At 39.5% G+C, this 63,626-nt stretch overlaps 1 protein-coding gene and 1 pseudogene across 1 annotated transcript; both read right to left on the bottom strand.

Annotated features, from left to right (window-relative positions):
• Positions 1-17,620: 17,620 nt before the first annotated feature.
• Positions 17,621-31,861, bottom strand: NEXMIF (neurite extension and migration factor). The gene is made up of 4 exons (XM_019630789.1): positions 31,725-31,861; positions 29,077-29,202; positions 23,482-27,859; positions 17,621-22,885 (listed from the first exon to the last, which is right to left on the bottom strand). The coding sequence occupies exons 2-4, from the start codon at positions 29,153-29,155 to the stop codon at positions 22,792-22,794; spliced, it is 4,551 nt and encodes a 1,516-aa protein (XP_019486334.1). The 5' UTR covers positions 29,156-29,202; positions 31,725-31,861; the 3' UTR covers positions 17,621-22,791.
• An 8,809-nt stretch (positions 31,862-40,670) lies between these two features.
• Positions 40,671-53,565, bottom strand: LOC109375404 (ubiquitin-conjugating enzyme E2 L3-like; annotated as a pseudogene).
• Positions 53,566-63,626: the final 10,061 nt, after the last annotated feature.

Genomic DNA, 63,626 nt, shown 5'->3' with positions numbered 1-63,626 from the left:
GGGAGGAGCGCAATGATGGTGCCAACTTGGGCCAATGAAGCAACGTCCTCCACAACTAGACTGAAGAACAAAACGACAGCAACTTCTCTGTTCCCCTTCCCCCAATTCCCCAGCACTGTTCCCATTCCCCCAGTTCCCCAATAAAAATCTTTAAAAAAAAAAGTAACGTTAATTTTCTTTTTCATATTTTTTACATTATCTGAAAAAGTTTACAAGAATGAATTATTTTTAAAATAAGGAAAAGCAATAAAGATATTTCTATTTTTTTGGTTATACCCTTTAGCTTAGCAGTTCCACTTCTAGGAATTTTTCCTAAGGAAAAAAATCAGAGATATGCATATGCACGAAAATAACACTCAAAAGTTGTTCATTGTGGAATTATTTATTTATTTATTTATTTATTATTATTTTTAAAAGATTTTATTGGGGAATTGGGGGAGGGGAACGGTGTTGGGGAATTGGGGAAGGGGACCAGCCAAGTTGTTGTTCTTCAATCTTTGTTGTGGAAGACGTCAGTCGCCATCTGTCTGCCCATCAGCAGCTCGTGGCCTCTAAGCTCAAGGTGTGGTGTTCAATCTTAGTTGCATGTGGGGGCAGCCACCATCCCATGCATAGTCACCATCCCACGTGGGAGTCAAACCAGCAGCCTTGTTGTTAAGAGTGCTCGCTCTATCCACTGAGCCATCCAGGCGGCAGCTCAGCTCAAGGTGCCGAGTTCAGTCTTAAGTTGTGGGTGGGCATAGCCCACCATCGAACAGGCAATCTTGTTGTTACACCAGCTGAGCCATCCTGCCACCCATTGGCAGTTCAGCGACAGCTTAGCTCAGGCGCAGCGTCACTGGCCCATGTGGAAATCAAACCGGTGGCCCTGTTGCTCAGAGCTCACGCTCTTAAGCCAACTTCTAACCAACTGAGCCACTCGGCCTGCCCCTGTGGAATTATTTATAAAAGTAAAAAATTAAAATATCCTCTCTTTAATAATTAGAGTATTTTTGGTTTGTTCTTAAAAACTCTTTTTAAAAATAACCTTAACTGTTTTTAAAAGTGTATAGTTAAGGGCCGGCCGAGTGGCGCGATGGTTAAGAACTCGCTTGGGATGCCAGAGGGCCCCGGTTCGGATCCCACATATGAGGGCCAGTGACACTGCCCTCTACAGCTAAGATGCTGAACAACAGCTCAACCTGGAGCTGGGCTGCCGTGAGTCGCCGGCGACGGCGTGGGCTGCAGTCCCTGTGGCAGTGGATTGCCATGGGCTACCGTGTGTGGCCAGCAGCCAGCGTGAGCGGCCAGCAGCCGCAGTGAGCGGCCGTCCAGAAGCCGGCGACTGATCTGCCTCGCCAGAGAAGAGCGCAATGATGGTGCCAACTTGGGCCAGTGAAGCAACATCCTCTACAACTAGATTGAAGAGCAAAACGACAGCAACTTGTCTGTTCCCCTTTCCCCAATTCCCCAGCACTGTTCCCAATTCCCCAATAAAAAAATCTTAAAAAAAAAAAAAAAAAGTGTATAGTTAAGTAGTGTTAAGTACATTCACATTGCTGTGAATCAGGGTATTTGTTAATAACCTATGACATACTTTATGATGGAATATTATAGCACCTTTAAATGATTTCTTTTAATTTAATAACATGGAAAATGTTTATACATATCAAGTGAGAAAAATCAGTTTATAAGATGATATGTATAGTATGATTCTAATTTTGTTTTAAAGACATTTTATAAGCATAGGAAAAACAAATCTGGAAAGATGTATATTTAAATGTTTATATATATATATATATATATATATATATATTTCTGAGTACTGGCATTACAGGTGATTACTCCCCAATGTTTTTACAAGAATCATGCATCACTTTTTTACTCAGAAGAAAAAAAAGTAAATGTTACAGAAGAGAAAGAGGTTTTCATCTCTGGAGAAATCAAGTTTTGTTCATCTTTCTGTGCATTGCAAATTGTCCATTAGACTGTAACTATCATGTGGGCAGAGATTAGGTGTTTTTTTTTTAAATTTCCCTTGGTACTTTCTGCTACATAGTGTTCTGCTTTCAATAAATGTCAACTAACTAAATTTGTGCATGTGCATACATATAAGCCTATGTACCTATGTGGGCATGCATATTTAAATATGCCAACCTCTTTCTCGTTAGTAATGAGAAAAAAAGTGAAAGGGAGGTTTTTGAAAAGTGCTATTGGTTTACAGGCCTTTTGCCATATGTTGGGATAAGAAAGTACTTGCCAAGGCTAAGAGTACAAAGTGACCATTAAAGATTTGGAGGTCATACCAGTCAAGTTTGTCAGTTTTAGCCCACACAATGGTTTTCTTGTACTATCTCTGGGTGATATTGCATTCAGTCCAAATCTTCTAAGGTTCTACTAATTAGCCCATCTGGGCACTTTACTGGAAATATTTAAATAAAAAGCACATACCACTACAACTGGTAAGGTGTTAGAGACACCAGTGGTAGTGGGCATGAGCTTTGGAGTGTCATGATCCATGCTATAGGTACATTATGACTGGAACCCCGAAGGCTGTGAAGACAGCCTTATTGCATGATCAGTTACTCCATTTATCACCAGGATTGAGTTGGCTGACGCAGCTGACTTAGTACATATTTCATCCTTCAGCGTCCCTTCCTGAGCTAGGTGCATCATCAAGGAGGACACACTTTCCCGTCAGCTATTGATGTTATTCTTAAGCAAGAAGCCGGATCAACTGTGTACTTCCTGTTCAAGTAACAAATTAGTCTCACTTTTTTTGCTATTATAAATAATGCTGTTATGAGCATTGTGTGCAAATTTTTGTGTGGGTATATGTTATTTGCAAATATTTTATCCCATTATCTGTTTTTTTCATATTCTAAATGGTGTCCCTTAAAGCACAAAAGTTTTCAATTTTGATAAAGTACAATTTATATATTTGCTGTTGTTGTTGCTTGTTCTTTTAGTGTCATGTCTCGCAAACCATTGTCAAACTCAAGGTCACAAAGATTTACTCCTATACTTTCTTCTAGGGGTTTTATAATTTTATCTCTTACATGTAGGTCTTTCATCCATTTTGAGTTCATTTTTATGTATGATGTGAAGAAAGGATCCAACTTAATCCCTGTGCAGGTGAATATCTAGTCCCAGTTTATTTGTTGGAAATATATGTTTCCCCCATTGAATTCTCCTGGCCTTCTTGTCAAAAATCAACTGTCCATAACTTTGAGAATTTATTTCTGGACATTCAATTTTATTCCATTGATCTATATGTTTACCCTTATGCTGGTACCAGCCTGTCTTGATTACCATACTGTAGCTTTGTAGTAAGTTTTGAAATTAGGCAGTGTGAGTCTTCCAACTTTGTTCTTTTTCTCAAGATTATTTTGACTATTCTGAATACCTTGAAGAACCACATGCATTTTAGAATCACCTTGTCAATTTCTGCAAAGGAGCAAGCAAGATGTTGATGGGATTGTGTTGAATATGCATTTCAATATGGGGATCATTGCCATCTTAATATTTGTTTTGTTTGATTCAGGAACATTGGGTGCCTCTCTGTATTTAGATATTCTTTTTTTTTCAACATTTTGTAGTTTTCATTATACAAGTCTTGTACTTTTTTTGTTAAATTTATTCCTAAGTATTTTATTCATTTGATGTTATTGTAACAGGAATTGTTTTCTTAATTTTATTTTCAGATTGCTCATTGCTAGTATAGAGAAATACAATGCTTTCTGTGTATTGATTTTTTATTCTCCAACATTGCTAAACTCATTATTAGCTCTAGTAATTTTTTAAAGATTCTTTAGTATTTTCTATAGATTCTGTTATCTGTAAATAGATTTAGTTTTGCTTCTTTCTTTTCAACCTGTATGTCTTTTATTTCATTTATTGCCTAATCGCCCTGGTGAGAACTTCCAGTATAATGTGGCATAGAAGTGATGAGAGTGATATCCTTGTCTTGGCCCTGCCTTTAGGGGGATCTCTTTCAGTCTTTCACTATTGCTTGTGATGGTAACTATGGGTTTTTCGTAGATATTCTCTATCAGATTGAGAAATCTGTTTTCCATTTCTAATGAGTTGAGTGTTTTTATAATGAAAGGGTATTGGATTTTGTCAAATGTTTTTCCACATCTCTTGGAAAAATCATGTAGTTTTTGTCCTTTGTTCTATAATATAGTGTACAGATGCTCTTCAACTTACGATGAATACATCCCAATAAACTCATTGTAAGTTGAAAGTATCATGTCAAAAATGCACGTAATACACCTAACCTACTGAATATCATAGCTTAGCCTAGTCAACATTAAAGTTGCTCAGAACACTTACTTTAGCCTACAGTAGGGCAATTATCTTGCTAGATATATGATTATTGATGGACAGTTTTTTCCTTCAGCACTTTGAATGTATCATCCTTCTGTTCTCTATGATTTTGTATTAGAAGTCAGCTGTTAATCTTTGTGAGGTACACTGTGTGTGATCACTCATTTTTCTTTTGTTGCTTTCAAGATTTACTCTGTCTTTTAATATTTTACAATGATGTGTCTTGATGTAGATCTCTGCATTTATGCTACTTGCAGTTCTTTGAGTTTCTTTTAATTCATTAAGTAAGGTTTCCTCTATTTCTTTGAACATATTTATTATAATAGCAACTCTGAAATATTTGTTTCCTAAATCTGACATCTAGGCCCTCTCACTGGTGGTTTTATTTTCTCCTTTTCTGCATGTGTATGGGTCACATTTTCATGGTTTTTGCATGATATATGTATGTGTGTGTATGTAATATGTTATCATATGTTATTTTATTGCTATATATATGTATATATATATATATATACATATATATAGCAACCTTGGACACTGATCCTCCCTCACTTATAGTTTTTTGTTGGTATTGTTGTTTGATTGCTTAGTGATATAGATGGACTACTTTAGTGAAGTCTATTTCCCCTGCAATGTACAGACCCTAATGTCATTTCTCAGAAGGCACAGCTTTGGCATGTATGCAGTCACCCTGAGATGACAGTGGTTTTTTCAGGGTTCTTTTTGTCTCTTTCCCTGATCTTTCTGTTAAGTTGTCTTCCTCTGTTGGTAACACACAGAGCTATTAGGCACCACTAATTGCTGGTTAATTGCTGTACTGTTTTCAACAATGCCCTGTGGCATAAATTTCTACTCAGCCTGATCCAATTAAGCTTGGGCCACTTTGCAGAGGTAGGTTTTGAAGCCATCCTTTGAGTTTTGTCCTGACTCCAGGAAGGCTAATATTAGCTGTCTCTTTCCCTCATTCTCTCTAGTAAATTGGCCTATAGTTAGTTTAGCTTGTTCTTCTCATGAAGCCACTAGCCTCTTTTTAATTGCTTACCACCAAAATCTCCAGTGTTTCAAGAGCACGCTTGACTTGAATTTCTCCACACTGTGTTCCAAATTAAGTCACTTCCCTCGGGGATCGCTTCAGAGTTCTCTGTTCTTACGATTCACCTCTCTCCCTGGGCAAAACCTCTCTCCAGAGCTCTTGAGAGTCTTGCTGTTTTAACCAAGATTTAGCAGATTTTCTTGAATGAATATGTCTTCATTTGCTCTATACCCTTAGGAAGTTTTCCAGAGACTTTAAATGGTTGTTTTTAAAAAATGATTTTCACCAGTTATAATTGTTTTGCTGGGGAAAGGGTTCATGGAACATCCCATGCCTCCATTCTAGAAGTAATCTCTGTTTACTATTCTAGAAAACTGTAGGAGTATTTTACAGAATGTTGTATCATTTTACATTCCTATCATCAACATAGGGACGATCATAAGTTGATGCATCCTCACTAACATGTAACATTACCAATATTTTTCTACTTCCTCACCAGCATTTGATATTAGTATTTTTTATTTTAGTCATTCTGATAGGTGTGTAGTGGTTTTTATTTGCATTTTCCTGATGACTAATGATATTGAGAATCTTTGTATGTGCTTTTTACTCGTTTGTACATTTTTTGAGGTCTTAATTTGCATTTTACTAATGGCCAGTGATGTTGAACATCTTTCTATGTATTTGTTTGCCAACTGTATGTCTCCTTGGATGAAACATCTGTTTAAGTCTTTTGCCCATTTAGAAAAATTGGTTTCTTTGTTTTCTTACTATTGAGTTTACACAGCTGTTTATATATATATATATATATATATATATATATATATATATATATATTTTTTGATATGTGATTTCCAAATATTTTCTCTCAATTGAGTTTTGGCACAACTACAAAGGGAATTCAATGAGAACTGATAGTGTTTTCAATAAATAGTGCTAGAAAAACTAGGTATCTGTATGGGGAAATAAGTGAACCATGACTTCTACCTCACACCATATACGTAGAAAAATTAAGTATGCAGTGATATAAAGTAGTGAAATGGAAGGAGCTAGACTTACCAAATGGTGGAGTGAGGAACTTGGCAAATCCTCTCTCCTCTGAGTTTGTTCCTATATGGTATACCATTGAATGGATATACCACAGTTTATTTATTTCATGGTATGTAAATAATACTCTAATAAAGCTGTTTTTAAAAGGCACAAGTACTGATACATGTAACAACAAGGATGAATCTCTAAAGCTTTATGCTGCGTTAAAGAAGCCAGACATAAAACAGTGTATACTGTATGATTTCACTTCCTGAAATTTTAGAAAAGATAAAAAAACTAACCAATGGTGACAGAAAAGAGATCAGTGGCTTCCTGCAGCTGAGGGTTGAGGAATAAGATTGACTACCATGGGGCATGAAGCAATTTTTTTGAGTAATAGGAATGTTCTATATCTTGATATGGGTGGCAGTTACATGGGTGTATATATTTCTCAATGCTCATTGAACCATAGACATCAAATAAAAATTTTAAATTGACTTAAAAATCAGGCAGAGTAGCCCATATCATAGGTCCTCATGAAAACCAGAGAGCCCACCTTGCCTTCAGTGATGAGAACCAGGGCTGCTTTATATCTACTTGGTGAAAGACAAAATCTCACTTCAATAATTCTGAAGCCATCCCAGAGACTCTGTCTCTATGGGTGCAGTATAGGCTAACTCATCCTTTACCCACAATAACACAGTCCTCCAAATTTAGTTGAATAATGTTTACTCTGATATCATCTTAAGATGCAGTCTGCCGCATGTTCATAAGAACAGATAATAATAACAAACTCAACTTTTTACTCCTGGATATCAAAGCTCTTTTTTGAATATGACTCAATCTTGCTCTGTTATGGGAAGATGTTATTATTCCTATTTTAATCCTTACATTATCAGAGCCCTCTACCCTACCAGTATCTGGGGTCTTTCACCAAACTTTTTAGGGTCATGTTTTGTTTTAAGGGAATATGGGATGATTAAAAATAACTTTTTCTTAACCCAGCCACCTGTAGAAAGGGCAATCAAGACTGATTGATACTAAGATAGAATCTAATAACTAGTTTTGTTTTTCACAGAGTGTTTTACCCTTTGAGATAGAAACTGATTGTTTTAGAAGGAATAAAAAGCAACTTAGAGATATGATGAGCTAAAATGTGAATTTAACATGCAAACAGTATATTATTTACCATTTATTATGATGGACATCATTCCTCATAATAGAGTTTCAATACTAGCCATTCTCCCTTGAGGGTTATGACTGATTTCTAAGACCAGACTGGAATTATAGGTAAAGGGATCTCTCTCTCTCTCTCTCTGTCTCTGTCTCTCTCTCTCTGTCTCTCTGTCTCTCTGTCTCTCTGTCCCTCTCTCTCTCTCTCTCTCTCTGTCTCTCTCCTAATTCATTTCTTAAATTTATGGAATTTTCTTTTCTTTTTTAAAAAACTTTTCCCTGATTATCAGAGTGGTAAGTACACATTAGAGAAAATGTGAGAAGTATAGAAAAGTATACATATATAAACAAATCACCCACATCTCTTAAGCAAGGGGCTGCAAGAAAGAGTAGACATGGCAAAAAAAGAGGCAACACTATTTCCAGTTTCTAAGATATCAACTCTTTGTTTCACCATTCTCCAACGATTCATCAACTTAGTAATAAGACGGTAACTTAATTCCCAGCTGGATTTCATTGATGTAGGGGCTTTTAGAAGGAGCTACTAAATGGTCATAAAAGGGATGAACTAGGAATGAAAAGGGTTCTATGGCAAGTTTTAACTATAGATAGAACATAATTTATTAGTGACAATGGTTCTAGGGACCAACCCAATTTCATCTTATTTCTAGTCCATTAATTGATCATATCCTAATGGATGTTGACAGCCCTGATCCCACAAGTCCTGCCTTTTAGGAATTAGGGTAAAATGTTTTGATGGTAGTAAGATGGTGCTATGGGCAGGCACTCAGGAATGTTTTGACCTAATGTCATTACCTAACCCATGCAAGGGTCATAAAGGAGATCAACAGGCAAAGGAAAAACACAGGTAGGAATTAAAATACTACTTTGTGATTACTGGAGTTAGTGTCCAGTACTCAAGGTCCAAAAAGGGCCAGTCTTATTAGCAGTTGACCACTGAATTGATAAGAACTATTAAGTACCTGAAATATCAAGTAAAGGAGGCAAGAAAGGAAGATGGTGGGGCACCCAGGAGATTCTGGCTTAGTGTTTAATCTCTGAATGGCATTAAAGCACTAAAGAGAAAGCCAATTAGAGTATATGACTTTTTAACACATAGTAACCAGTCTAAAGACACTAGTAAAAACGGCTCAAGGGATCTGAGCCAATCAGATTACTAGGTGTTCCTTGAGGGAGGGAGTAGAGGTAAGGAACCTGTGATCCTTCTCTTTTCATTCTTGCTCTGAGAAAGGAAGCTGTGCATGTAGGTGGATGTCCCCCATGCTCGTATCGGGGACATCCACCTACATGCCCAGCTTCCCAATTCTCTTGTAGATGGAAAATTTCTTCAAATGGATTTTAAGGGCACAAGTTTTGGACTCAGCTGGGATGGACAGGAACACATGTTGCTTCTTGCAGTATTTAGACATTTGTTGTAGCAGCCCCTTGAGTCCCAAATCCTTCCTAAGGTCTCCTTCTGTCCCTTCATTATGCATCCCATATATTTAAAATATTTTCATTTTCATTTCCCTTTTAACTCTGTACTCCTAACAATCTAATTTACTCCTTCTTATGAGAAAGCACCCCACAGTTATAACAGGTAGCTCTCCAAGTGAAATTCATGGCCTAGCAGTCCTCATAGTTAGACTCTCCTGGTCCCCAGCAAGATTCCAACGGTTTTGTTCCATGCCAGAGCGTATGTTCTAGGTTCCTTAGGACTACAAAAGCTGCCTCTTAGGGGACGTTTACTCCTTGTCCTCACATATGACCCAACAAGCAAAGCACCCTCAACAAACCCCTGAATCGAAGGCTGTGCTACTCATATCCTTCTTTCCCAAGACCTTGCCTTGCCTGGGGTTTTTAATTCTCTAGGTCTTGTGTAACCTGTAGTACAACATTCTTTCAACAGTCTTCCTCCCTCCACCCCCCCCCCCCCTGCAACAGTGGTATATGCCTCTAGTTGTTCCATTTCCTTTTGTTTTCCCCCTATTTATTTCTTAAGGTCCTGTGTTTTCTCTACCATGTGTAAGGCTAACACTGTTTGTTGGATAATAGTGCCTTTTTCTTCCTTTTCTTCTCTTTGTTTTGTGGTCATGACATTTGTTTTCCTAACATACTTCTTCAGGTTTTGCATTATGGGATCCCTTCCATAGTGACAGCTGTGAAGCAAAGAAGTTCCAGGTCTACATAAAGTATCCACTGTTCAAATAAAATGTCCTTAACCATCTTCACATCCCTAAATAGAAGAATTTCTCCCAGGAGTTATCCCTGCATCATTATCTAACCCAGACCAGACCCATATGTATTGAAATCCTACTTTAGTGATTTTATCTTTTCTCCCCTTCCACTTCCCTTAGAGTCCTAACTCCCTAAGTGCCATGGGTATCTTCCCTTCTGGCCCAGGCCAGATCTACTTCCCCAATGACAAGCACTGTGTCAACTGAAACTTACTAAATAATGCTCATTGTATTCTTTCTCTCTTTTGATTTTTTCTCAATATTTTGTAATTAGTCATCAAGAGGATTGTAATCTGCTCTTATTAATGACACTGTTTGTAATTTTCAGAGGGCACCTCAATAGCATTCTGAATCTGAGTTCCCTTGTGGGATGGGAGATCATTTCATTTCAGTTTACTGTCATATTTTCCCTTTTCTGTTAAATCTCTATGATCTGAGTTATCTTCCTTGATCTAATAAGAGAAAATATACCCTCCTCTTTCCTAGACTCATATAAAAAAGATTTTAGGCCTCAGGACATCTTTGGAGGTACACCCTTCTCTTCTTTTTCATGTAGGCCAAATTTGACCTCTAAGATCTTAAGCCTTCTCTACCTTCATTTCCTGATAATCCCCTGGTTTGCCTTCTGACATTTCTAAAGCTAAAACAGTCTCCTGGGCTGTGGTTCTCTGTTCATTTAAAACATGCTGTAGTTGCTCTGCTTGCTGCCAAGGTCCTTAAGCTGTTGCTGTGCCAACCAGACTCTCAAGGCCAAGGCATTAATGCCAGTCTTTTTTTAGCATGTTGGTTTTCTGTTCTGATTTTTTCCTTTGGATTTATAGTAATTTATTGCATTGTTCCCCAGCCCCCCCACCCCCACCCTGCCAACTCAATCTTAGAAGCAGCCATATTCCCTATGTATTCAGGGCTCCCACACTTCTTGATCTGGTTTCCAATTAAGCCTATCACCCTTTGGGTCTTTGAAATCCACAATCAGGATCAGGGTCTACCTAAGGGATAATCATAACCAATTCAATAACTTGTGTTAGGGGAAAGGGGGGTCTTAGAAACATGGCACACAAATCACACACATCTTTAAGTGAGTCACACTACATTACTCTCTTATAATGAGTGTAATTCAGAATAAGGTAAAAAGCAACATAATATGGGTAGCTGATACCAGTTACTAACATTTAAAGCCCTAATCCTCGCCCACCAAAACTCAGTCTGCAGCCATGACAGAGGAACAGAATGGAAAATGGGGGAAACAAATGATGGTATCTAAAATCATGCCACTGTTTTAAAGAGAAAAGATGTGTCTACAAAAAGACATAGAAGCTTTGTTCATAATAGTCAAACACTAGAAACAATCCAAGTGTCCATTAACAGAGAAATGGATAAACACATGGTGGTGTTTTATTACATGTAATAGTACTCAGCAAAAAAAAAATAGGTTAAATATTTCTGGCAAGAATATTTCAAAGGTGCTGTTGTATACTTTATATTGTTTCACATCAGGAGGCACATTATAATGCCAGCTTGTCCTAATAATAGTAGTGAAAAATTTGAACACTAAGTTAAGATGTCTCCATTGATGAAAAAATTTTTCCCTTTGTAACCAGTAAGTTATCAGCAGGATGATACTTCTAAACTACATCCATATCCTTTTCTATAACAACATTTCATCCAATGAGTTTAGCATCCATTGATGATCCTTACCTAAATCAATTATTACATTAGGGGTTCAAAAATAAAAATTTTCTGATTTTATCATCCTTCTACATTTATTAGCTGCCATTCTTCTATAAAGAAAAAGCTTTTCCTTAAAAAGAATCTTTTTTCTTGATGGAATATCTTAAAGGTATTACTCTTAGGGAAATAGGAATGTATAATGGTAACACCATACTATTCACACCCTTTTAAACCATTTAAAAATAAACCTTGTTTTTATGGAGATCTTTCTGTCTAAGTACTGTCTGATTACTTTTAATGACTGTGTAGGACTTTACAGTATGAGCATACCAAATTTTATTTAACTAGATTCTTAATGAATGGACATTTTGATTGTTTCCCAATATTTTGCCATTCTTAACAGTGATGCCATAAATATCCTGTACATTTCTTTTGTGAACACACTGGAATTGATCTCTAGGTATTGGTAGGTCCCAGCATATTTCATTTAAAATTTTGTTAGATATTACCAAGCTGAGCACCATCAAGATTATGTCTTGACAGTGTTGCACAAGAGTGCCAATTTCTCTATACTCTTACAATGCAGTGTGTCGTTATTTTCAAAAACCTCTGCAAATCTGAAAGGCAAAAAAACTATACCTCCTGGTAATTTTTTATTGCATTTATTTTATTATGAGGTTGTGTACCTTTTCATCTGTATGAAAACCACTTGTATATAGTTTACTCTGAGTGTTAACCCATTTGTCTATTAAGTTTCTTTGGTCATTTCCCTTACTAAATACATATTAAGGAAATTAGTCCTTTGTTGTATGTGTTACAAACTTTTCCCCAGTTTCTCATTTGCCTTTTGATTTTATTGATAGTATTTTTCCCATGCAGAGAAAACATGGTTTTTATAGTCAAATTCATCAATATTATCTCTTTTCTTTAATAGTTTCATTATTTTGCTTATTTTTAAAGTTTTTATTGAAGTATAATGTACAGAAAAGTGCACATTATCACATATATCATAAGTGTGGTTCCATGGAGCACTTTCAGTCAAGATGGTGGAGCAGGTAAATGCTGTTCTGGCCTCCTCTCACAACCACATAAAAATTGTAACCAAACTACAGAACAACCATCGAGACCCTCCTGAAGTCTAGCTGAACAGAAGTCCTATAACTAAGGACATGCAGAAGACGCCACCTTGAAACTGGTAGGAGCAGCGGAGACGTGGAACAGCTGGTCCCACACCCATGTGTGGTGGTTAAAAATCAGGAGGGCTACCTCGGCTGTGGAGGACTCCCCCTGGGGAGTCGGAGGTCTCAGGCCCACACTGGGCTCCCCAGCCCAGGGTCCCAGTGCCGGGAAGAGGAACCCCCACAAGAGCTGGCCGTGAAAATCAGTGGGTATTCCATTCATCCAGGTGATAAGGAAAACTGCTGGACACCCGGACATCCCCTTAAAGGCCCACGCACAAACTCGCTACTTGCAGGCACTTACCCTGGGTTCCCGAGGAGAGACAGCAGCTCAGGAGGTGCCAGACACATACAGGGAGAGACTGAGTTGTGTGGCCTCACAGCCAGGGCCGGAGGGACACAATCCGCTGTCCCTGTGCCAAGCTCTCCTCCTATGCAGCCAGCAGGCGGGCGCCATCTTTCCTGTGTTGAGCCCTCCCCCCACGGTCAAATCTGAATCTGATTGGCCTGGTGTGCTCTGCTCACTTCGCCCTAATGAATCCTTGGGACCCTACGCCACCCAACTCGGCATCACCAGAGGCACATTCTCAGTCAGTAGCCAGCCTCACCCTGTGCTGCAGTCTTTATTGGACAATTCTCGGGGGTCTGTGAGCCCTAGGCAGGCAGTGGCTGGCCGTGGTGTGCCCTGAGACTTTTGCTGGGTGGCCCCAGGCTCAGCACTGGCACCAAATCTGAATTTGCATTAACCTGGTGAACACCACTCACAACACCCTCCTGACTCTCTGAGACCCCACCTCACCAAACTCCCATACTGCCTGAGGCTTTTTCAGCAGCTGAGGTTTAGGGGAGCTGGCAGGTGGTGGCAGGCCTATAGGTCCCCTGTGCAGTTAGCTAAGCAGCCCCAGGCTCAGTACTGGTGGCAACCATCCTTGGTTCACAGCGTGACCTCTCCCATGCACCTTAAGGTCCAGCACAGGCAGCAACCACCTGCAGATCACTTTGTAGCTCCTACCAAGTGATGCCCGGGCAGTCACAGGCAGTGGGTGACCTGGGCCTGCACCAGAGCGCCTTCCAACAGGCCCCAGAAACAATAACCTGATGGCCAGCTTCAGACCACAGCAGAGCACTTCCCAGTTAGTCCCACAGGTGGCACACACAAAGGGCAGTCTCAACAGGCACTAGAGCCCACTGGGGTAAATCCCACCAAGTGGGATAAGCCCCCTGCACAGGAGCCTGTAAGCTGTGGATGTGGCCAAACCCCACAGCCTCTCAGCCTGAGGGTCAGTCCCATCCACTGACCTGCCAACAGCAATCAAAGCTCAACTATAACAGGAGGGCACACACAACTCATACAAGGGACATTTCTGGAGAGCCTGGAGCAGGTGATCAGGGACACTGTGCCAGGTTCCCACAGGGCACCTACTACATAAGGCCACCTGGCCAAGTCTGGGAGACATAGCAGCCCTACCTAATACATGGAAACAAACAGAGAGGCAGCCAAAATGGGGAGACAAAGACACATGTAGTCAATAATATTGTAATAACTATGTATGGTGTCAGATGGGTACTAGATTTGTTGGGGTGATAGATGGGAAGGGGTGGGGCGCTGGGTGAAAAAAGGGAAGGGATTAAGTAGTACGAATTGTCAGTTACCAAATAGTCATGAGGATGTAAAGTAAAGCACAGGGAATATGGTCAATGATATGGTCATAACTATGTACTAGTGTCAGGTAGGTACTAGACTAATTGGGGGAATAACTTCATAAATTATACAAAATGTCTAACCATATGCTATACACCTGAAATTAATATAAAATAATATTGATGTCAACTGTAACTGAAAAATTAAAAATGTTTTACATAACTTTTCACTCAGTCTGCCACTGATAGTACATTAGCTGTAATAATGGAACTATTATTATATGCAATTGACACTACACTAAATTTTATCTTTAAAATGACATATTTCTCTTTGATCCAGGAGTTGACTAATTTTCTGTTTGTAGCCTCATAAAAAGACAAATACTAGGGGATAGGGAGCTGGCATGATTTCTAAGGAATAAAAATCAGAACTACCAGGAAAACATTTGCAAGTGTTAAGTAATACCTGATTGGTTTTTTTTTTTTGGCAGAGACTCTGGGATAGAGAGATAGTAGTAATTTGTCCCAAATCACAGTGGGAGATCTAGGCTCACTATCAACTCTGATTCCAAAATAGGAGGGAGGGTGGAAGGTGAGGTATAGGTTACTGGGACTGGCATTTTGTGACATTAGTTTCTCCATAACAATGGATACTTCTATCCATTTTTTCTCTTCTTAGGTGCCTAAAAACAGAAAATCATTAGTTACTTTACATGTGATTATTCAACTTAAACCAATCACTGGGAGTTTTTCTATTTAAATTATTCAGTTGTATCTCTCTGTTTCATCCGTGGGCTCCTAGCATCTAGCACAATACCTGACACAGAATGAAATATTTATTGAAGAATAGCTAATGTCAGTATTAATATTTATCATCATATTTTTGAAGTGTTATAGATAACATGGCTTATGCTGGAAATAAGTGTTTTGGGTTAGAGACATGGGCTTGTGATGCGACAAGCACAGAGGGCTTTTTGTCAGCTATTTTAAGACGATTAGTTGTGTGAGCCTGAGGAAGTTTGCTTCACCTCAGTGTGTCCCAATTTTCTTATATGTAAAATAGGGCAGACGCCTCCCTTGCAGGGTTGTTCTGAGAAGTAAGTCATGTAATGTCCTAGCACATAGTAGACAATAAATAAATGATAGTTATTATCTGGGGTCAATAGAAAGGAGGACATAGACTAAGAAACTCCATTATGATTGGGAAAGATGTTTTGGGGAATTCATGCCCTTAATACAGACGTTCTTAATCTGTGAATCCTGTGAAATTCTATAAAAAAATGTGTGTTCATTGCTCTGGGGCGAAGGCCCATTGATTCTTATTACCTTCTTAAACTGCTATGTGGTATGAAAAGTTTAATAACCACAGCTCCAATTATTTTAGGTAGAATACTGTATTAAAACAGTGTCATAATCACTCCTCCCCCAAATTCACACCATTGGAAGCTCACCTCCAAGACAGATCAAATGTCTCTAGACAAAGGACCTGCCATCTTCCTCCTAAGCTCTGGTGCTACCTCAACTTTGGCCAAGGGAGAAAACAAGGGAGATGTAAAACCACTTGGGAATAATGGTACCACTTATCCAACCCTGCCATTGGATTAGTTTAAGAAGTCTTTCTTTAAGGCCATGTTAATCAGAATACACAGAGCGATGAATATACATTTGTAATCTCCATCACATAGGAAACTCATAGAAATTGGGAGACATAAAGCTTCAGAACATCAGAGGGGTCCAGTTCTGGGGGCTTCAACTGCTCTGGCCCTCATTCTCTTTACCCCTGAAACTCAAAACCTTTTCTAAGTCTAATGGGTTGGCAGCTTCATTTCAGCCTCTCATGGTGTTAAAATCATCTGTGAATTGATAGTAAATTGTTTTGTTTTAAAATGTCTTTACTTAGCAAAATAAAAAGTTGGTCACTTCAGAGACTCCCCTCTCCATTTCTTTTTCCTTAAAAATTTCCAGGTGTGAGATTCAAATCTGGAAATCACTGAATTAAGACAATGTTGCAAGAGTCCAGGTGAAGTAGTATGAAAGCTTGAATTAAGGCAGTTCCAATGGAGATAGACAGGCAGGAGAATTGAGAGTGGCCCATTGGATGTGAGGACGGAAGAGAAAGGAGTCACTGGTGAACTTTGCTCTCTGGCTTGGGGCTTGGGCCACTAAATGGATGAATGGCAGCACCATTTACTGAGCTAGAGCACACTCAGAGGGTAAAGGGAATATGAAATGATAGTGAATATATAAGTCTGAGGAACTTGCAGAATGTGCACATGGAGATAGGCAGCTCATAACTGAAAATGTAGCCTAGGAACTCTGGAAAGATTTGCAGGAATCTAGGTGGTAGTTGAAGTGGTAGAAGTAAATGAAATCATCAACTGAGACTAGAGGGACACACTTTTCCATTTCTTTCAGAAATGATGTTTAAAAATAAGGTGGCGGTAGTTGGCTTCCTGTGCCTAGCCAGGGCTCCAGGCTCTGATGGGTTCCTCACATGGTCTGGGTACTTGGGAGCAAAGTTCAATGTTTCTAGATTAAAATACTGAGCACAGTCAGAACAGAGTTTGGGAACATCCTGATAAAAGGAAACAGGGTCCATGGGTGAGTGGTAAGCTAAAAAATATAGGAAATGTAGAGAAGTATGGAAAATCTGATGTCTTTTGGGTACTAGGCAAATTAGCACTTATTATGTTCAATAAACAGCTTTGATACTTGGAGAGGACACCATTTGTTCTAAGGTCTTTGAAGACTGGACACAGTAGAAAATGATGCCTCAATTCAAGGCGCAGAAAACTCATCTGCACAAAACTCTAGCCCAGTGCTTCTCAAACTTGAACATACACACCAATCAACTAGGAATCTTGTTCAAATTTACATTCTGATTTAGTAGAATTGGTGTAAGGCCTGGAGTTCCCAGATGATGGTAATGCTGCTGGTCCTATTCAAAGTGTTACTGAAAGTGTGGTTAGAACTGTCTATGGCAATATGACATCGATCAATGGACTTGTTTCAAACAGGGTGCCAAATTTTTGTGACTATTTCCTTTTTTTGTATGTTATGTTTGTTTAAAAATGTAATTTTACATGTTGAATTGACTACATTATGGCTTTTACTTTGTGTATCTTATTTCATTTCACTTAAATAAATTCTTTTTTTTGTATTTTATGATAGTATCAGTCTGCGATGGATTTGAGGGAAGAATTGGACCCTCACCACAGCTAGTTTGAGAAACACTGCTCTAGACAATGAAAAACTTTTTATTTGAGATGTAGAATTTAATTAGAAATGGTTTGATGTAGAATTTAATTAGAAATGGTTTGATTTCTGTTACATAAGATTCTAAAGCAGTCTTTTAAACTTTTCTTTTTATTTATTCCATAAACAATAACAAAACTCAGCTAGGTAACATTATGACAGTTCCACCATACACTCAGTCACAAATATTTAAACCCTTTGCAACAAGAACAACAAAACCAGAGGTGTTACAAGAATAATTTACAAGAAAATCTATAAAACAGCAAGAAGCTCACAAATGTTCATTTTCTTTTGCACAAGATCACTACACTCTTTCACAACATGTTTTGTGTTACAAAATTCCCAACAAAAATGTATTTTTTTTCTTTGTATTGTGGTTTCTAAAACCAGAAACTTTGAAGTAAATATCCTTTTATGAGCACCTAGTGGTGCAGAAAAGGAAAACTCTCACATACAGACACTTCACAGCACTTTTCTAAGAAAAATATACACTTACAAAATATGTTACAAATTGGCACACTTAAAAATATACAAGATTTTGTAGGCGTCTTAAGAGTGATCCTTAAGCTTTATACTTCAATTGACTCTACAGATTATTTATAAAACTGAACTCTAAAAGAAAAAAGGCAAATAATTTCCTAACATTTTAAAGTTGGAGTGTAATATATCAAACAGAAACTTAGGTTACATTCATAAAAAGGGCCTCTAATGCTTTTATTTTAAATTTTCTTAAATATTTAAGGGGCTTGGGAGAGGAGAAAAATGGAGATAATAATTTTCTTTAGCACCATAAATCAGTAATTTACTAAATTTACTAAAGAGGTGCATTCAGTTTTATGGAAATTAAATTAAGGACTAGTACATTCAAAACTCTGTAGGCAGCAAACTCTAGTCAGTGCTACAGCTTTCTACCCTCCTCGCTGGGAGTCCAAAACAAAAGGCCTCTTCTGGTTTTCATTCTAAGCCTTTCTTTTGTGCTGTAAAACTAGGCATCTCTCAAAGAGGCAAAACGATTTCAGTATCTTTTTGGAGGGGATGTCTTTCTAAGACTCAAACACCAGTGAGCCCGTTAGATGGACACACATCCTTTCTAGATCATGTTGATGAGTGTTTCTTTAGGCTCTATTTACCCAGACACTGATTTTAAAAGCCTCATTCATACCTTCGACTTTGTACTAAGTGTCTCTTTCTTACATTGTCCTTCTCTAATGTTTTACCTCTTAGTTATGATTCTGAAACCAAAAGTACATCTCAAGTATCATGGAGCTGTAATGGGAGCTCTGAGTAAAAAATGTGCCTTAAAGGATAGCCTGAGTACTGCCATCAAAGTCATGCTATGCTGGCTGAGGACCTTCAAGCAGATGACAGCGTTTCCCAAGTTTAAACAGCCCAGCTGAATTTGGTTTTCTCTCTTATTCGGGTACTTGAGAAGCCTTTACAAAATCCCTGGCTCACATTGTGTTGACAAGATCCCTATTTGTTACTGAAATGTTTGATTTTGGTACTAAACCTTCTAAACGTAATCATTCGCTTAGTGAATTTTATGATTAGAAAACAAATCTCATATTAGTTTTATTTCATAAGAAGGACATAGTCCTATAGTGGTGGGCAGTCATTTAAAAAAACACAAACTATAAATGAAAACAAAAATTCCTTAAACTAGATAACTTCTCAAAAATCCAGGGGAAAAGAAACCTTTCTAGTTCTAGCACTAGTGGGAACGAGCACGTGCTCCATTCTCCTCTTCAGTACACAAACTTAGCTCTCTTCAATTCTTGGATGATCTGCATCAGACTGATTCAGCTTGGCAAGAGCAAGCTGGGTTAAGCGGTCCTTGGATGTTTTCTCCTTTAGACGGTCAATGCTGATGATTACAACCCACTAAAATGGAAATTCAGTCAAACTGTGGACCCTCACATAACAGAACACAGGATGCCAGCCAGTTGTTTTCAGCTTGGGAAGCATCCTTTATACCTCTCTGTTCGCACACACTTACCTCCCTCCCCCTAGCACACACAGATGCATCCCAACAAGGAAGAGTTCTGAGAAGATGTAAGTTGTCACAAAAGCCCACCTAGCACCAAGGACTTCAGGGAGATGGCTAAAGAAGTAATGGTGAAGGTAGTGCAGGAGGTTTGAAAACATTTAGGAGAAGGTAAGGCCTTAACACATCATTACACAGAGTGCCAAGATGTCAGCAGAGAAAGCTGGGAGGAAGCTGGCATATGAGACACTTGAGGGGCCCCTGGTTCAAGCCCAAACATAATCCGAAAGTCTCAAAGAACCTCCGTCGAGACCACTCTGTCCACATAGTCCAGCACCTAACCAGGGCAGAGAGGGGATCAGGTCTATTCTTACAGATTTCCAAGGGAAAGGAGCTCCCAACTTGCCTCAATCGTGTGATGTAATTCTGCGCGTGTGGGTAAGCATGTTTCAAATTGGATTTGAAAGTGGCCAAGGCCATTAAAGGGAAGGAAGAGTGAGAAGGTTCCTCTCTGAACTTCTGCAAGAAAGCAGCCTGGCAAAGGGCCTTCTATTCTGACACTTTGGGGAGGTGGAATATAAGATTATAAAAGAAGAAAAATTCTCAGACCAAGGAGTGAGGTTAAGTAAGGAAAATAAGGGAGAATACCATTTCCAGGAGAGATGAAGTGGGAGACATTCATAGGAAGTAGCTGCTCAGGGAGCAGAGGTTTGCAGGTGGTGGCAATCGGGAATTTCAGACCAGGGAAGACTTCCTATATCTGACTTGACTTGAGACATTACTGTTAGGGCAAAATGCTATTTTTATATCATTGGTCCTTACGAAGGCAGCTGGTTGAATAAGGGATCTCCAAAAAGTCAGGCCTACTATGCTGTGACAGAAAGAAGAGCTGTGAGAGCAGAGACAGGACCAACAAAGCCCTCAAAACTGAAGAAGTCAGAACATCATGTACTGGAGAGAGGGATGAGGCATGCCCTAGACTTGGCCCCGAATGCACTCCATAGGAGAAACTGCGAGTATCCATTCCAAAGGACTAATGATAGCCAGTCGTACAAGGAAATTGTTTCCAAGCTTCAGGCTGTCCTTGTACTCCACCCCCACCCCTTCTCCAAAGCTGAACTGATACTGAGAAAAACTGGGACAACTGCTCCCGTCGTTACTTTTTATAAGACACTTCGTATCATGGAACATTTTCTTTATTTCTTCTTTGATTGCCAGCAGGTGAGTTTGGAGTCTGGCAGAGTTGGTGATTTCAAACCAAAATTCAGCTGCGAAACATAACAAACAAAAACAATGCAAAGACCAGTTCCTAGGAGCCAGCCGCAGAATTTACTACCAACAGCTATCAGAGTGGAGAAATAGAAGAAAGTGTTCCACTCTGATGCTTTTCCCTTTTGGATGGCAGCTGTAGAGCAGGAGACATGTATGATCTGGTGCCTTTCCACTAAGAAATTTTCCAGGACTCCTCATACACAGAGCATCAAAACCCAGGAACAGGTCTGAAGCAGCTTTACAAAATGCTCCTCACCCACTCACCCTACACACACACACAGTCACACCATCAACAACGACAGGCTTGTTCATTCGACTACCTAGCTGTAAGTAGCAGAGCAGGCTGGTGAAAGGAATCATGGGCTGGGAAGTGTGTATACGAATACATGGGACAGGCTTCCTTCCATTTCTTTCTGACTACTTTCAAATGTTTGTGAGTATATTCAGGTGGCAATAACTAGGTAGGTTCATAGTTTGCTTAAATTTTCCCTTTTGAAACATCTTCCCTTTTTAAAAAATCCCCTTTTCCCCCACCCACTTATTCTCCACCCTCCCACCCACAGCTTATATATTCACAAGTTAATAGGTTAGCAACAATATTAGTAAGATAGTAAGATTAACAACAACAACAACCAACAACAATAATATCAATCCCCTATATCTGTATAGCACTTTATGATCTACAAAGCGCTTTCATATCCGTTATCTTATCTGTGCCATAATGCATCAGTCATCAGACACACAGGCCTTCAACTGTGCAAGGAAAATAGATCAAATGTTAGAAGTCAAGTGGTAAGTAAAGGCGAAGAAAAAGCTAGTAGTGAGGGATGTTCGAGCTGTGAAATTTAAAAAAAGGGGACTGAATAAAAATGTGATTTCAAAAGTTTATATAAAAATGGAAATTTAAGTTTAGTGTGTGGCATCAAATACCAGTCATTCTCAGACTAAGTATGTATGGCCCAAGTTAGTTGTGACCACGAGTCGTTCAGCTTATCTGAGATGCCTTAACGTTCTCTTTAAAAGACATTGGCATTGCAAGATAAAACACTTAAAGAACACTAAAGCATGATATGAATGCACTTTTGACAAAACGGGAATAGAACATTTAGGAAACTACTTAAATAAAAGCAATCTATGTACTTCATTTATCATTAGTGTTGATTTTATAGCTATTTTATAATTTATCCCAGACTATTATAAAATATATAAAACTGAGATATAAAGTATCAGCAATATAACTTTGCACTTTAAATAAATTTTCAGCTACAGGTTTTGCTTTTAGAAAACAAACTTTAAAGCAGCTGTTTTGTTTCCTTGTAAAAGGTTCTATAAATGTATATACTTGGGTCCTTGATGGACTTAGCTGTTGTGACTTCCAGAGTTTTCCAACATTTTAACCCTTAGACAATGGAACAAACAGAGCTGTATTGTGCCATATTTAATTCTTCATGTTTCCACACAGGACAGTAGAGTTCAACATTTTTAAATAATGTATGTATGCATATATATATATATATATATAGAAACTCATTAATGAGCTTTAAACTGGGGTGAATCTGTGAGATGAAGTAAGGACATTTGGCACATGTCAAACCATAGCCTTTAAGTTTTGGTAAACTGTGTAGCACAACATGTTTTCCCACTGTGATCTATAGGTGCTATCCACATAAGTGGGGGTGGTTAAGAGTGAGAATCACTGGAATGTTTCTAGTAAATCAACAGGGACAAGCTCCCCAAATACTCACAACCAAATGTTGAGATAGAAGGAAAATATATATACAACAGAGTCACTTGTTTGTAGTTTGGCACAATGTTTTCCTTTTTTTCTTGGGTAAATAGCGCATAAACTACGTGTGCAAGTGTGTGACTTTTAAAGTCTTTTACATAGAACATCAGATTAAAGTTTGCTTCCAAAGACTTATTCTCACACTTTAAAATTCTTTTCTTTAAGCACTTACATGTCAACATACATACCACAAGGCATATTTTGAAAGAAATAAAATATAAACATCAAATGTCTTTCTGGAAAATGCGAGCCTCTTCTTCAAACACAGGTAAAACCCAAAATGCTGTTTCTGCTTTTAGGAGATTGGAGTCGGAACCCCTGCAGAAAAACCAAACAATTTACGCCATCTTAGTTAGCTTTTAGCGCATGTCCCACAAAGGGATCATACAATCAATATTTGTTTACATCATTCTAGATGCCGTATGATGCAGAAAAAGACACAAATAGCAGGGCCACTAAAAAGCACTCCTAATTGCTGCATGATGAGATTTTGTTTTCCAAATTATGCTCTTTTTGCTTAAATGATCTTGGCTTTTGGTCTGTATAACTTTTGAATTCTGTTGAAATTTCTTTCTTTCTGCAAAGCCCTTCCTTCCCAAAACCATTCAAGAGCATATTCTAGTTCTATTTTCTCAATAAGTAAAAACTAATGCTGAATAGCAGAAAAAGTAGCCTTGTTAAAGAGCTGATCCCTAGCCAAGCCACAGCCAAATTGCCCAATCTTTTGGGTGGCTTAAAGGTATAGAGATTTTCATGCACTTTAATCTTTTCTTTTTCATTTGAAAAAGGGGAATGGGAAAGTTGCTTTCATGCAAACTTTTGCTGTTAAGAGGGAAAAAATGACAGACTGCGGGCTTAGCAGGTAGTAGGACAGCTAAGGACGCATCATCTCAGCCATTTCATTGCAGTATTACCTCAGTTTTTCAAAAGAAGCTGTCCCAGCCTCATCCTTGTGGATCTGTTCCCTCTCCATGCGCTTTCCCTTACACTTCTCATCTCTGAGAGCCTTGGAGCTGGATTTGTGACGATACAACTTTTTGTGTGTCGGTCCATTATTGCCTAAAGTGCTCAGGTTATTATACTTTTTCTCAAAGAAGGCAGAGCGAGAGTCCTCATTATAAGCAGGCAGGTTTGCATGAGTAGAATCACCTACCGCTGCTTTCCCATTGCTTTTACTCACACCCTTGATGGACCTGTGATTCTTAGTGGCTCCTGGTGACCCGTTGTTGACCTTTTTCTTAGATTCGTGTGGTGTCCCAGCCAATATTTTGAGGGTTTTTAATTTCAGACTATTGGACTCAGGGGAGTAGACTATGTTGGGGTCCCCATGGTGTTCCATGGGTTCCCAAAAGGGCTCTATGGAGGCCATCATGAATCTCTGCACATCCGCCATACCGGAAGCAATGTTGGACAAGATATAGGAAGGCTCCTGAAATTCCCGCTGGTCATCATCCAGGAGGCTGTTGGTGTTGGTGCCCATGCTCATGTCGCTCCAGCCAGGGCTTCTCTCCTTCCCCAAAGCCCAATCTCCAGAAAGTCCCTTCTGACCTGGCATCTTCGTTGAGGCCCCAGGGCCATCACGTTGGATGCACTCGGCCAGTGCCTTCCCTGAGGAGGACACGCTGTTGATTTGACCTCCCCCACGGCCAATGCCAACTTGCATTTTCTCTCCATTGATTGCAGCCATGTATTTCCCTTTCTTTGTTGACTTAGGGACCTGGCGAGAGGTTTTACCAGATGCCTTTTCAATCCCTTTGTTGGTGGCTTTGGGAGATTTTTTCCTGGTGTTTTTCTGAGAAGAGCTTTGGTTCATAACCCCACTCTTGCTGGGTGAACTTTTCTTTCTCGATTTTGGCACTTTGTTGTTCGCATTCATTTGACCGGATGGATCATTAAACGTTGGTAAGCAAGGGGTTTTTTGGAGTAGGCTGACAGAATCTTCATCATTGAACATATGGAACTGAAACTGATGGTTACTTAAAGAAAATCCATCTTCCACTTGGCCTTGCTGTGAAACGGCACTGCAGTCCCACTTGATCTTGTCCATATTGCCCAGTGGTCCTGGGACACCCTCTTGGAACCCCTTTAGTGTTCCTAGTGTCTTGATACTCTCACATCTGGTAATTTGAGGGGAAAGACTGGGGGTGTCAGGTGGGGACACCTCTGAGAGGGAAGAGTGGCGGAATTTGTCAGGAGTGAAGTTGGATATATCCAGGAGGTCAGTGGACTCCTTTAGTGGTGCTATTTCATCAATGCTCTGCTGGATCACCAGCTTGGGGCTGCAATGGGCCAGGAAGTCATCAGTGATATCATCCTCACCATCTTTTTCACAGGACTTCAAGGTTAAGGAGCAATAATTGCTTGAGTTGACAGAGAGTGGTGCCATGGAATCAAAGCTAAAGAGTCGACCATCATCCATATTGACTGGGCCATGCTGGAAAGGAAAGCAGATCTCTCCATGGTTAAAGTGACATAATTGATAAGAGTCATCAGCTGACAGTGGAGTGTCTTGCACAGAGGCATATAGGACCTTGTTGCAACTACTGCCACCACTGTTGAGGCAGACTGGATTGTATGCGGTAGTTGTGAGGTTATTTTCCATGGATACTACTTGGGAGACTCCAAATTCACTGGATTGGGTTGGTGTTGTCTCCCTGGAGACTTCAGCCATGAATTCCTGGGAACCAGAAGTAGGCTTGTTAGGCCACGCACTTCCAAAGTTGCTTGATTCCATTTTGAAGTTTTGAGATGATTGTTGCAGCTCAGACTCAGAGGGTGAGGAAAGCGCACAGTCCTGGGCACTCTGAAGAGGTACAAAAGATTTTTCTGTTCGAGTGACGCTGCCTTCATTTTGCTCTGGAGAGTGGTGAGTGAAGTAGGAAATACCAGTGTTATTTGACAAGTCAGAAGCATCTAACAGTGTTTGCAGATACCCTCCAGGGATAACAGGTATATTGGTGCCAACATTAGCAGATGATAGAGGCATTTCAGAAGAGCACGTAGTTGGTAGGAAAGTGGAATTCTTAGCAATCTTTGTTTCATGAAATTCAGATAGATGGGAAGTGTTTGAGGTCCCAGGAATAGCTTCATTCTTTACATTAGCCTTGGAGGACCGGTCTTCCGAAAGAGGGCTCATTTGAACAACTGGCTTGCTTTCTTGCCCAGCTTTGATTTTCTTAGATTTTAATCTGGCTTCACTTTTGAATTTGATTTTGTTGAGCACTTTCCTCTCTGGCCCCTTAAACTCTGCATCTTGGGCTTTGGCTTTCACTGAGTCAGGGCCTGTGATGTCATTTAAATGTGATCCATTTGCACAGCTGGGGGCAGCCAGAGGTGCTGATTTCAGTATACCCTTCAGGCTTCCATCTTCTTTGTGACTACTGGCTTGCCTCTGATCATTGCAGAATGAAACCTGCTTACTGTTTGCTGAAGTTTCCATGGATGGAATTCTTTGAATCCTGTGCCTGTTGCCAAGTTTAGATTTTCGTTTGCGAGCAGGTGGCAGGAATGACACCTCAAAGCTACCTGCTTCAAAGCTTTGCTTTGGGCATAAATGTGTCTTGTTGGAGTCTGTGCTGCTGTTTATCTGCTTCTTCTTCTTCTTCTGCCAGAAGGCCTTCAAGGGGGCCAACTTGGCATATTTGTTTAGCTGATTCTCACTCAAATTCACTGTTGTCTCACTGGCATCCACCCTACCCAACTTCACCAGCATGTTCTTCTCACCTTTAAAGCGATTGATGATAATATATTTGATAATAACAGGGGGCTCTTTACGGGTTACTTTTCTTCTCTTTTTGGGACACCATTCATCATCGTCTTCCTCTTTGGAACCACCTGGCAGCCATTCCTTCCTCTCATTTACTTTTTCACCCTCTAGTGAGTCAACATCATATAAATAATCTTCACTGTACCTGACTTTTCTCTTGGCTCGCAGCCCATAGTTCTGCTGGGAGGAGGAGCTGCCAGAATTAGTGTCCCGAGCCATATAGCGGCTACAGTCTTTGATCTCCCCCATGGCATCATAAGAGACCTCAAGGAAGGAGCTGTCATCACTGAAATTCCCTGAGGCCTCCAAGGAATTGGCAAGATGGCCCTGCTTTGGATTCTTAAATTGCCCTCCCTCGGTCCCAGTGCATGATTTTTTTAAGGCAGATTTTTCTCCATTTTCCTTTCCATCTTTTTTCTCCACACCTTTGTCTTCCTGTCCTTCTTCTTTGCCTTTCTTCTTGTCCAGGTTTTTATCTTCCTCGCTCCAGATGATGCTCACGTCAGGGACCCTGAATTGGGAAAAATCGCTGCTCTGTTTCAGGGCCCCACTCTTGGACTCTCGCTTGGAGCAGGTGGTAAAGACACTGGGGAAAAAGTTGAATTGGGCATCCTCCTGCATCAGAAGGGTGGTCTTGTCTCGAACATTGTCCTGGAAGGACTCATATCGAATTTTCAGGGAGCAGACGTCACTGCCCAGTGTGGACTCATCATCATCAAACATGTAGTTATCGACATCTTCTTCAGAGAACAGGTTGACAGACAGCTCATTTTTGGAACAGAGGTCAAGCAGTTCAATCTTACTCTCACTAATGAAAGTTTCAAAGTAACCCCAATCCTGATTGGAATTTGCCAGCAAAGCCTCTTCTGTATTGCACTTATCTAAGAGTAATGCCTCATAATAACTCTTCTGAGCTGGATCCTCCAAGTCGATGTCGGGTTTCTCGGCTTCTCGTCTATCTCCTGCCCTTGATTTGTGTAGGGGGAAACCAAGGAGCTGGTCTGAGAGCAGCTGCTCTCCGTATTTCATGTTTTCTCCAGCATTAATACACTGAATCCCTATATCAGAGACTGCACAGGTTTCATAATCCCTATTTAGATCACCGACTTTTAGACTGATGCCTGGCTCAGGATCTACTGCATCCTTGGATTCCATGAAGCAGCCCAAGCAAGTCCGGCTAGGCTGCATGAGGCAGTCCCCGTTCAGAGCGGACATGCCTGCAGGCTCCATTATGGCGAATGGAGCTTTCTCACACTCACTGGGCAGTGACCACGTGTTCAGGCCTTTTGTGATGCCAGATGTGAGGGAGATAGCATTCACAGAAGCACTGTTAGCAGCGTGCTCAGGTGCTTCAATCAGGCCCAAAGGAGAGGGAGGGCCCTGTATACAAGGCTTCTTAGAGGGCAGAGGCAGGAGACCCCGGGGGTACATCACAGTGTCTTTTTGAACCACTGATATAGGCTGGATTGGTGCAGCAGCGTCTAGACCTGTGAATGACTTCATTGCCATATCCTGGTCCTCTGAGTCTAGAGAAAAGGGGGGAAAATGACAGGAATCGAATTAAAGATCTTAGACCAGACTCATTAACTCTCTTTCCTTTGATCGGTTTCTGCTCCTTGATCTTATTATGTGCTAAGCCTCAGCTCCTCTAGCTTGAGAACTGGAAATTACAAAGTTAAAGAACAACCCTGATATTTTACACTGAATGTTCATGCTAGTGAAAAATATTATTTCTTTAGGTTCACCTTTTTCTTTACATACAGACTTTCCTCAGAAATAAGGAAAGAATTGGAGTGACTGCTTGATCAACTGCAAAGTCAAAGCTTTCAGGGTAAGAAAATGCTCTGATGGGACATTCATGGTTCTGGGCTATGAGGCTCAGTCCTATCCTTCAGACATCTGTTCTGGAAGCTCCTACTGAATCTAGATGTCCCAAGCCTCACATCAGAGCATATTTCTAATTCACAAGGAATCTTGAGGAACTTGCCGTATTTTGCTGTGTATAATGCGCACTTTTTTGCCCAGATTTGTGAGGGGAAAATAAAGATGCACATTATACATGGGAAGTACTAATGTGTATCTATCTAAATGTTTTTAATTCTTTTATTTATGCTTATGAGTTAAAAGTAAAACTCTAGAAATCAATGATTTCCGTATGCAGAATAATACCCCGAAATACGATCATTGGTTTTGTTGAATTTACAATGAACTTGCAATGAAGAAGAGTTCTTGGCTTTCTATGATGCGTAAATATCAAAAATTTGTTATTTACCGGTACATAAAATTTCTTGTACATTGTATCTGTTATTGTGTTTTGTAATTATTTATTACATAAAACTTCTTATACCACAATATGTTAAAAAATAAATGCTGAAATTCTTTTATAATACAAAAACCAAGCACCTAAATACAAACAAATAAAAATTTGAATTAAAAAATTAAAATGAAAGATTGTTTTCCCTGAAAGTTTGGGCCAAAAATGTGGGTGCACAGTATACAGAGCAAAATACAGTAAGCATTTATATGACAGTGATGATTTGGGAGAGCTCAGGGCTTGGATTAGGTATGTCTTAGAGACACTTCTAGCTCACTTAGCGATTTGGTTGAATAAAGTTTAGGATTAACATCAATCTCAGAGGCATTTTAGACTTAAGCTACCCAAACTTTGTGGATACTAAAACTCTATAATAATAACAAAGGACTACTGGGGGAGATATTATATACTATAATGGAATGCACTTACCATTTTCTTTGATCCCATTAATCAGAGTGTTTTCTCCATTGGCTGAGGCAACAACAGCCTTATCTTGTTGGTTATCCATGAATGTAACCTCTTATTGTTTCATTCCAAGTCCAAATGCTGTCCAACCTGCACATTGGAAATATATAATATCAGTCAGTAAACTTGCTTTTTCTCTGTTTTAAGGTTATTTCATCTAGAGAGATCCTAAAAGGCTCACTGGAATTCACCTGTTTGCAGACTGGCTTTATTACTGCTATTGTTTTTGTTTCATATTTTACACCTACCATAGAAGTCACTTTGGAAACTCACACTTCATTGTCACATCCTAGATCCTTCTATCCCCTCTAGGCTACCATACTATTCAAAAGCAGATGAGCAGGCTGAGAATGGGGCTGAAATCTGAGGAAGCAGGCAAGCTTACACCTTCTTCCTGATAGTAACACATTTAACTTAACCAGTTAGGAAGGATGCAAAGCGGAGTGCAGAGTAACCTGGGCTTAAGGGGACTGTTTTTCTTGGAATTGGCTTTATTTCTGTTTGCCTCATTTCTACTTCAGATGATCTGATGCTCTTTGAAAACAAGCCAATTCATATAGACACACACATGCTAATGGTGAAAGAGGTAGAGAATTCGTTCCTTGCTTTCTCGACTTTGGTGATCTTAACTGTGGTGTTAACAAGTATTCTTCCAAGCCCAAAGCAGGAGTTTAAAATGTGACTACAAAGAATGTCTGGAATTTATGAAAAAGTCCAAGATCACCTGGCATTTTTAGGGCATAGAACACATACCTACAGCCCCTCATCTCCTGCTCACCCACCTGGATGGTAGGTTTATGCAAAATGATAGGAGACCTTTTAGAAATCTTCAGCCCTTCTTTCCGTGTGAATACAACAAGTAAGTATCTCTTTCTCTTTTCCCTGGCACAGGTGGTTTATTGGCTATGCTCAAGTCAGGTCTTGTATAAAATGAGAAGAAATTTTTGTAATTGTGTGATATATAAATGTTAGGGGAAACCCAGGCTCATCTAACATGTTTTAAACTGGATGATTACCTAATACAGACTTCTTATTTTACAGACAAGGAAACATGCCTAGATAGGTAAAATATCATATAGATTGAATCATGTGAAACTGTGTCTGCTTCCTGCTTCTTGTTTCCTCAATGCTGGACCCACCGTTTATACTATATGCATGTGTTTGGATAAGGGAGCACACAATTGAGATTCTTATAAGAGCTGATTGGCCGTCAGTAGTCAAAGTTCCCATCCCTTGGCAAGGAGGGCTCATCTGTATGGAACTGAATGAGCCCATCAGATGGCTGAGCCTGTGCCTCAGACACGACCTTATAGGTCAGATGGAGTCATACCGCCATCATGGATTACTCTGTGCACATTTCTTTTTCAGGAACTCAATATAACTTCAGGTATCATTTCACCCCCTTTTTAACCCCTCCACTAATTCCATCTTGGCACGACTTGATAAGGAGCAAATTATGTGTAGATTTCAATAATTTAGTGTCTTCTTGTCCCTTATGCTTAAGGCTAACAACAACAAAGTCCATTTTTATCACCAGGAAGACCAAGGCACGGAGAAGCAAAAAATAAAATAAGGTCACAAAATAACATATTGGCAGGTCTGTGAAAGGAACCTAAGTCTCCTGTCCAAGAGACAAGCTGTTTTTTTCTTAAAACACAAAATGCTTTTTCTATAATTCTTACCATTTCCAACCCCTGGCCCCCCAAAAAGCTATAGAAATGTAAATCTCCACATGTTACAGAGCTATACTCCCACCCCCTTTCAGGCAATGAAATAAAGAACAGCTGCCTCAGATAAGTATTGATTATTAGTAAAAATTAATGTACCATAAAATATATATAGGAGCAATACAATTAAGTATCAAGACTTATCCAATCTTGTCAGACAGAACAAGGACATAAATGTCCTCTAATAGAAAAATCTGACCAAGCACCCAGGATTTACAGCTCGGAAGTAAAGGGACTCTTATGAGGTTGAGAATAGAAGAAATACACTTTGGCAAGAAAAGAGGTGGAGGGTGTGTGGGAGCTTGGGTTGGGGAAGGGAGAGAAAGGGGGTGAAGACACCCATTAGGTGGTCGGCTGCATACAGCTACAGGAATTCTCTTAGTTTGAACTTGTAATCACCTTGTGAGGTTGGCTGTACTAGGTTCCCTTTTTCCCAAAAGGGAAACCTGAGTATCATAGATATTAACTTAATGTTGATCAATTATTTGGAGCTTTGTTCTACAGATTTAGAAGGCCAAACCACAAGCAGACAACCCTTTTAGTCCTTTCCTACGAATTTTCAAATCTCACCTCTGAACAAGACAACCTAAAAGTATATATTTTCCCACGTTTGTATTTATTTATACCTTGGCTGCTTATAAAAATGATTTGGGAGAGAGATTATAATTTTCGATAGCTACAAACAGCTCTGTGGTTGCTTTAGCTTTTCCCCAGTGATCAGCATTTTGGGACAAACTTTGTGGGGTTTAAAAAATCTATTTTGAGCTAAAATTGATTAGCATTTTTTGAACAACGTACAACAAATTGTTTGCTGATTGTAATGGCAATGAAGTAACATTAGCAAGGAAACAGGTATTTGGAAGCCAGAAAAGCACCCCCTCATACCTGTCTTTCCCCTGGGCTGGGTCTCAGGATGCTGTCCCAGGAAGCTGCTATGCTCTTCCCCAAAGACCTTTGAGCCTCAGGTCTCAGAGTCTAGATGACCCACATCAACCTTTCTGTTGGGAGCTGCCCTTGGCCTTTTGCAACTGGAAAAAAAAAGCAAGGCATCAAAGTAAAATTATGTTTCTGTCTATGAGCCTTTGGGGTTTGAATAGTGCTGATCCCTGGGATACCAGTTTAAATCAATTCAGCAATTGAGTAGACACCACTCATGGTCATGGTGGTGGAAAAGACAGGTGAGTGGGACTAGATCCATGTTCTCACGGTGCTCAGAGTCACTGGGGAAAACAAACCATAGACAAATTCTAATAAATGTATAGTAAATAAATGTGTAATACAGTAAAAGAGAGGCAAAGTTTCTATGGGAGTTCCAAATGAAGAGAAATCATTGCACTTTTTGAAGTGGAATAATTCTTCCCTGAGCACAAGGCCCTAAATAATTGATCATCAAGTTACTATCTATGATGCCCAGTTTTCCCTTTTGAAAAAACAAAGGGAACCTAGTACAGGCAGCCTCACAAGGTCAGGGAAGGTTTCACTAGTAGCAGCAACATTTGTGATGGACCTTGAAGGATGGTCGTTCAGGAGGTGGGGTTGGGGAGGCACTGAGGAGAGAAAGGCATCCAGGCTAAAGGAACTTCATGAACAAGTTACAGAGCCCCAGGCCTGACAACTTGCCTTAAACATTTCTGTTTTGCCTTGTATTCCCCTTTCTAGCCTCCGTTTCAGCTCCTTCTCCCATGTAGACAGAAGAGAGAGGTCAAGGGCTTAACAGATGGTTGGATTCCAGGCCAGATTAGCCTCAGCAATATGAGTGCCAGGATTTTCATGAGACTAAAGCAAAGTGAGTAATAAACTCAACTGTCAGGTCCAACCTGGATAACGAAGTTGACAAGGATCTTAGCTGTCATACTGGAAAGGAGACAACACGCCAGCAAGCCGTTATAGATGGGAGATCTACGGGTTTGGTTGGGGACTGACATGGAGCAAGCAGATGGGAGTGCTGTAGCAAACAGGTCCACAGAAGCTTTCCAGGCCAGGCTAGCCAAGCTCTGTCTCATCTGATTCTTCCCAGTTTAAGTCCAGTCATCTGACGGATGACAGAATCAGTAATAGTAAGAGAGCACATTCTTATCCATAATCCTGCTTGGCTCATTCCATTTGCTAATACCTACCAGGATTTGAAGATAGTAAGTTAGAAATATGGAGGTATGATGCTTTTAAATACACGTTGTCAAGGTGCTCAGAGTCTGTTATACAGAAACTAAAGAATTCTATATATCTCAAAAGTACTGTATGAATCTACTTAATTTGTCATGATAAAGATTCCCAAACTTGGGCCAGCCGAGTGGCGCGTTGTGTATCTAAGGATCAACTAGCTTTGAGCAATCTATAATTCATTTAATTCATTTTGAGTCATATAATTCTTTTTTCATTAAAAATCAAAATTATATGTACAAGGAATAATTCACATATATGAAGAGTTCTGAGTGAAGTTTCATGTAATAATGAGATGAACATAAAATGCACACATTGCGGGAACTCTCTACGCTCTTCCTTCTCATGTCCCTTCCTGTATTCCTCTGATTATTGTACATTTGTACCCCAATCCTGTCAGAAGTAGCTGCTGCTATGTCAGGGTTCTGTATGTTCCACCTGCCTTCATTTTTGGCAACTACCAGACTAAGGCAGTGTGTGTGTGTGTGTGTGTGTGTGTGTGTGTGTACTATCAGGCTCCTGAGCAGCAGCTATAATGGCTGCACTTTTGTCCTGGCTCAGTGGCTCAAAATTTGGGTCTCCCTTCGTCTTGATCTTTTTGGTCTCAGGAACAGAGGACTGATGTCACCATATTCCTCAATTCATCAGTGATCACAGCAAAGCTTCTTTCTTGCCATTATTCATTTATTCCCATTTATTCTGACATTTTTCATAGGTAACCATTCTAATGTGGTAAATGTGCATCTTCGTTTCTATGTGTTTTTAAAAATGTGTATTGTTATATGTATATATATTTTAACACTATGTAAATGATGTCCCGCTATAGATATAATTCTCTTAATTTTTACTATGAACCATGTTTTAAAGACCCATTCATAGTGCTATGAATCTGTTCTGTTTATCCGCTGCATAAGGCTATGGTATGCACACACCCAGGATGCCTGGCCTAGCACTTTACATCCTGAGTTTGAACCTAATTCAACTGCTCTGGAAGGCAAAAACAATGGAAGATGACCTTTGAGGCACTTCATATGGCAGACACTGTTAGGTACATACCTTCAACTTCCCTTCCCATGAAATATCATTTAAGAAATTATTCATCTACAGAAATACAAAGAAGGAATTTAACAAGGGATATAGACAAATTTAGAGGAAAATGTCCAGAACGAGGGGACACAAGTTAAACTCAGGGGGGAAAATTCAAGAAATATGTTTTCTGTCTTCAAATACCTGAAGAGCTATCACAAAAAAGGTGAAACATATGGACCAACAGAGATATCCAAAGATGAAATTGATGCCTGGGGCAAAGGGGAAAAACACTTCCCTGTCACCAGCAGAATTCAAGCAGAGGCTGGGCAGCAGTTCAACAACAGGAAGAGAAGCTGGACTAGATCACTCTAACTCTAATACTTTCTAATTATATGTGACAGGAAAAAAGTCAGTAGTACCAATTGGAGATGAACTCAAGGAGCTTTTAAAAAGGTTTAAAAGGTAACCCAGCAAAGCTAATAAAACTGGGTCCTACTCAAGCTACCCTGCCACATGTTTGAGATAGACAGTAACAGAAGACATTCCCACACTCTGACACCAAGTACCACCTGGGATATGGGCCATGCTTTCATAAAGGACAGAGAGACAGCTCAAGAACAAGTGGCTTTGGGCATGGAGGAACACTGCAGTTCAAACCGAATCTTAACAACCAATCTGCCATGTTTCCCCCGTTTGAAAGCCTGATGACATGACACTCCACTTGGCCGTACTCCTCAATCCACTTCCAGCCCAGGCTCAATGACGATCAAGGTTGGCAGAAGGCAGACAACATGCCAATTAAGTGCAAACATACCCTGAAAATTAAAATGAAAATCAAATGCCAACGCTGTGAAAACAAACTAGCAGCTTCCTCGGAAACGATGAAGAAATAAAGGCAGAGAGAAAACAAGAAAAAAACCTGTTCTTAGCCTTCAGTTCAAGGCAGGTGGTACCTGCTAATGCTCAAAAAGTACTATCTTCCTTTGGAGATAAGTAAAACTAGGGGTGGGGAAAAATAAATTAATCAGTATTGAATTAAGTCAGTACGCTGGCTTCTAGTCCCAGCTCTGCCACTTAATAGCTATGTGATGCTGGGAACATCATTTAAACTGTCTGCGCTCCACTTTCCTCATCTGTCAAACAAAAGTAATAGTTATCTGATAGGGTTACTGTGAGACTTAACTGATATATCGACATATCTACATGAAGTAGTACAGCACCTGGCTCGTAGTGGGTAGTTCCCATCTTCTTCTCCCTCCTCAGCTCAGGGTACCATTTTAAAAATTCCTGACAGGATACTCTTAAATTGGGAGGCGGAATCCCCAGGACCCTTGTGTTGTTCAAGGGAGGGGGCACAGAAAGCAGCATTCAAAGCAATTCAGCAGGATGGTAGAGGAGAACTACCTGAATGGGGCAGTCTGCTCCTTCCTTCTTCTTTCCTGTTGATCTCTATATTTTGAGGTGCCAAAAGCGAAGGTCACGGTAAAGTTCCTACAATCTATTTGATGCCTGCAAAGTACTACCGAGTGGAGGATGGGCGGATGGGTAGCTGAACAACATGACAGGACATGGTTTAAGGTAAATGGAAAAATCTTGTCTTCTGCCATATAGCCGAGCTTCCCCATGGCTGCAACTGGATGGCTTTACATGGCCCTAGTATAATCCTATTTTATCCCCCCACTTTTTAGTCCCTCCCCACTAGGGCTATCATGGTGACCATATCTTGCCTTTTTCCCACATCCAGACAATCGTAGAAACCCAAAATCCATTTGGGGTTTTAAGTAGAAAGGGAGAAGAGAGGGGAGAGGAACCAGTGGTTTCTGCCCCCAGAAAGTTGATGGCAAAAGCCTCTCCTATCTTTCCCCTCCTGCTCCTAGGAGTGAGGGGTTCTGGGCTCTAGTCATGGTTCCACCATATTTGTTAATATGTGAGCCTATAAAATTAAGATGAACATTCCTAACATTTCTACTTAACAGAGATGTTGGGGGCTCAAATGAGAGAAACAATGGATATAAGGGTGCTTAGTAGGTCATCAGATACCTTGAATGAAATCAGATCCTTCGTGACTAGAGAAGTTACTTTTTAAAAAATATTCTCAGGATTATCCATTCTGTTGTCACATATGGTACATAAGTACTTTGTCACGTATGGCATATAAGTACGTTGTCATGCCAACCTAAAACATTCTTAGTGAAGAAATAAGACAATAGCTCTCCTGAAAATATGCTCCTTAGCTTTTGGATACTTTGGGTACTTTTCTTGAATTAGTTAACAATAAGATGAATGTGATGCAGTTGCTGACTACTGCCTCATCTGGCTACCACTTTACCACTAAAGTTGAAAGGAAGCAGCCTCATTTAAAGACCAAGATACAAGTAAGAGGGCAGGAATAGTGAGCTTATGAGTCACAGGAAAGAGAAGTACAGCAACATGCCTTTCCCCGTGCCAGATGGGACTGGGTTACATTATACACATTAGCAGCTACTTAAACAGCTAGCTAGCTGGAGAAGTTTTGCTGCGTTCAGATGACTACAAGTAAGGCCCAACACTAAGCTGACGTTTCAGTCCATGATGTCTAACAAGGCTATTAACGTTTATCAATCCTTACTGTGTACTACAAGCTTTATATTGATTTGCATTTAATCTTTACAAAAGTCCTGTTAAGTATGCAGAATTTAGCATCAAGAGCCATATGTGCGCATGCACATGTGTGTGTGTGCATGTGTGTGTGTATGTAAAAGTGAACAGTGCTTTCCTGAGTAACGAAGACCTAATTGCTAATGCAGTATTTTTCTCTTATCTTCATGTAACTTCCCATTAGCTTACAGTCTTTGGTACTTTGTTAATTTCTTTTCAGAGACAATACAGCCTTTCATTTGAATGCAGTGCCAGTAACACGAATGCAGTGTCCTCCATCTCTGAGAACGCCTAGAGAAGAGGGATTCTGGTACATGGGAACAGGTTGGGTGCAGAAACCACTCACTGATTCAACTCTGGGAAGCCACTACATTTTAAACTTATGAGCTAACCATTTAACGTCAAACATTTCTTTCTGACTGACAGACACATTTCTTCCCTAAAAGCACCTATGATGCCAGAGTTCTGACTGATGAAATAAGACATAAGCTAACATTCTGAGCCCCCTTGCTCCTAACACACTATTCTCTTATCAGTCTCCTGACTCCTCATGGCTTTACTGCATCGAATCCTCAGCAGCCTCTCCCTACCTTCTTCCCCTCTGCTTCTCTAAACCCCACTTCACAACACACATTTTATATAGTTTATATTTGGAAATGGTTGACGGAATGTAGATTCAGTTTTCATCTAAGTTTGTTACATTTTACTAATTACCTTTAATGTACTTCCTGCACCAGAGCCAGTCTCTTTTAATTATTCCTGGACATTCTTTAGGGAATTTCACCAAGATACCAAAGGAAAATGAAATCTAACTACATTCAAGTGATATAATTGCTATTGGCCTTTGTACCAAACAAAGCTATGAAGTTGGAGGAACAAGACCTGAACCCAGAGCACAGGTAAGTGGGGCACAGAATGGAGGTTACAGTGGTGGCCCTGGTGAAGCAACTAAACATCAGCCGACACAAATAGGAACCACAATCCTCACCTTCAAGACACCTAAATGTGTGAGAAACACATGTAAAGCCTGGGCAACTGTTAGTTCAAAGAAAACTAAGTCCAAAATGCAGTCTTCAGACCTATCCTCCTATTATTCTACACTGGCTCCCACTGTTCTGAACTTTGGGGGAGCTCCACTTCTCCCAAGAAACAGAAGGAGAGCATAGTAGTTGGAAAAGAACATTGGGAGAGGTTGCTAGGATTGCCTGTAGAGACAACCAAACTAGGAGGTTGGTGGTATGTACAGATGAGAGCAGGAGTTTTGCATTTTTGTCCAAATGTGCAATTGGTATTGAATGACAATGTGTAAGAGGTCTACTTGGGAGAGGGAGTCAGAGGTGGAGCAGAGGGACAGAGAACAAGAGACGACCCTCAGGTTGAATGACAGAGTCCCCCAGAGGCTAAATCCAGAGGTTACAAAGGTTGAGGGGACAGTGGCTTAAGGACGCATGCTTTATTTTATTAGTGTGTTTGCTATTAGTTTCAGGTGAGCTTCATTTACTTTAAACTGCTAATTTAGAGTGCCAGACAGGGGCTTCTAGGAGCTGGCAGAATCTGCTAGGCAAGGCAAAATCTCATTAGCATGACAAAGAGTTTAGAAACTTCCAAAGTTGTAAGAGGGTCCACTTTGGCCTTAGGTTTGGAAATTTGGCAACTAACAGTTTATGCTACTGAGCAGAAGGAGGGAGATAAACAGTCTGTGGTGGTCAGGTGGTGGAGAATTGAAAATAGGAGAAATTAGAAAATTTGACTTCAAGTTCTAGATCTGCCAGTAACTACATTAAACGACTTTGGCAAAAAAAAGAAAAGAAAAGAAAATATCAACTTGGCTTTGGAGCATGAACAAAAATATTACTAAGATGAAACAATGTATAGGAAAGTCTTAGAAAAGTATAAAATGCCATAAAATGCAAAGGTTGCTATTTTAACTGGGTAGAGAGGGTAGGGAAAGGTGTTCTAAGAATTGATAAGAAGGTGGGGCCAGGGGTGCCGGATGCTTTACTTCAGGAGGGGCAGTAGGCTCCCTTGATGACGTCCACCTTGTCTTTGTCTGTTTCTGCCTGCACACAAGAGCCCCCGTTATACTGTATGTGAAAACTTTCCAGGGCCACCAGGAACAGGGTGCTCAGGAAGAGCTTCAGATGATGCTCAGAAAGTTAGGTGGGAGAGGGTCGACTGGAGGAGAAGCACTGACATGACTCACATTCCTCTCAGGCAGACGAGCGGGGTTTCAGCTCACACAGAGTAAGAGCAACCGCCTCAGGTGCCACTCCTGGGTGCTTGGGGCGGGGCGGGACTACAGCAGCCACACAGGCATAAAGCACAGGAAGAGCCTGAAATACTCTTAACATGCACCCCACTACCGACACATCAGGTTACAACACACTTTCTTGTCAGGAGCTCCCACAATAGGACAGAATGTTTCTAGTGACAAATTGTTGTCTGTCACACAGAAACATAAAATCCTCACTGGGATTTTTTACAGCCTCACATTCACTGCTCGGAGGGGTTGCCAGTCACACCCTAGAGCAGCTCTCTAGCCCCCATTAATCATTTGTAATCATATTAATCCCTCACATTTAATGTACTACGTAGCCTATGTGCATAGCACATGATCTTTATGTATATATTTATTTACATTTAATAAAAATTTAACACATTTCACGTGCTGCTCTATCATATCTATCATATATGATAGAGCAGCACGTGAAATGCACAATAATTTAATACTTACCTGGGAAGAAAACAGTTAATCCAACAGGCCTGAGTTGCTCAAATCCTGTACATTCTCTGAAGGGCTTGCTTGTATGGCTCCTGGGAAGTCAGGCCTTAGAATGTTCCCTATGCTACTTCTGACAAGGGCGCTGTGTATGCTGCAACCCTCGAACCACATTGTACCAGGCTGTCAAGACAGTTTGCGTAAAAAATGTGATTTATGGTGAACACCTGCTTTCCTTCTGGGGGTCTGGAGTTTCGGTGACTGCAATCAGTCACTGCAGTTGTCCCAATAAAAAGCGTGCACTTTTAGGCTCAAGTTTGCTTGTTTTTGCAGTTCATTGCTGGGGGATTAAGTGCTTCCTGTGTGACTCCATTGGGAGAGGACTCTTGGAAGCTTGCACCTGGTATCCTCCAGCCTCTGCCTCATGCACCTTTTTCCTTCATTGATCCTGCTTTCTATCTGTTTGTTGTACTAAACTGAAGCCTGATTATAATGATTTCGGAGGCCTCCGACTCCTTGTAACATGTCAACAAATGAGGGGATGGGTTTGGAGACCACCAATCCAGTCTTCTTATACAATGTTCTGAGGATTATTACCTCCACTTACATACTAGTATAAGGAAACTTAGTTTCAGAGAACAAATGACTCCCCTAAGAGTAGAGTTAATGCTTGAGCTGGAACTGCAACACAATTCTTCTAAGTCCCATGCTTTTTTTAACACGCTAAACTACTCCTTCTATACCAGTGGTTCTCAACCTTCCTAATGCCGCGGCCCCTTAATAGAGTTCCTCATGATGTGGTGACCCCCAACCATAAAATTATTTTCGTTGCTCCTCTATAACTGTAATTTTGCTACTGTTATGAATTGTAATGTAAATATCTTTTTGTTTTCCGATGGTCTTAGGCGACTCCTGTGAAAGGGTCGTTCGACCCCCACAAGTTGAGAACCGCTGTTCTATACATTTGATTAAGGTTGGATGGGTAGATAAAATGGCATCAGAGGTCTCCTTCAGCTCTCTGACAGTCTGTATCTCTCTGTTCTTTCCCCCAGGCATTCCTCCTAAGACCTTGACAGAGAAAACTGTACATATGGAAAGATCCTGGTTGGGTTTGTTCAGTGTTATCATTAGGGTACGAATGGAAGGTTTTAGCCAAATAACTCTGTCTGGCTCTAAACTCCCAAAGCATAATAGATAAAACTTATAAAATGATTCCCCTTTTATGAAATTTAATATTTACAAAGTATTGTATATGTTTGAAAGAGAACACTCCTTTTTTTTTTTAGAACGTCTTAAATTTTTAATCCTTTTATAGGTTACCTAGACCACTTTTGATTAAGAAAACCGTAGAAAGTTAGTAACTGCCACAAGCAAACGCCAGGCGGTGGCACGTGTCAATTTTCCACAGAGTCCTGCTTTGCGGGGTGTCTGCACTGCTCTGGGTCTCTGCTCACAGTCGATGGAATCAATCGTGGCAGATTTTAGTCCACAGATCGCTTTTCCCCATATTTCTTTGTAAATTCTTCAGCATTCTTACAGAATTTTTTACGGTCCTTAAGAGTATTCTTCCGCTAGGTCAGCCCGAAGGGGGTGTTCGGGCTGGGGGTCGTTCACCAGTGCTATGAGGGACTGGATTACTTGGTCGGTTTTGGTTGCTGGCTTCCAGTTTGCAGCACTAATTACTGGCAGACAGACCTGTCCCTTTTCATCAATGTTGGGGTTTTAAATGCGATCTTCGGTGGTTTGAATGGGTACTCTACTGGAAAGTTGATTTCAATTCTGAAGGCCCCTTTATCATAGGGGGAGTTATCAGGAACAATAAGCCCTCGTCAAGCTCCTTCATCAGCCTCCTGCTGGCTGCCATCTTGGATCTGGTGCTGCTGCTTTCCCAGTGTGCATCGGGCCGGCTGGGCGGCTGAGCCCCTCGAGAACACTCGTTAAAGCAAATGAATGAATGATGCTGTAGCCTTGCTTTTCCCCCCCAACATTAAAATATCACTGGGTTAGTTTCAAGGCCCTGGGCAAAATTTTCCAGTGAGCAGGACAAGTAGGCAGATACCCACCTGTGTAACAATCAATCTTATCCTTGGCAATGGCTTCATAAAGGATCTTTCTACTGTGAGTCTGGCATCAACAACTCCAGTTTCACTACAATTGTGTGGGGGTTTTCACAGATTAATCACTCAGAAGAGAAGCTTGTTTGACTATGCAAAGAATGTTGGGTTGATTGTACAGTGTGGGGGGATAGAATTTGGCTTGTCCAGAGATAGAAAAAACCTCTAAGAAAGTGGTAAGGGACAACTAAACACACTCACTTGGTTGTTTCATCATACCTAGGAGGCGATATTTGGGGAGGGAGATTCAGCTCAATTACTAAGGATATTTTCCAGCACAGACTGACAATAGGTAGACCATTTGCTCTTATTCAAAAGTGCCAGTTTTGAGGAACTATTTCAATGCCATGCCCAGCACCTGCCCACATACACAACCTATACACCTAGCCAGATAAGCACACAACGTCCCTAAACTAAGGACACTCTTTAACTTTGCCTTCATTTACAAACAACAAAAAAGCACATATTTACTAAATAGTTGTGACAAGAGGAGGGGGGAAATACAGAATTTAGAGGCAAAACAAAAGTAGGTAACTGAAAACAAGGTTGTCCATAACACACACACACACACACACACACACACATCTTTCCAGTGCTCTTCACCGCACCGGCTATTTCCGGTTAAGCTATGCCCCTCTTACTGGACGGAGGAAGATAAAAGATTGGAGCTATGTTGACAGTGCTTTGACAACTATTGGTTTCTGTGCTGCTGTGAAGAGAAAACGTACATTCCTCCTCTTAGATTCCAAGTCTTTCTTTGAGCTGTGAGCTGAAGAAACTACAGATAATTGCTAGGCTAAAGGTGAAGCCACCTCTAAAGCTGCGGAATGCTGGGCCCTGGTACATACCAAAGGTAGGGGTTAATCTAGGCCCAGAATCAGTAAAGAATCCCAACTGGAACCCAAAATAATAATATCTACTGAATGCACCAGTGTTCACTTGGTAAATTTAAATAATGTGGGTTTTGTGAGGGCGAAAAATTACCCTATAAAATCAGCTTAATCTGGAATCAAGCTGATGTATTTTCTACAAGTGCTGGAACAACAATAAAAGTTAGCCACCCACCAAGTTTTGAGAAAAATACTGGGTCAATTTAAAAACTAAATATCTAGGGGGACGCCTGCTCTGAGCAGCAGGGCCCCGGTTTGGATCCCACATGAGGGCCAGCGACACTGCCCTCTACAGCTAAGATGGTGAACAACAGCTCAACCTGGAGCTGGGCTGCCAAGAGCGGCTGTGAGCGGCCGTCCAGAGGCTGGTGACCGATCTGTCTCACCTGGGAAGAGCGCAATGATAATACCAACATGGGCCAGTGAAGCGACGCCCTCCACAACTAGACTGAAGAACAAAAGGACAGCAACTTGTCTGTTCCCCTTCCCCGATTCCCCAATAAAATCTTTCAAAAAATAAATAAAAACTAAATATCTATTTTTCCTCATGGGAAAACAGATTGTATCTGCAAGACTGATTTTTTTTTGTTTAAAAAAAGCCAGCTCATGCCAGCTGTCGGCTGCTCACGCTGGCTAACAGCCGCTCATGGTAGCTCAAGGCAGCTCACTGCAGCAGAGGCTGCAGCCTACGCCATCGCCGGCGACTCACAGCAGCCCAGCTCCAGGTCGAGCTGTTGTTCACCATCTTAGCTGTAGAGGGCGCAGCGTCACTGGCCCATGTGGGATCCGAACCGGTAGCCCTGTTGCTCAGAGCTCGCACTCCCAAACCAACTCTTAACCAACGAGCCACTCGGCTGGCCCAAGACTGATTTTTTAATGTATGATACTACCTAACGTGTAGCATTTTATATTCTGTCTGATTTAATCATTAATAATTAATAATTCACATTTGTGTGATGCTAAATTTATAAAGTTCTTTTGTATATTTCATATTATTTACCTTATGTTGATTTCTGCCAACAAACCTGTGAATGTGAATGGGGAGGTATTACTATCCCTATTTTACAGACGATGAATAGTAGGCCAAAAGAGGTTAAGCATTAGAACTCAGGCATCAAGGACCCAAGCTTCTACTTTGCAATGAGGTCAGCAAGGGACACAAACATGTCATGATGTGGCATACCCCATTCCAGGTCAAAACTTGTTATCTAACCCAAAGTTTATCATTACACAAGTTTATCTGTTGGAATGCTTGCCAACATGAAAACTAATGCTAACTTCCTGAATCAGCAGGAAGGCACACGCTAGGAGCCACAAATCTTGTATTCTATTTCTTGGTTGTGGCTCAAATATCCCTTTCCCAAGAAAAGGGGAGAGGGGAGGGTGATAAATTTTTAGCAGTCTCCCAGAATCTTCCAAAGATTTACAACTCCCAGGGTGCCAGCAAGTATCGTGCCATCTAGTGGTCATTTTCAGAAATTTCATCTTCCTGGTACCCTTGGGAGGAGAAATCCTGTGGATGTTCCATTTTTCATCCATATGGAATATGGTATGAAAGTGATCTCTATTCCAATTGAACTCAGCAGCAGATACCCCACTGCACCATACACACATCTTCAGGCCAAAATTCTGGGAAAGGGATTCAGTTGACAGTTAGTAGTTTAAACATAGATGTGCTATACAATCCAGCTAGTACACTCCTAGAATATATATATATATATATATATATATATATATATATATATATATACCCAAGTGAATTGAAAACTTACATTCACACAAAAACCTGCATGTAGATGTTGATAGCAATTTCATTCATAACTTCCAAAAGCTATAAACAATCAATATGTCCTTCTGCAGGAGAAGAGACAAACATCTTTGCAATGGAATATTATTCAGTGATGAAAAGGAACTTTGGAAGACCTACTGAATCACACAACACCATGGATGACGCATGAGTACATTTTGATAAGAGACATAAGCCATACACAAAAGACTACATATTTTATGATTCTATTTATAAGACACCCCAAAAGAAGTAAAACCATAGGGATAAAGTATGCATCAGTAATTTCCAGGCATTGGGGGAAAAGGGGATGGTTAATAACAAAGGGGATACACAGAAGAATTTTGAGAGTAATAAAACTCTTCTGTATGGTACCAGAGTGGTGAGTACATGATGCTATACGTTTGTCAAAACCTATACAGCTATAATTCACAGAGAATGAGCATTAATGTATCCAAATGAAAATATCAACCAGGGTGTTGAGGGATCCAGGATGGAATGCAGACTGTAACAAACGAATGTAACTGGATTACACAACTGCACTGAGTGTGAGTACAACATTGAGTTAACTTTGGAAAATCTTGTTTTACCTGGAAATTATAAGGATAAAGACAAAAGAACAATATATAAACATTGTACTCTAGTTGATAAATTTGTTTCTTATGGAGTATAGTGAATAATTCTGAAACTAATTTACATGTATACTGGTATTGAACAAATAAATAAATGGATGATGGATAGTGAAAGCCAGGTTGCTCACTGTTAGAGAGGGAAGTTACAGATAAACAAGAAAGAGAGGCTAGAATGAACCCTGTAGTACTGGATTAGAGTTGGAGACATAAGTATGAACTCATGTTTAGCTTAATATATATACAAATGAATAGAGGATACAGAAACAATTATACATATGAATGTATACATGGGTTAGTGTACAAACATATATTTCCTAATTCTGTCCACTAAGAAAGCCTAGAAGCAACGACAGCTCAGTAACAATGACTACTTCCAGATTTTGGATTCTAAATGTAATTGTGCAATAGAAGGAACCAGGGTTCCCTGGAGAAATGGCTGATTCTAGGAGGACTAGGGAAGAGGAAATATCAGATGAGTCTAGAGTATCTTGTACTACCAGAAAATAAGGAATTACTAAAAAATTATAAGGAAGGGGGCATTTCAAAGGGACACAGGTGCCAACCTGAAAGAATTCCCAATGGACAAAGCTGGAAGAATTTGAGCAACAAAATAAATGAGGTAGTATCAGATTAAAACTTAAAGTACAAAATAAATACAGTCATGCACTGCTTAACAACAGGGATGCATTCTCAGAAATGCACTGGTAGGCAGTTTAGTTGTTGTGTGAACATCACAGAATGACTTACACACACCTAGATGGTACAGCCCAGTATACACCTAGGCTCTATGGTATAGCCTACTGCTCCTAGGCTGCAAGCCTGTACAGTATGTCATGTTACTGTACTGAATACTGTAGGGAAATGTAACACAATAATAAGTATTTGTGTATCTAGACATATCTAAATGTAGAAAAGGTACAGTAAAAGTACAGTATAAAAGATAAAAGCAGTACACCCGTACAGGGCACTTACCATGAGTGGAGCTTGCAGGACTGGAAGTTGCCCTGGGTGAGTCAGTGAGTGAGTGGTGAGAGGATGTGAAGGCCAAGGACATGACTGTCCACCACTGTAGACTGTATAAACACTGGACACTTAGGCTACACTCAATTTATAAAATAACATGAGATTAAATCAAGCCCAAGAGAAAATTATGCCATCGAGAGACATGGTAAACGAAATGTTTGAGGCTGCTGCCAGTGGAACACAACATACTGTTTTACAGCACATTTTTTTAAGTAGAAAGAGTACACTCTAAAATAATGATAAAAAGTATAGTAAATACAGAAACCAGTAACATAATTATTACCAAGTATTATGTGCTGTACATATTGTATGTACTATACTCTAACAGGGCAGTGCAGTAGGTTTGTTTATACCAGCATCACCATAAACACGTGAGGAATATATTGCACTATGACATCACTAGGCAATAGGAATTTTTCAGCTCCGTTATAATCTCATGGGACCACTGTCATGTATTCGGTCCATCGCTGACCAGAATGTTGTTGATGCAGCACCTGACTGTATATGTGAGTCCGTGCACATATAAATGAACGATTGACTAAATAAATGGTGGAGAAGAGACATCCTCCTTACAAATGATTCCAAATAACATATGGTGGATCTTCCCCTTTCCAGGAGGGCAAGTAAGTGACTTACTTCCAAAGACTAGAGAATGTAAAGGCAAAAAATAGTAACTTTACAGTCGACAAACATGGCAAACAGTACATTAACCGAATGATCAAAGTTAAGTAGTGATAAGTCTTGTGGATATATTATATGTATCTCTTAAGATAATGAGATGAAAAATAGCAGTTGACTTCTGCGATATTTTTTTCCAAAACCAATAACCCCAGTGTAATCATTAGAAAAACATCAGACTAACAAAAATTGAGGGACATTCTGTAAAACATCTGATCAGTGCTCTACAAAAATATTAGTTATGAAAAACAAGGAAAAGCTCAGAAATTGCCACAGACCAGAGAAGACTAAGGACATATGATGATTAAATGCAATGTGGTACTCTGGATTGGATCCTGGCATTAAAAACAAAAAAGACATTACTGGAAAAAATTGGAGACATATGAATGAAGTTTGGAGTTTAGTTAATGGTAATATACTGATGTTGATGTCTTAGTTTTGATAAATGTACCATAGTAATGTAAGATAACATTAGGGGAAACTAAATAAGGAGTGTATGAGAATTCTATATACTATTTTTGCAACTTTTATGTAAATATAAAGTTAACCAAAAATAAATTTTTTCTTTAAAAAAGTTAAACCGTATGGAATATGTGAAAATGTTGACAAACATACACACATACACAAACACAGAATTAGTTTCAACAGATATATCTGTCAGATTCCTCCTTAACATAAAACTAAGGAGGAAGAACAGTCTTCTGCAGGCAGAGATCCACCATTATCTCACTGTGTAACCTTGAGCAAGCTCCTTTTTTCAACTCTGGGCTTGAATTTTCCATCTCTACTATGAGGGGTTGAACCAGATGGTCTCCAAAGGCCCTTTCAGATCTATCCAATTTGGGTTCCTTTTAGTTGTGTGGGAGGCAGGAACAGAGCCCAAAAGTTTCACTTGGGTTTGCTTAACAATACCAGCTGCTTTACCAATGCAAGCTCAAAGTAGAATGTTCCATGTGAGTTCCAATTGCCAGCAAGCCCAGAGAGATGGGTTCAGTATGAAGCAGGATGGAACTGTGCATGGCATAAGCCTCTTTTCTGGATAGAGTTCTGTGTTTTCCAAGAAATGAGGTCAATGTGAAAGCCATCTATAGGTGGGGTTTAAAAAGAAGGGAAAATGAACCAAAACTTATACTTTTGTGGTTAAGATAAAAAAATGTTGCTTCTTGATGATTTGTGTCCTTCAGAATGTTGCTCTTTCTGTTCATCACATATTGAAAGCAAGTAATGCCTAACTCCCAGAGGAGAGTTGGAGCCATTCAGTGCAATCACACTATTATTACTTCCAACTCTTGAAGGTCCTTTGTCAGGTTAACCTTTCAAGGAAATGATCCTTAACTCCCTAGAACCAGAATGTGCTAGCTTCAGACCTTGACATTACTTCAATGGCTTTATAAGAAAGAGATGGCTGAGAAAGATGTGCACCTTCACTTTCGAAGATAGTGACTGTGTGTGATAAATATATATACTCACACACAGTACACCAACCTCAAAACTAAAGGGCTAGATCACCATCTTGTAAAGGATTTATACTGCCAGAAGTCTTCATAGCCCATTCCAGCCTGCCTATAGCCTAAGAGAAGATTAAAATAAAGAAATGAAAAATAAACCTAAAATTCAGTGAAGATTTCCAAATCTTATCAGCCTGCAAGAGAATTAAAGAGTGCCTCACTCAAAAAGGAACATTAGGCTATTACTGCCACCATATCATGTTTAGCTCTGCTTAAACCCAATAGCTAAGTTTATATTTCATTCTTCCCTCAATCAGGACTTTCAACAGGCCCAACTGTCAATGTGACAGACAACCTAAGAAACTCTGGCTTTTGCCTGAAGTTCATAGCTTTGAAGCCAAAGGGGTTTTCTGCAGAAGGTATTTTGTAGGGCAGAGACTTACTTCCATCTTTGTACTTCGATAATTTTCATAAAGAGCAAAGGTGGACATTTGGGCCCAGCTAGTATAATTTTCTTACCAGGTTTTTTTCTTGTTTTTTTTTTCTTTTAAGAATTTTTTTTAATTGGGGAATTGGGGGAGGGGGACAGATAAGTTGCTGTCCTTTTGCTCTTCGATCTAGTTGTGGAGGACGTTGCTTCACTGGCCCATGTTGGTATTATCATTGCGCTCTTCCCAGCTGAGGCAGATCGGTCGCCGGCTCCTGGACAGCCACTCACAGCGGCTCTTGGCAGCTCATGCTGGCTGCCAGCCACTCAAGGTAGCTTACGGCAGCCCACTGCAGCCCCACTGCAGCCTACGCCATCGCTGGCGTCTCACAGCAGCCCAGCTCCAGGTTGAGCTGTTGTTCACCATCTTAGCTGTAGAGGGCACAGCGTCACTGGCCCTCATGTGGGATCCGAACCGGGGGCCATGCTGCTCAGAGCTGGTGTCCCAAGCAAACTCCAAACCGATGTGCCACTCAGCCGGCCCTCTTACCAGGTTTTTAAAAAACAATTTTTTAAACCTTTTTTTTTAGTATATTTGCTGTCAACACAGAAGCTCCAGTTAGATGGTGACAGAGTATAGGCTTTTTATTTTAATTTGTTTACATTTTTCCCACAAAGGAACAAAATTATGGTTATTCCTTTATTAACATCGCTAATTATACTAACTTAAAATATTTAGTCTCATGGCCAGTATACAATAATGAAACAGTTATGGGGTAAAAGGAATAATATAGAAAAGGGGACATAAGACAGAAAGATGCATGGAAGAGAATCGTAAAGAAAAGGGGGAGTGGAGAAGAAAAAAAGGAAAGATGGAAACAAAAGAGGAAAAAACAACTGGAGAAACACAGAGGAAGAAAGAGAAGAAGTAAAGGAAACAGATGGTAATGAAATAAGAAAGCAATGAAGAAAAGCCTCAAATTGTCACTGCTTCTTAATTTTGACTAGTGATACTGTAGACCTAAGAATATTTATTGCAGAGCATGGGATACATTGGATTCCAATTACTATCTGTGTGTGTAAGATTTTCACAAAGACCTCAATGAAGGCATGGCTCTCTTTCACAGTGAGTCTACTGACTCATTCTCAACCCAGCTATAGGACCTTATTAGAATAGGGAGTTAATGATCCAAATTTGTGCTGGTTTGAGAGCTGACAACAAAAAATGCTTTTAACTGCTCATGGAATTAAAGATCAAGGAGCCCCTTTTCCCCTTGCTATTTACCCCACTGGTCAGTAGCACATGTACACACACACACACTTTCTCAAATCAGGGGATTTAGCTGTCCCAAAACAAGAGCGAACTCTCAAAACCCAGTGAAAGAACATTATATAATGATAAAAGAGTCAATTCATCAAGAAGATATAACAATTACACCTAACACAAAAGTCTCAAAATACATGAAGCAAAAACTGGCAGAACTGAAGGGAGAAATAGGCAGTTATAATAATACTAGTTGGAGACTTCAATAATGGACAGAACAATGAAACAGAAGATCAGTGAGGAAGTAAAGGGTTTGAACAACACCATAGACCAACAAGACCTAACAGAAATATAGAGAACACTAGACCCAACAACAGCAGAGCACGCATTCTTCTCAAGTGCACATGGAACATTGTCCAGGATGGAGCATATGTCAGGCTACAAAACAAGGCTCAATGAAGGTCGAAATCATAAAAACTATCTCTTCTAAACTAGAAATCAAATATGTGGAAATTAAACAACACACCCTTAAATAATCAATGGTTCAAAGAAGAAATCACAAGGGCAACTAGAAAATATTTTGAGATAAAAAAATAACATAAAGTTATGGGATGCAGTGAAAGCAGTGCTCAGAGGGAAATTCACAGCTGTATATGCCTATATTTTTAAAAAAGAAAGATCCCAAGTCAATAACTTGGATTTATAACTTAAGGAGCTAGAAAAAGAAAAGTAAACTAAGTCCAAAGAGAGTAGAAGGAAGGAATAATAATACTACATCAGAGCGCAGGTAAATGAAACAGAGAATAAAAAAACAATAGAGAGAATCAATGAAATTATAAGTTAGTTTTTTGAAAAGATCAACAAAATTTACAAACCATTAGACTTAATAGGGAAAAAGAAGATAAGACTCAAATTATTAAAAGTACAAATGAAAGTAAAGACATTACTACTGACCTTACAGAAATAAAAATAAGAGAATATTATAAACAATTGTATGCCAACAAAGTAGATGAACTAGATAAAATGGACATATCCCTAGAAACACACAAACGACCAAAATTGACTCAAGTGGAAATAGGATTTAGAAGAGAATTTCTTCAACATGACAAAGGGCATTTATGAAAAACCCACAGCTAACATCACGACACTCAATGGTGAGCAAGTGGAAAGCTTTCCCCGGCTAAGATCAGGAACAAGACAAGGATGCCCACTCTCACCACCTGTATGCAACACTTCGCTGAAAGTTTAAGCCAGAGAAATTAGGCAAAAAAGAAAGAAAGAAAGAAAAGGTATCTAAACTGAAAAGAAAACAGTAAAACTATCTCTACTGACAGATGACATGACTGTTCATATAGAAAATCCTGAAAAAACACCATGAGAGCTAGCACAGAAATTCAGGAAAATCGTAGAATACACAATCAACATACAAAAATCAGTTGTATTCCTATACACTGGCAATAAGCAATCGTAAAAGGAAATTAAGAAACCATTGCATTTTAATTAATTTTATTTGTTGAATGAATACATGCATTTTAAAATTGTTATTTTAATGTATCTAAGATTTTGTACTAATGAATATCTCAAGAGCTTTCCCTCCTGTCATTAATTTGGAAAAAATAATTCTGTCCTTTGGATAGACTACAATATGTTTATTTTTCCATAACAGAATAATTAACTTGTTTCCAATTTTTAAAACAAAGAACACTGTGATAATAAAAAAGAAACAATTTCATTTACAATAGTATTAAAAAGAATAAAATACTTATGGATAAATTTAACCAAGGAGGTGTAAGACTTGTACACTGAAAACTACAAAACATTGTTAAAAGAAATTTAAAAAGACCTAAGTAAATGGAAAGATATCCTGTTTTCATGCAAGGGAATATCATTCAGCCATAAAAAGAAATGAAGTACTGATAGATACTACAACATGGATGAACCTTAAAAACATTCTGCTAAGTGAAAGAAGCCACAAAAGGCCATATGTTATATGATTTTATCTATATGAAATGTCCAGAATAGGGAAATCCATAGAGACAGAAAGCAGATTAGTGGTTGCTAGAGGCTGGGGGGAGAGGGAATGAGGAGTGACTGCTTAACGGATGTGGGGTTTCATTTTGGGGTGATAAAAATGTCTGGAACTAGAGAGTGGTGATAGTTGCACATTATGAATGTACTAAATGGCACTGAATTGTATGCTTTAAAATGGTTAAAATAATTTGCTGATGCCAAATCTATTGTTCTATAATACACCCGGTTCTACCACAATATACACTGCTCTGCAGCACCCCACCCCAAACACCCATACCCACAGTGAGTAGGTTTCAAGATTTTCCAGTGTCAATTACACTTGCATCTCATGCAGTGTGTAGCACACAGTAGATACACACTATTTGGTTGAATGCTGAAGGTGTGTGGTTTACTGCATGTGAAGGAGTAGAAATAAAAGAGCTGAGTAATAAGTAGTGGGAAAGTCAAAGTCAGTTATTGGTGGAATTGGTTTTTAAACAGGATTACAAACTAATTTTGAGAGTAAGGCCTATCAAGGGGAAGAAAGAAAACATATCAACATTGCTTTGAAATTTTTGAAAAGAAGAAAATTTCAATGTGCTTTCTTCTCTAGACAGAGTAAGATAATAATTGCAAGTTATAAATTGAATCATTCTTGTACTACTTGAAAGCTGCATTTCCTTGTAATTAGGATTTTTAAAGAAAATTACAATTTCAAAAAGCTTGTCTCAAGGATAAGAGGCCTTTTGTTTATTTTAATTTTTAATAAATGCTAGACTTCAAGGATAAAACAGGGAGAGATGTTGGGGTGGGGACTTTCTAGTGGGTTTACCATAAATAACATACAACATTAGTATGTAAATTACCATTCCTGCTTCATCTTGTACTATTCATATAACTCTGACTTTAAAAGCTACCCAATATGGTCTACCATAGCCTTGGCAGAAACAAATCAAAATAAAAGTAACCTAAACTCCAGTTTTGGAGAGTATGGGGCAATGAAAATAACACTGAAGTGAGCATTAGGAGATCTGGGTTCTAGTCGCAGCTCCGACATTAGGTCACTTTAGGCAGTCCATTTCTCCTCTAGGCCTCCGTTTTCTCATGTGTGAAACGGTGCTAACAACCACTAAGTGTCATTGTGAAGATCAAGTGAAATAACAGAAATTAAGTTTATCAACTGTTCTACAAATTGGAAGCGACATAATAGCTAAACCTCATTTGCTTCTTGCAAAGCACAAGAAAGCAGCAGCAACATAGCCAAGGTCCTGTCATAAGTATCAAAAACAGGCTACACTCTTCTATCCCTTTCTAGTCCAGATCAGAAGACTTGCTGTGTGTATATAAACAGTACATTTTAGATCCGTTAGCCTGGCATTCAAGGACTTCCCAGGAAAGGCTTATACTGTTTACCTTTCCAGTGTCATATCCCAATATGACTTCCACTTTCATTTCCCCTTTCCTTCCATATAGCATCTGTAAGCCATGTACCATGGGAATGGCTCCTTCCCATCAGAAGTGCATAGAAAGCACTTGAAATAGAAGCTGTCTCCATTTCAGGGTCTTATTGTTGATAGCATTCCCTTAGGTCTGGTGTTAAAAGCTGCAATTCACATACTTAGCATATCTTATAGACAAATCCAAACCCTCCACCAGCTTCCCCTCTATTCCTTAGGCAGCAGCAGTTGTCACACAGCCTAGATGGAGGAGACTAGTAGTCAGGCATAAGACTGAGTCACAGGGTGTCAGCAAGTCATCCATCCCTCTAAGCAAGGCGGTGTTACCTAGCCATCTCTCTGAGCCTCTGAGTCTAGCCTGTTAGTCTTCGACCACTCCCCCCCGCCCACCCCCCCCGCCAAACTTGGAGAGGATACTAGTAGATTCATACAGCCAGCTTCCCACTTTCATGGCTTCCCCACAGCACGGTAACAGGATTCCCTTGATCCTCACAGGATACCGGGATGCTAAACTCCTGAGTGATGCAGGAAGAAAGCCTCTGTGCTCCTTGTAGGCACCAAGAAAAATCTGTAAGTAAGAGGGTAAAAGGGGCCAAATATATGGTGATGGAAGGAGAACTGACTCCGGGTGGTGAGCACACAATGTGATGATACATAGATGATGTATTACAGAATTGGACACCTGAAACCTGTGTAACTTTACTAACCATTGTCACCCCAATAAATTTAATAAAAATGTAAAAATAAATAAAATAAAAATCAATTTCAATAAATTTCTTTGTTTGTTCCTTAAGGTAAAATAGATCTTTACCAAGTTATTTGAGATCTTTAATCTTCATTCTGTTTAATATTTCATATTGTCTTGACAAGTAATGGATTAAGATATTGTCTCCTTTGTAAAGATGCCAAATCAGGCTCACTTTCTTTTCACACGAGAAGTGGATCAGCTAAATATTACACAGGACAATATGATATCAAGAGGAGCAGCAGCAGGCTAAATAAGATTGGAGACAGGGCTACAGGAGACAGTGCAAGTCTCAGGAGGACAGGAAATAGGAGCAAGAAAAGCTGAAAGTAACAGAAAACCAGAGGAAAGAAGATTAGAGAAAAATATTTAAAGAGGAGAGAGTTTGAAAAAAAGCTTATCATTTATCCCTTTTTCCAGAAACCCAGAGAGCTTAACTACTTGTCCAAGGTCATAAAAGGCAGAACTAAGACCAGAGGCAAAGTTGTTTGACGCCAAGTTCAGGGCAACTGCAGCTTTCTCTCTTGGCTGGCAGAGTTGGGAAAACCTGCTCGAGAACAAAGCATAAGTCTAAGTGTCATGCTTACTGTTTTTTAATCCCAGAGACTATTGCCCTAGGTATTTACTTTCTTTATATCTTAGTTCCTCCTGCTGTCAAATAGCAATCATAAGAAGAGGACCCAAATTCGCAAGGAGGATGTTAGGCTAAAGAACAGAGGTGAGAAAACACTTAGAAAATAAATAATTATTTCATTCTGCTGAGATTCTTTAAGGAGCTGCAATAATTAGATGACAGCCTTAAGTAAACTAGGAAAGAAAAATCCCATAAAGGAAGCAATTCAGAGCCTGCACGCTACTCCGCATGAAATTCAAAATTTAAACAAAACAAAAAGAAAGATGAAAGGTAGACTGTATAAATAACAGGCTGGGAAAAAACCACACTGTAAGTAAATCCCCAGGTTCCTCCTGAGACAAGGTGCTGTACCAAGTGCTGCCCACTGGTGCCACCAAAGATATTAGAGCAATTCTATGAATTATAAAGACAAATTGTGTAAACTTTGACAATGGTTCGGAATAAACCATATTCTCTTCAAGACAATAGTCTATTTGAGAAAATAAGCATCTTGTGAAAGTATCTAGGTAAGCACACCTGCATACATCAATATAAACACATACATTTTTCTCTCACAACTAGTGACCTAGTAGCTACATCAGAACTAGAAGCCAGGTTTCTTGGGAAAGTTCAATCTGCCAGAACATGAGCTCCATGAAAATCTTCATCTGTATCATGTGTGTTTTCACTGATGCATTGCCAGCATCTCAGTACTCAGTGGTTTTATTGCATTTACTTCAGTTGCAGGGTCAAATAAGATAAGGGTTGTGAAACATTTTGTTTATTACAAAGGGCAAAACACATGAAAAGGGATCATGAAAATTATAATCACAGCATTTCAGAGCTTAACAGTATGTTAATATCAGTCAGGGATACTGCTACTCAGAACCAGAATTTGTGAATAGATTTGTCAGAAAGAGAAGTTTACTGTCATCCCTGTAGCACATCTCACTCCAAGCAACTGCTACTGCCAGGATATTGACATGTTACTATATTGAATCATCATAACCATTTTGCATGAGCATGCAGGAGCAGCATCTGAGAAGAACTCCAATAGGAATCTAAAGTTCTCTTGCTGGTGTAAGTGAACGTGTATAGTATAGCTGTGGAACCCACAGTGTTATCAAGGTTCACAACAGCACGGTGGGTCCAGACTAAATGATTCCAAAATAGCTTCTTCTCCTTCAGTACAGCCATGCTATTCACTGGGGGAAACAAAACAGAAGCCTAGTCCCTGTCCCTGGGGAGCTCCCAGTTCACTGAGGAATGCTGTCTCATGCATGTGAAGCAAACCATTTGACAATAATATAATGAAGAATATATCATTGACACAAACCAATTAGCCAACAAAACATGACTGAATATATAATTGACATGAGACAATTACAGAAAATGTGAGACTGACTATATAATTGACTTCCTGCTTTTTAACTCCATGTTGGTTTATAAATGACACCCATACATTCTTGTGTTGTCATGGAGCCTCAGGGAACTTTCTATTGGCTTTAATTCTTAGACAAAGTGGGCTGAGCTCTGGGACTGGTTTGGCAGTGTTCCAGTCCCTGCTGGCAGTGAGCTACCTCACCCTTCCAGAGAGACCCCAGAGGGCACAGAATTTTTGCACTGATGGAATAAATCATGTCAATTTCAATCACTAATCAGGAAGAGTCAATTTAATCAATATTTCTATAAAGAATGCATACTTGTTTGATTTAGCCTTAATATATAGCTTTTACAATTCAGACAGATGGCACAATTTATTTTTAGAAGATGTTTAGGTATACAATTAAAGCAGTGATTTACATTTTACATTTTTAAGATTAATTTCGGCTTCATCATGAAACTGAATGACAATTTTTTTTTTTACTTTACGTATTAAAACTAATTGAAATAAAACCTTTCAGGATCATTGGTGTGAAACCTAAGAAACAAGACACCTACCATAAAGGGCTCCTGGTGGCTCACTGGGCTCAAACTGAAAAGCAGAACCCAGCAAGCGTTTCCACACAGGGGCCTCTCACGCGAACTGAACTTCAGGGTGACACCTGCTGCCTGCCTTCCACACTGTGCTCCTACCATCTGAGCCAGCCATTATAAAGGGGTTCCTGGAATCCTATTTCAACCATAGGACTGAGGCTTTCCCTGTCCAATCGAAGCCAAGAAGCATCTTCACTGACCAATCAGAGTGGCTCCTTTCTGACCAATCAGGACATTGCCATTTGGACCAATCAAGCTGTGAGGGTTTGGAGTCCTTATTTGCATGAGGACAGACCAATCAGGGACCAAGGGGTGGGGCTTCTCTCTATATAAGTCAGCTCCCCTCTGGCTCAGGAGCATACTTTCTCTTCCCACTAAAGAGTGTGGTTCCTGGAGCTGAAACTGAAGACATCTCCTCAGAGCAGAGCAGGCGGAGTTGTCTAAGTAGAGCTGTCTAGCTAAAGTGGGGCCTCGCCTCACGGCCATTTCACCCCAGAGGCACCTCACTCCAGGGCCTTCTCACAGCTGTGCTGCCTCACAATTGAGCTGCAACAGTATCAGGCTGTTCCACAGCTATATAACAGTTGAGCTGTTTGCACTGCATAGAGTTTCCTTCTTCACCGCACCCCGAATTGGGGATTTCTGTTGCCGTTGAATCGGCACCAAGGACCATTGATTTACACTGGGAAATGTCTTGAATCAGGTCACTACTTCATTTCTGTCAAAGTTGTGATCATGTCAAGGTTTCAAATCTGAGAGACTGGGAGCCATTCCTGTGCCTTAAATCTATCAGAGTCACCCAATCTCATGTCTCTTGCATCTTTTTGCAATGCTAATAGTGCCCTATGCTGTGCCCTCATTGACTCATGGTTGGATTAAGGCAAGAGCTTTCTAGCTACTCTCTCTGCCCCCAAAACATTTCCTACACTGCTAGCAAAACACACTCTTGAAAAATATCCCTTTGCACATGTCCTCATCTCCCTATTTGAAAACCATCAGGTTCAACCCACTGCTCACTGTGGCTCCTCAGCCTGTTACTGAGGCACTGTATGACCTGAACCAAGTGCATTTCAACCTCTGCTATCACTACTTCTTAATACGAATCCTTGCCCCTAAACTATTTCACTTATTGCCTACCCACCATATGCCAGTATTTCCATTTGTCTCTACACCTTAATCCCTTTCATTAACCACATAGGGAATTCCATACTTTTCCTTGTTTAAGTTCTAGTTTTCCTTCATAATCCTGTCAAATCCTTCCTTTTTTGAAAGTTTTCCTTAGCTACCTTAGCTCACAATGGCCTCTTTCTTCCTTTTAAAATTTATTTAAAGTTTTCTAGTTTTGAGATGTAATTGAACATGTAATATTGTGTAAGTTTAAGGTGTACAACATGTTGATTTGTTGCACTACATTTTCCAAAATGATTACCACAGTAGCAATAGCTAACATCTCTATCATATCACATAACTACCATTTCTTTTTCTGTGGTAATAATATTTAAGATCTACTTTCTTAACAACTTTCAAGTACACAATACAGTATTGTTAATTATGATCACCATGCTGTATGTTAGATCCCCAGAACTTACTCATCTGATAACTGGAAGTTTGTACCTTTGAACAACATCACTCCATTCCCCACACCGCCCAGCCTTGGCAACCACCATTCTACCATCTGCTTCTATGACTTTGGCTTTTTCGGATTCTACATATAAATGATATGCAGTATTTGTCTTTGTCTGACTTATCTCACTTAGCATAATGTCCTCAAGGTCCATCCATGTTGTTGTAAATGGCAGGATTTCCTTCTTTCTCATGGCTGAATTTAATATACCAGGGGTGCCCCCCAAAATGTATACACATGACTTGCATTCATCTTTTGTTATCAGTATGTATTGACTATTACAATTTTAATAGTTCTTTTTCTTTTCTTAAAATGTGTATACATTTTTTTGGCTCCCTCTGTATATCACATTTTTATCCATTCATCTGTTGACAGACACTTAGGTTGTTTCCATATCTGAGATATTATGAATACTGCTGCAATGAACATGGGAATGTGGATATCTCTTCAAGACACTGATTTCATTTGCTTTGGATGAATACCCAGAAGTGGAATTGCTGGGTCATAAGGTAGTTCTATTTTTAATTTTTTGAGGACCCTCCATACTGTTTTCCATAGTGTCTGCACCAATTTGCAATCCCACCAACAGTGCACAAGGGTTCCCTTTTCTCTACATCCTCGCTGGCACTTGTTGTTTGTTGATTTATTGATAATGGCCATTTTGACAGGTGTGAGGTGATATCTCATCATGGTTTTGATTTGCATTTCCTTGATGATTAGTGATGTTGAACACCTTTTCATGTACTTATAGACTATTTGTATGTATTCTTTGGAAAAATGTTTACTCAGTTCCTCCATCCATTTTTTAAAAATTTTTTGCTATTGAGTTGTGTGAGTTCCTTATATATTTTGGATCTTAATCCTATATCAGATATATGATTTGCAAATATTTTCTTCCATTCTGTAGGTTGCTTTTTCATATTATTGTTTCTCACCAAAAACAATGAATAAGTATGACATTTTTATTTAGAGCAAAATTACCTATGTGTTAAAATAAATGAATATGTCTTTGAAACCTACAAACCTAACGTTAAGATTTTTTAAAGAGAAATTCAAGCCCAGTAAATATGAAAAAAATTAAAATATTGGCTTTTGTAGCTAACTTATTCAACATTTCCTTTTTAATTCCCAAATGATTTATCCTATTTAGAATGAATAGATGATGAATAAGCAAACACCATCTTTACATTTAGAGATAAAAGAATTGCTTTTAAAAGCTAGATTAGCATTTTAATGACTTTTTTATAATCCTCCTGCTTAAGTGCATTCCCCTTTACTTGGTAAGACTTTCTTTAAAACCTCATCAGTAAACATAGATTCCTAAATGAGCTATCCTTAACCCTGAAATTTCTTACTTTTATATGAAGGGATGACAACAAAATATCCATATCACAAGTAACTCCTTTTTCTCCAGCGGTAGAAGACTTGGCAAGAAAAAAATACGTCTGAAATAGTGTAGTATCTGCTTTGACTTATTAAACTCTTCCAACAACATAAATGATAATATAATGAAATCTGTGAGCATTAACATATTACAACATATTTTATATAGATTTCTTACACAATGCATTTTAATACACTTTAAAGTCCAATTTGAAATCTGACTTCTCCATTTAAATTATTGATTCTTATTCACTCTATTCTGTCTTCATTTGTACCATTAAAATATGAAAGTGTATTTCATTCACTGGTGTGAAATAAAAGAACTTTATAGATCCAGAAATGTTTTATTTAGTCAGGCTTTTAATCTTGGCAAAAGATCTCAGTGAAACAAATAATTAGTGTTGGGAATAAAAGCTAAACAAAAATTCAATACATGAATTTGCTATTTTTATCCTTGGTCTTTAGCCATTACAAATGGACTCAACAAGAATGGAAGACATCAGTGCTGTGGCCTGACTCTCAAACTCCCAGTTCCTATTGAAGAAGCCCCGCACTACACTAGTTATCATACCGTTCATACAACATTTTTGTCCACCTTCCAGAAGATTAAGGCAAGACAACAAAAGCTTTCTGCTCCATCTTGTATGAATACTGAAAGAAAATATACCACATTCCTTTAACAGTCCACATACCACAGGGTCAGAGAAACCTTAAAAGTCACCTAAACTAAAGCTCCATGATGCTGAAGCACTTCCAGTGAAGAGTACACTCACTACCTCCTGAAAGTAGCCTTCCCATTCCATGCTCACATATGTGGAGACAAACGTTCCCTATAGCTTCTGCCATGTAATAGAAGTCTAATTCCTCTTTCTTTTATGTCTTTAAGATATATAATGACAAAAGTCATGCCACCTCTTTCCCAGTCTTCTCTCTTTCAGAGTAAACAACCCTACTTCTTTAATCTCTTTTACAACTGCACTTTTCTAACAATATCTTCAGTCCTAGGTGATATTACACAGTAGATGTATTAACCTTAAATTTCCATGCATTATTAGAAAACAGCCATTTGTTTCCTTTAAGAAGGACCCTTTTCTGCCTTCTCTTCCTGTACCTCCCCCATTCCTTTCCCAAAAGTAATTATTTTCTGTCTCTCTTTCCCCTTTCTTTTCTATCCTTTAACTGGCCATGATATAAAAATGAACATTTAAATTATTTGTGATAGTTACCTTGACTTCTGTTCTAATTTTTTTAAAGTTGGGGAACAGTGTGTTTTTCCAGGACCCATCAGCTCCAAGCCGAGTAGTTGTTTCAATCTAGTTGTGGGAGGTGCCTCTCAGTAGCCCATGCGGGGATTGAACTGGCAACCTTGGTGTTGTGAGCACTGCGCTCTAACCACCTGAGCTAACCGGCCGTCCCCTGTTCTAAATTTTTTAAATCAGTTGAGTTTGATCTTGTGTATTAGGAAGCACATATATGTGGAATCTAAAAAAGCCCAACTCATAGAAACAGAGTTGAATGGTGGTTTCCAGAGACTGGGGGGTGAGGGAAATTGAAAGCTGTTGGTCAAAGGTACCAACTTAGTGTTATAAGATGAATAAGTTCTGGGGATCTAATGTGCAGCAGGGTGATTATAGTTAACAATACTATATTATACCCTTGAAAGGTGCTAAGGAATATCTTAAATGTTCTCACCACAAAAAAGAAATGGTAATCATGTGAGGTGATGGAGGTGTTAATTTAACCATATTGTGGCAATGACAATCATTTTGCAATATATACATCTATTAAATCATCATGCTGTACACATAAATTTACACAATGTTTTACACCAGTTACATGTCAATATAGCTAGAAGAAAAGCTATTACTAAAATAGGTTGCTTTTTTACTTTTATTTGGTCTCTGAATTTTGGGTCAGTGTTTCCTGGAAGGGGAAAATACTTTGTCTCTGCCATGCGGTATTTCTTTAGCATTACATAGTTTTCTATTACTCCCATAGACAACCAACTCTCAATATCCTAAGATGCTAGGAGACAGAGAAAAAAATAATGATGAAAACTATATCAAAACCTCATTTAACTCACTAGTTTTCAATCTTCTTCCTTTCCTTCTATTACCAAAGTAGTGAGGTTGACTGATTTCACTTTCACTTATTCCTTCTGCCTCACTCCTTGCTTTGTGGAGGTGTTAAAAGGATAATATTGGGAGGTAATGACAGAAATAAAAAACAACAACATGTTAATAAAATTTATAGTGATTAAAAATTGGTCGTAAGTCACCTTTGTGCCTGATTATGTATCTTCTTGTAGGGTTCCTTAAAATGTTTGACCTCTTTAAATTCTAAATGCGTCTTCCTAAAAGTACCTTATAAAAGATAAATATCCTTACCATCAGAATATAAATGAAAGCCTGAGAGAGAAGGGACCTGAAAGACTCAGGGCAGTGAGGGGGTTTAGCAACCTATGAAATTTATTTTCAAGATAAAATGGGCTTATTTTTATGGGCATGTGGGCCAGATGCCATAAATTTACCTCCATATCATCACAGCTAACATTTGAATGTTTAGTACAAGTCAAATGCTAAACATTATTTCATTTATTCCTCAGAAAATCTGTATGAGGTAATACTACAATTAGCCCCTCTCACAAGTCAGAAAATTGAGTCTTAGTGACGTTAAGTAATTTGCCCATCATCACACAATTATAAATTGCAGAGCTAAAATTTGAACTCAGATAGCTGGATTCCAGAGCTCTTATTCTTTATGCAGTATTGCCCAGTGATACAACCACTAGTCCAGGGAGTTGGTACAATCATCATGACTCTTCCAAGGCAGTCTAACATAACAAAATAGCAGTAACCAGCAACTTGGAAAGACACTTTTAAAAGTTTGCTATCCTTGGTATCCCAAAGGTCAAAGGGAGGTTATCTAAACCTTATTTATGCAGCTCTGATCTTCAAGTATTGTTCACCTCAGGCAAAATTCCAAGGAAGCCATTTTAGAAACACTCATATGATTGAAATGAACATCACTAGTAATAAGACAAATTTTTTAAAAATATTTTATTGGGGAATTGGGGGAGGGGAACAGTGTTGGGGAACTGGGGAGGGGGACCAGCCAAGTTGTTGTTCTTCAATCTTCGTTGTGGAGGGTGCCAGTTGCCATCTGGCTTCCCGTTGGCAGCTCGTGGCCTCTAAGCTCAAGGTGCTGTGTTCAATCTTAGTTGCAGGTGGGCGTAGCCATCATCCCATGCGGGAGTCGAACCTGGCAGCCTTGTTATTAGGAGTGCACACTCTGTCCACTGAGCCATCCGGGCGGCAGCTCAGCTCAAGGTGCCAAGTTCAGTCTTAGTTGCAGGTGGGCGTAGCCACCATTGAACAGGCAATCTTGCTGTTACACCAGCTGAGCCATCCTGCCACCTGTTGGCAGTTCAGCGACAGCTCAGCTCGGGTGCAGCATCACTGGCCCATGTGGGAATCGAACCGACGGCCCTGTTGAGCTCTTAAGCCAACTCTTAACCAACTGAGCCAGTCGACCAGCCCATAAGACAAATTTGTATTATGCATCTTATGATATGTATGAAACACTGAGAAGGACATAATATCACTTATGTGGTATTCTTGCCAAAAATACACAATCTATACCTTATTGGAAAACATGAGACAAGCTCAAATTGAAAGACATTTTAAAAAATAACTGGTCTGAATATCTTTTGTGAATATAGACACAAAAATCTTCAACAGAACACTAGCAAACTGATGTCAGCCACGTATAAAAAGGGTTATACACCATGACCAAGTGGGGTTTATCCTAGGAATGCAAGGTTGGTTTAACCTCCAGATTTCAACCAATGTAATATACCATACCAACAGAAGAAAGCTCAAAACCAAACGATCATCTCAATAGATGCAGAAAAAGCATCTGACAAAGTCCAGTACCCTTTGATCATAAAAACATTTAACAAATTAGGAATACAAGGAAAGTTCCTCAACTTGACAAAGGGCATCTACAAAAATTTGATAGTTAATGTCATACTTAATGATGAAAGATTGAAAGTGCTTCCCCCTAAGATCAAGAATAAGAAGTTACAATGGGGTAAGGATAGCCTATTTAATAAATGGTGTTGGGAAAATTGGACTGACACATGCAAAAAAATGAAACTGGACCACCTTCT

The sequence above is a fragment of the Hipposideros armiger genome, unplaced genomic scaffold (assembly GCF_001890085.2).
Source record: "Hipposideros armiger isolate ML-2016 unplaced genomic scaffold, ASM189008v1 scaffold_944, whole genome shotgun sequence".
NCBI classification, from domain to species: Eukaryota; Metazoa; Chordata; class Mammalia; order Chiroptera; family Hipposideridae; genus Hipposideros; species Hipposideros armiger.
This window is presented reverse-complemented; position numbering and strand designations above follow the sequence as displayed.

Coding starts and splice junctions, on each gene's coding strand:
- NEXMIF (XM_019630789.1), bottom strand. CDS start 29,155: ATGGATAACCAACAAGATAAGGCTGTTGTTGCCTCAGCCAATGGAGAA. Junction 27,860..29,076: donor TAATGGGATCAAAGAAAATG/GTAAGTGCATTC, acceptor CCTTTTCTCTAG/ACTCAGAGGACCAGGATATG. Junction 22,886..23,481: donor GCTTCTTTTGAAAAACTGAG/GTAATACTGCAA, acceptor GTTTTTCTGCAG/GGGTTCCGACTCCAATCTCC.